The sequence below is a fragment of the Littorina saxatilis genome, linkage group LG8 (assembly GCF_037325665.1).
Source record: "Littorina saxatilis isolate snail1 linkage group LG8, US_GU_Lsax_2.0, whole genome shotgun sequence".
Lineage (NCBI taxonomy): Eukaryota > Metazoa > Mollusca > Gastropoda > Littorinimorpha > Littorinidae > Littorina > Littorina saxatilis.
In genome coordinates, this window is record NC_090252.1 from 6398704 (window position 1) to 6470792 (window position 72089).

The window sequence follows — 72089 nt, forward strand, 5'->3', positions numbered from 1 at the left end:
CATATAAAACATTTGTGACGGATAAGGATCTGCTCACGCTTTGAATAAGAAGGGAACAAAAGAGCCTGTGCTAAAACTAAAATAGCTACGAGGTACCTCGTACAATTCAGCATGGCAAGAACAGAAAAGAGTTTGTCCCACAGTGACAACAGTCCGCAGTGCATTAGGAATAAAAACAAAAAACCATCCTTGAGGGTGCTTTGTACATTCAGTCAAGTAATGACTGAATGTTGTAACAAGAGCAGAGAGCGATCGAGGTTTGTCTCCCTATGTATGTACGTGTGTGTGTTTGTCTGTGAAAAAGCATTTCTCAAAAACTACCGGACGGATTATTTTGAAAATTGGTACAGACATTTTTAAGAGCATTTGCTTGAAACTAATTTTGCAGATTTTTTATAGGGTCATTTGATGGCGTCATATTTGACCGTTTGCAAAAGTTGAGGTGTACACTCTCAAGGCTACAGTTCTTCACCAATTTGTTTGAAATTTTCGTTACATACTCTTTGACTTGGTCGGGACAATGGCATTGCATTTCAGCTTGGTACCTTAAAAATTCGCTTATGGAATGTTAAATCAAAATTAGCTTGTTCTTTAGATTTCTGAAAAATTGATATTTGAATCACAAAGGTGACATCATTGTATTTTGTATTGCCTCCTGTATCCGAAAATATATATAGTTTTGTTGTGTTTAATAAAAAATAAACAAGTCGCGTAAGGCGAAATTAATACATTTAGTCAAGCTGTGGAACTCACAGAATGAAACTGAACGCACTGCATTTTGTCACAATTACCGTAGTCCGCCGCTTGTGCAAAACGGGGTGAAACTGACGAGCCTGTTTAACGCGGTAGTGGTTTCGCTGTGCTGCATCTATAGCACGCTTTTCTGTGCCTCTCTTCGTTTTAACTTTCTGAGCGTGTTTTTAATCCAAACATATCATATCTATATGTTTTTGGAATCAGGAACCGACAAGAAATAAGATGAAATTGTTTTTAAATCGATCTCGGAAATTTAATTTTGATCATAATTTTTATATTTTTAATTTTCAGAGATTGTTTTTAATCCAAATATAGCATATTTATATGTTTTTGGAATAAGGAAATGATGTAGAATAAGATGAACGTAAATTTGGATCGTTTTATATCAAAACAATTGTTTACAATTTTCAGATTTTTAATGACCAAAGTCATTAATTAATTTTTATGCCACCAAGCTGAAATGCAATACCGAAGTCCGGCCTTCGTCGAAGATTGCTTTATTAAAATTTCAATCAATTTGATTGAAAAATGAGGGTGTGACAGTGCCACCTCAACTTTTACAAAAAGCCGGATATGACGTCATCAAAGACATTTATCGAAAAAATGAAAAACCAATCTGGGGATATTATACTCAGGAACTCGCATGTAAAATTTCATAAAGATCGGTCCAGTAGTTCACTCTGAATCGCTCTACACACACACACACACACACACACACACACACACACACACACACACACACACAGAGAGACACACATACACCACGACCCTCGTCTCGATTCCCCCTCTATGTTAAAACATTTAGAAAAACTTGACTAAATGTAAAAAGGGCTTAGAATTAAGAAAACCGTTAAATAGCGACTTTCTTTATTGTTGGACTAGATGATTACCCGCTTCGCCGGGAAGAAGTAGAGCCGAATACCCGGCCGTCGCCGGGGACCCGGCTTTGCCGGGTGTACGCCGGCATCGCCGGCGCACGAAGGAAGGGAGATCTAAAAATAGTAACGTGCAGTGACCTTCTAAATATAGTAACGTACAAACGGGAATATTGATTGACGCCGGCGCACGAAGGAAGGGAGATCTAAAAATAGTAACGTGCAGTGAAAAACGAAAATCGGTTCAGCGCTGCGCGCTGAGAGCACGTGTTGAAATATCTCATCGATCAGGTTGTGTCCGGGGTCTCTGTGAATAAGCCCACCAAATTTGAAGCAGATCCATCGAGAACTTTGGCCGTGCATCGCGAAGACACAGACAGACACACACACAGACACAAGTCGTATATATATATAGAAGAAGACACACAAAATTATCATTCTTCCATTCCTTATCATTTGTTGATTCCAAAAAGATATCGTTTTGTGGTGTTTGGCGCTGAAAATATGCTTAAAATGAAGAAATTTCTTTGGGGAAATAATGCTTCAGACCTGCATTGACTTTAACCTCCGTACAGCCGATCAAGATAAACGAACGTCATATCAAGTCTGGAACACGCAAATGACGTCATATGGAATGGCGAGAAATCATGATATCACCTTGCGAATTTCTTCCCCCCAAACACAGTAAAGATTTTACCTCAAGCTTATTTTTTCCCCCGTAACTCTCTCTCTCTCTCTCTCTCTCTCTCTCTCTCTCTCTCTCTCTCTCTCTCTCTCTCTCTCTCTCTCTCTCTCTCTCCCCCCCCTTGTTTGTTAATGAAAGTTAGAGAGAACCGGGCGTGCTTGAGTGCAATCGCTGGACTGAATAGAAGACATTGCCAGGGCAGGTTTTTTGCGTGTATGGTTGTGATTTACTCAGGCGTGTTTTAGTAACAGCTATTGTGTTTTCAGCGTAGCAATAGGGTCCGATATTTAGACGAGACAAGTATAATGCCGACGAGTCGAAGACGAGTCGCATTATACTTGTTCGAGTCTAAATATCGGACCCTATTGCTACGCTGAAAATACAATAGCGATGATATAGCTGTTCTGACCTTGATTTGTTGTTCCAAACTGACAAAATGACAGTTTTTGCGTCGATGCGTTGATCTCAGGTTTTGATAGCAGACGCCGTTTCTTATGCGCATTAGTTTTGCGCAGGCGCCACCCTGACTTTGGACAAAAACTCGATTTGACAACACAGCTGTTAAACAGCTTTTTATTAGTTCATTCGTATACAACAAAAAGAAGTTTGAGTTTTTTTAATTTTGAACAAGACTACTTATGAAGAAGATCAAAACACAACACCGTCGCGATATAACCTTGAATGGTTGAAAACGACGTTAAACACCAAATAAAGAAAGAAAGAAAGAAAGAAAACACAACATCAACGGAAAACTAGAAACAACTGAAGAACTAGGATGCAACAAGGGGAGGAGAAGAGAACAGTTAATCCGTACAACGCGAGCAGACGGCAGCGAAGTTTTCAGTTTGGGTGAATGGCATTTATACTTGTCTCGTCATGAAGCGAATTTTTCAACCTCAGTTATAAACGACTACATGAATGTTAGTGCCATGGGTTGTACATCAATACTTCAGAGGGGAAGTGGGGTATTTAGTGTGGAGTTTCGAGATAAGAAAAGCCGAATGCGAAAGTTTGTGTCAGTCGGCAACTGAGCTCACACAGGCACACAAAAACGGCTGTTCCGTTTTACTCCCCTGTTTGTGCTACATCTTTCGACTTTGGGCATTTTGTGGTGTTTAGGGACAGAAAATAATTGGTTTAGTCCTGTTTCATCTGGAAGTTAGCAGAAAAGGGTATGCTATCGACATTTGTAAAGCTGAAAAACATTCCCGAGAAGAATTTCAAGTTGTCAGTGTATGCTGTTGTCGATTGAAACATCGTGTGGTACAGATGGGTAAACCGGAACCATGCGTCTTTGTTATTGCCAATTTGCTTTTGGATATTGGCAAAAATGGCCGACTTCCGTAGCATTATGCTTTGATGATCGGAAAAGGGATGTGTGAGACCATCCAATCAAAGCCCCCGAATTCCCCAACGTGTCCATCAGAATAGCTATATATTGGCATTCTGATAAGCTGGTGTGTGAATAGAAAATATTACATGGCTTGCTGTGTCGTACCAGATTTACACGAGTTGTTTTTTTAAATATTGAACTGCGAGCGAAAGCGAGCTGTTCACTATTTGAAAAAGCAACGAGTGTAAATCTGGTACTTACGTTTATTTTACTGAAAATGTCCTGCAGTCGAGGCAGCTAAATTGAAGACGCTTGTTTTGGAACCTCGATCTCTTCCAAAGCCTCGTGCAATCTATTACGTCAAAGCAAAGAAACGTCACTCTGAAAGTGTGGCGTGACATGTTAGTTCTAAAAATTCATCGAGGGTAATTAGCGAGCGCAATTTTTGTTTCTATAATGACGATTGTCTTGGTGACTTTGGCATCATAAGCAGTGGATAAACAGGTCCTTGCCAGACTTGCTTGACATGACCTCATTTACATGATATACACACGTGTGATTTGAACGATTATTATCTCACGGGTGTCTCTCTCACGTATGTAGGATAAAAGAATGTTCAACAATGCCGAAAAGGCCACGACAGTCACCCGGAAATGTCACAAATACCAAAACACACAGTAAAATCACTATGTCCAAAATGAAATGCATGAATTAGATGATATCACTCACACAGCAATACGTCATAACAAGAACGACGCCAATCGTTTAGGTCATTTATCCAGACCGCTTGTTCGCCAGTTTTGGAAGCCACCCGGCCCAAAACGCCATCTCAGAAGAAGACACAGTTGTTGTTGTTGTTGTTTTTTATTGCTCTTGCTTTTTTTTTTTTTTTTTTTTTTTTTGCTTCTTTTTTTCTCTCTCTTTTCTCTTTCTAATCTCTCTTTTCGCTTTGTTCTTTCTTTTTTTTTCTCTTACATTTTTTTCTTTCTTTGCGTGTGTGTGTGTTCTTCCGTGATGTGCGGGTTCACGCATACCAGTATCAGCTAAAAAAAAACTGGCACCTGGGCGGCTTCACGCATACCAGTATCAGCTCAAAAAGCCTGGCACCTGGGCGGCTTCACGCATACCAGTATCAGCTCAAAAAGCCTGGCACCTGGGCGGCTTCACGCATACCAGTATCAGCTCAAAAAGCCTGGCCCCTGGGCGGCTTCACGCATACCAGTATCAGCTCAAAAAGCCTGGCCCCTGGGCGGCTTCACGCATACCAGTATCAGCTCAAAAAGCCTGGCACCTGGGCGGCTTCACGCATACCAGTATCAGCTCAAAAAGCCTGGCACCCGGGCGGCTTCACGCATACCAGTATCAGCTCAAAAAGCCGGGCACCTGGGCGGGTTCCATCAAAGAAGGCAGGCTGAGATTCCTAACACTGCTAGCCAGAGGAAGAGGCAAGTAGCCCGCCAGTGGGTACACCCCTTCACACTGTTTGTCAATCATCTTCACGTCATCCAGGTTGATCCCCCTTCTCCAAGAGAACGCGTTGTAGCTGGAGTTGGTATTCAGCAAACGGATGCAAGTGGCGCACTGATGATTCGGGCCGCTCGTGATCTGCCTCAGGTGCTCGCGCTGTTTCGCCGTCATTTCCAAGCCGGCGAAACGGAGCAGCATTTCGGCGAATCGGGTCGGGTGTGACGCGAAGTCTTCGTACCTGACCCTGAGGATTCTGTCCGGGAAGCGCGTCATAGCTTCGCGACCTATTTGAAGGTCGGTCCTCACGGCCTGACAGAACTGCACACAGTGTTTCTCCACGCTGCGTCTGTCCACCTTGCCGTACTTCTCCCTTGACAACATCGTCGCGCGGGGGTCTCGCACGAGGTGAATCACCTTGACCTTGGCGTCGTTGGCCATCAAGGTCAAGGCTCTGGTCATGGTGTAGCGTATGGTTTTGGAGGCCACGACCTTGGCTCGGCAGCATGACCTCTGAAGGCCGGGCAAGCAGCGGAAAGTGCCGATGACTCCCTTGTTTTGGCCACGACACCGCCCGAACTGTTCAGTTTTCTGTCCGAATTTCATGAACGGGTCTTCCAGAGTTGTGATGTCGATGTTTTGGAAGTTGCAGTTGAGGTAACCTCCGACTATGCCATCCTCAAGCTTTTCAATGGCGGTTTTGTTGGCTGTGTCCACTTTCCTGTTGGGAACAGAAAACGTGAAAGGCAAAGAGTTAGATGTCATAGAAGGTGCGAAGTGTCAGTGCCAGTCATGTCACAACATTAGGATAGAATAACGGAGAGAGTGACATGGACAGAGATGGAGAGACGGACACATCGGCGAAGAAGGAGAAGCAGACGGCCACACAGTCAAATAAAATGATTAACAAGTGACGTAAGGCGAAATTACTACATTTAGTCAAGCTGTGGAACTCACAGAATGAAACTGAACGCACTGCATTTTGTCACAATGACCGTAGTCCGCCGCTCATGCTGAAGGCAGTGAAATTGACGAGCTTGTTTAATGCGGGAGTGGTTGTGCTGAGCTGCACAGCACGCTTTTCTGTACCTCTCTTCGTTTTAACTTTCTGTCACGATTTAGTGACATGGATCGAGAAAGTGTCACTCTGTAGGGTGCCTTCTCTTGGTCAATTGCGATAGAAAGCGCCTGTGCTTTCTGTCAACGGCTGGGTTTTAGCTGACCGAGCAATAGCGAACACGGGAATTTCGTGTCGCACGGATTTCACGTGGGTGATTTCTGCTGTCGGGGCAAAACTGGCGATAGCTGAACTTGGAATGTGACAAGGTTAGTCACGTGTTATTGTCAAGGTTGTCTGTCTGAGACATATTAACTACACACTCGAAACTCAGCAGCGAGAGAGAAGCGTCGGTGTCAGAATTCTCCTACAAGTTTGATGGTCTTCAACACAACTGTATATCAACGTGCCATGCTACTTGCTAGTGGGGCTTGATAGGAACTACAAGGACAGACCACCTTCTCCTTGTATACATGCTGGATGACAGTCGGGGCGTCAAGGTTTCTCCGCTGTGCGTTTTCACCGCATAAGGATTCAGCGCGAGAGGAGGATGACGGTATTTCTGTGACGAACAGAAGTCATTCGAAAGGAAGCGGATTCGCTTAAAAGAGAGCTACCTACATAAGGCTGTTGAGGTAATAAATCATTATTTAACGCTTTTGACGAGTCTGTGTTTGTGGAATGAAATACTCTCTGTTGTTCTTTCCAGGTAGCGCATAATTGGCTCTTTGTGACGCTAAAATACTAATCTGTATATGTTTTTTGCAGATATGGAGAGAAGGAAGGAAAATAGCTGATTTGTTGTTGTAAAAGTCCGTTTGTGCAGGCCCACGTGCTCGATGAGATATGTCAGGGTGACATGTTTAAAGGTGGTGTGTGAGGGATAGCATGACATGTTTAGTGCACCGATGCTTTTTGTTGCAGCCTTCTTCTGTTGCTGCCTACGTATTCTACTACGTGCTACGCTGGGATGCTGTAACCAGGTCGTCCGCGGCATTGCTGTAACCTGCTAACCTGCTGTATTGGTGATTTGCTGTCGCTGTCGCCGTCCTGCCCAACTACGCGTCTTCGACATCTTTCTGGTAGACTACAGGGAGGATCTTCAGCGACTGAGTGAGGCGCCTGATGTCTCCACTGTTCCCTGCTTCGTTGCCACGCTAACCGGCACCACATTCAACGGAGCTGTTGTGGAGACTACAGACTAATTACGGGCCGCCCACTCAGTGGCAAAAAGCTAAGTTGCACCATGTCTTTTGCACCCTTACCACCAAGTCATCTGTGTTATTACTGATTATACTCGAGTGGTCACGACGTGGGGTGTGTGACACCTGCATGAATTAGCACTTTAAGGCAGACAGTTATATTTTCCTAACTATACACGGGATCAGCGTGTTATTATTATTTTCTGTACTTTAACTGGCATTTTTGTCAGTGACCACTTGTTTTTACGTTTTTTAACGTAAAATAACATCTTTTGGGGTGAAGTCTCGAGGGAGGTGGCGTGATATTACATAAACAGGCGTCTGAAACTTATACTTTTGTTGATTCTATTTATTTGTATGACTGCGAGAGTGGATCGTGGTGTGGTTAGTTAGTTAGAAGTAACTAACCGTTCATAATCACCTTATTGTGATATTGAAACGTGACACTTTCTGAACGTGTTTTTAATCCAAACATATCATATCTATATGTTTTTGGAATCAGGAACCGACAAGGAATAAGATGAAAGTGTTTTTAAATCGATTTCGGAAATTTAATTTTGATCATAATTTTTATAATTTTAATTTTCAGAGCTTGTTTTTAATCCAAATATAACATATTTATATGTTTTTGGAATCAGAAAATGATGAAGAATAAGATGAACGTAATTTTGGATCGTTTTATAAAAAATAATTTTTTTTACAATTTTCAGATTTTTAATGACCAAAGTCGTAAATTAATTTTTAAGCCACCAAGCTGAAATGCAATACCGAAGTCCGGGCTTTGTCAAAGATTACTTGACCAAAATTTGAATCAATTTGGTTGAAAAATGAGGGTGTGACAGTGCCGCCTCAACTTTCACGAAAAGCCGGATATGACGTCATCAAAGACATTTATCAAAAAAAGGAAAACAAAACGTTCGGGGATTTCATACCCAGGAACTCTCATGTCAAATTTCATAAAGATCGGTCCAGTAGTTTACTCTGAATCGCTCTACACACACACACAGACACACACACACACACACACACACACACACACACACACACAGACACACACCTACGCACGCACACACGCACACACACCACGACCCTCGTCTCGATTCCCCCTCTATGTTAACACATTTTGTCAAAACTTGACTAAATGTAAAAATGAATGAACTTGCAAACGTTATACACAACTGCACCCCTCCCCACACACACACACACTAGTGAATTAAAAGCTTTGATTGGCCCAGTACCATTATTGATTGAATTCCACTGTCGCTTTTTCCATCTACACACAAACGCACACACACAAACAAACACAAACACACACCCACACGCACGCACGGTATCAATCACACACACACTGACACACACACACACACACACACACACACACACACACACACACACACACACACACACAGATACACACACACACTGCCAGACTTAGGGCCTACACGCTTGGCTTATCCCAGAACCTCGCTGTTTGTCTGGTCATCACAATAGATTTTTCCACTGCATGAAGAGGTTCATATACGTAAAACACATCAGGATGCTGGTCAAAAAGGTCACCGGTAAAGGTTGAGCCACTGCGCATGTAGGTCACAATAAGCAGTTTCACTTCCGGAGCATCTGTTTTTGAGCCTTTGGAAGAAAACAACAGTCGCATTCAGGTTGAAATAATATAACGACAGAGAAATTTAGTTTTCGGTATAAAAGGAAAAGTGACATTTTTATCATAAAAGGTTCCATCGTCCATAGTCCGTATCTGTGAGTGTGTTTGTGCGTGAGTGTGTGTGTGTGTGTTAGTGTGTGTGTTTTAGTGTGTGTGTGTTAGTGTGTGTGTTTTAGTGTGTGTGTGTGTGTGTGTGTGTGTGTGTGTGTCTGTGTGGTTGCGTGGGTGTGTGTGTCTGTGTGGTTGCGTGGGTGTGTGTGCCTGTGTGTTAGACCGACATTTCATGCTCCACCTATTCTCCGGAGAATCTAACATTCACCGTCAATCTCTGCAATTCTCAAGCATTCTCCGCCTTTCTAATCATTCATGTTAAATCATTCCCCTTAAATCTTCTCCATCATCTACACTCACAAGTGGGCAAGTGGGGGAACCTTTCTCTCCATGAGGTGGACTCATTGTCATTGTGTAAACCGTCGCGTACGTCCCACATCGCTAGGGGCGGCTTGGAAAAAGCCGTGCCGGAATTCCCTGAAAAGGACGTAGTGTTAAACACATTGCAGTACATGTTGTATTTTCAGTTTCTAACGCATTACAGGACCGGGTGTATTTTTTTTATTTATTTCTATTTTTGTTTTTACAAATTACGGGACTGGGGGTATTTTCACTCTTTGGCACAGTACAGAACTGGCTGTGTTTTGAGTCTACAGTAGAACCCCCCTTTCAAAAACTCCAAAAATCTGACAAAAGCAGGTCTTGAAAAGTAGGGCTTCCTGTAAGAGGGTCAATTTACAGAGGTTTTGAAGTCTTAAATTGGGGGTCTCAAAACGGTTTTTTTTACTGTTTGACAAAAAAAACCTGTAGCGTTGTAAATTCATAGATCACAATCCAGTGGCATTGTTGACTTCTTTTTCTTTCTTTTTTCTTATACAAGTCACTTATATCAAAGAAAAGAATAATTCTTGTGAAATTAATTGACGGGTTGAGCCCCAAAATCAAGCATAATACATTAATGTGTTCATTTGATGGAAGAATATAGCTGTCATGGTTGTCGCCCTTTGCATACGTCGCAATGTCTAACACATTACAGGACTGGATATTTTCTGTTGGATGATTGTTCATATATTACAGGACTGGGCGTATTTTCTAATTAAATTACAGGACTGGGTGTACTTTCAATTTTTTAAATATTACAGGACTGGCAGTATTGTCAGTTTCTTCAAAGCGTGTTCATCGTACAGGCTTCTTTTTTTTATCAAGACATGAAAGACGCCAGCCAGTGTTAACCCTTTGTGCTTTCGTGGAAAGATATCGAAAAAAAAACCTCTGTTGCCAAACAATCGGACTATGAACAACAACATGGCACACCATGCTATTCGACTCACGGTACAAATGTTATCGTTGTCCCGTCGCGTTTCTTGGAAGTGTTGTGTCTCATTATTACATATCTTTTTGGTCGTGTTTATTGCTTTTTTTTGTGTGCTTTTTTCTTTTTAAGAATTCATGTAACCCTATGGGTTTTTGTTAAATAAATATTGACTTGACTTGACTTGACTTGACTTGTAAATCAACATAAATTCTTCCAAGATTTCACGTGGGATACTACATTCTTCCACTTGCAAGCGTGCAACACCACACCGGTGACACTGTGACGGTTCCCCTACGCTTTGTGTTCGGTGCCCTGACCCTTTGTGTTCGGTTCCCACTCGGTTCCCACACGCCAAAATTCGCGGACAAAACATCCATTTATGGTAGTATTACGCAATGTTGCTCTCTGAGAATGGTCTTGTTAGATCTGTGAGTGTTTACACTACATGCCTAGGTGCTGTTGGATTGAAGGTTTTTGATATTTTAGCCGTTATTAGGTAGAATGCCTTCCACTTTACTGCAAAACTGCATAATTCGTAGCATCGGCAAGAAATATCCTACCAAAAAATGCCTGCTTGGAACTGTCGTTGGTCCAGCAAAAAGTTCAACATGTCTGTAGCAGACAGCCCAAGTTTCAAGATTGTAGGGCCATCCAAACAGCCGTAATAATAAAAACAACAAAAGTAGTCAGTGAAATTGGCTGTGTTCGGTCCCCCCACACTTTTGTGACGTAGGCGTGACGGTTCCCATAATTCATTGTGTCGGTCCCCACTTTCTGTGTCGGACCCCACTTTCGACCTAATTTCTCTGTGACGGACCCCACAACCAGCCTATTTTGTGTCGGTCCCCACACCTTCTTGGATTTATGACTTGCCGGTTACTTGTATCATTGTATTCATTGAATCTAATTGTCTCGGAGTTATTTTTCAGCAAAAACCGGCAAGGCAGCACATTTTGTGATACCAAGTAAGTCAGATGACATCAGTATGTGTGTGTATGTGTGTGTGTGTGTGTGAGAGAGAGAGAGAGAGAGAGAGAGAGAGAGAGAGAGAGAGAGAGAGAGAGAGAGAGAGAGAGAGAGACTAACTTTATTAGTTTATGCCACAAATAATATATAACATTATTTATCTCTGGGACGGTTCCCAGTATACCAGCAAATTATGTGTTGATCCACCCACACCTTCTTGAACTGGCCTTCCCAATATCTACTCTTAGTCTTACGGCCTTGGAGATATGCAATTTGGCACATTTTTAAAATAAAAGATCCACCTGTCGTATGTGAGATTCAGTTTTCAGAGCAAAATGCTGCCCAGGGACTTCTAGTGGTGATTGAAAAAAAAAAAGAGTACTTGCCTGTGTCAAGTATGTGTCTTTATCCACGCTTGTTGTAAGAGGCAACTTTTCCCAGCTCCTTGTGTTCATGACTGCTTTCTCTTAAAATTAATTACTTTATGACAGTCAGAATACAATGGAACAAGGCTACATAAACCCTGACAGCCTACGACAACGGCCCGACTAAGGCTCAACACCGCGCCAATAAATTCAGCATTGGGCCAATGTTGGGCCATGATTGCTCCGTTTTCGTAGGCTATCAGGGTCAAAGATACATATTGGTAAACTAGTAAAATACATGTTCAGCATCATCAGCAATACCACAAAAGGATTAAAACAAGAAATTCCTCCGATAGGAACTACACCCCCGTCAAAGGGAAATAACCTTCTCAGTTGGTGGCAGTGAGAATGGTTATTTCCCTTTGACCAACGGGGGTGTCCGTCTATACCAGGCCTTGTATAATTTTAATCCACCAATACCTCCCTAACCGTGTGTTTGACTGGTCCCAATTTTTGTAAGGACCGTCTCAGGAATGTATAGAACCTGTTCACCAAGTTTGGTGACGATCGGTCCGTTCATTCTTGAGATCTACTTGCGAACACAAACACATAGAGTGAAACCTATATCACGACTTTCCGACCTTGACATTGTAGTGGGGGTCAAGTGGGCGTCGGCATCATTGTCCAATCAGAAATTTTGATGCGCTTCCGCTTCCTGTCCCGCCCAGTCTGCGCAAAAGAAATGGCGCAAAACTGTTTGCGCGAAAAAGGTGATGAAAAAAAGAACACAACCTGGTTTGATAACCAAATGATTGCGACCTTGCATTCTAGCATCATTTAATGTGGAACAACGACACATCTGATAAACAAATAGCCAGTTTGTTACCAACATGAGAAACTAGGGTTTAGAATCGAAGCGGTAAAACCGGACGCTGTTTGTACACGTAAATCCGGAGAAGCTATCGAAGTAGGTGACATGTCGTTTCACTCCGAGTGTGCCAGCACCGGCCCTCTACCCGCCAAACCCCCACTAGGCAGGGAAAGTGATTCGACCTTGCATGACTGCAGGGCAAGTTCGATTTTGCTAGCTAAAATTGCTGCCTTGTCTAGATCTGGAACTTTTTCAATTGGATTTTTTTCTCTATTATACTGGAATAAGTGGGTGCTTTTCTAGATCTAAGCATCGACCGAATTAGATAAAGATGTTCCTTGCATTGCATTCTCCTAAATCTGTTATTCTAACCAGTTTGTTTAAGAATATAATTGTTCGGTTTTTTTGTTGATAAGCTTACACGATTTTTTCTTTTTTAAGTAAGTGGTTTCACACGTACAACATGAGACCCACATGCACTAGACAATGGAAGTTGAGGTCCTCGTTCAATACCACAAATGCCAGTATTATATTTCAGACTCCTTTTGGAGGAATGTGTGGGGTTTGGGTGTTGAACTTGAAGTGGCAGATTGTTTGCACAGGTATGAATGTTCGTACGTTCGAACGTGCACACATGTATGCAGGCATTTGTTTGTCAAGCAGGAACATGCAACATTTTGTTGACCGTATGTGAGTGCGTGTGTAATAAAACCAACGACAAACAATACAAAAAGCTCCAGCTCTGCTTCTTCACCAGTCACAGACGCATTGCGTTGTTCAGCTTTCCAGAAATATATTAACTCAGTCAGAACCCGCTTCATGAATATTTTATTTCAGGAAAAAGTCAATCGAATCTACACAAAAAAAGGTTATTGCGTTGTTCTGTCTTTGAGACTGTATCACGTAATATTGAGCTACTAGAAGAAACATGCCTGTGGCATAGTTTGACCCAACAGATAGAGAAGTCAACAGAGGTATTCTGCCGTCAGCAGCTTTATTGCTGTTTTGAATTTGATCTTGCATAATTTTATTACATAATTTTGCAACACACAAAGAAATCGTAATTGAATATTTTACGCAAAATTGAATAATTCGCAAACATGTTTGTATGAAGAAATATTATTTTAAGAAAATATGAGTGTGAGCCACTGAGGATGGACGTATTTTGAGTGAAGTAGCAGAAATTCTTTTTAAGTTCTTTAGCTACATGCACACGTTCTGTTAATTACGTTCTAATTAGCAGGGAGATCCAGATTAATAATACTGCTGTGACAGGTTGTGGTTTCCATACACACTTTGAATACAGGAAAACAAAACCAAAAACACAGTTAAAAAAAATGTGCACATAGAATTAAATCATTAAAGTGTACAGAATAAAAGCAACATATGTACAAAAACAAATCTCGTGGTTCTCTTGTCAAACCCACTGTAGTAAGCACAGAATAGGAGAGAAGATTTTGGAGAAGGTGGCTTTACCTACTGAAGTAAATGATCAAGAGGATTCTAAGCATCCAGTGCTAAAGCTCTCAAATCACAAGACATACACACTTGTTGTGGCTATCCGAACTGTTGATTTAAAAAAAAAAACATACCTACAAATTGAAAACATCTATTACAAAATTATATATATTGTATGGATCTGTCTTTGTAAAATATACTGTACAGAAAATTTTAAATAATCTGCACAAATCTCGTGGTTCTCTTGTCAAGTAAAAAACCCCAAAAAACCCTGTGTTTTGTCTTGTAAATTATACTTTACTAAATGTGTACAGTATTCTAAGAAAAAAAAATTCTTCCTTTTTATCATATCAATTGCCTCCCTTGAATTATTTTTGTAAAATAATTCTGAGAAAAAAAGCTTTCTATTTAAAAGCAGTGCAATCAAGAAAATGGGTACAACCTGTATGTATACCTTTATTCCTTATTCTTTTTATTTAATTGAGGATGTCACTACGCAGTTTTACTGATTTAAAAAAAAAATTCGCTTCAAATTATCTCCCTTGAACAAACACTTCTTTTTACAATTAAATTTTGTTTACACGAAGAGGTAGTTTTAAGGGTATATACAAGAAAACAATATTGCAACCTTAGATGTATTAACATTTGGACTAATTCCATAAAAAAAAAATTCAAACTATAAATGATAAATCAAAATAAAACAGATTTTGGGGCTGTACACAAGCTAATAGGATAAAACACGAAAGTCGTACCCAAGAATCGTCAAATACTTTTGCTAACAGCTATACTTTAAACATAAGAAAATATGATCTGCATCTCTTGTTATGAAGATGATGGCACTGGTCCACCGAAGTGCATGCCATATATGCTTTACTGTGCGCTCTCCCTCTCAATGGTCTTTCTCTGGCTGACTCGATTCTGAGGAGATAAAAGAAAACACATTCAGTACAAGCTGTAAAAAATAACAACAAAACTAGCATTACTTAAAGTAGCTGCTGGTTTCTGAGTATTTGATTGAAAGCCCAATCCGACTTGTAAGAAGTTTGCCCGACTGTCGCAGATTTGGTCAGGTAATTGCATGGAGTAAAATCATGCCTCAATTTTGTAACATACAAACTGCAATATTCTAAGGCTCTGAGTGTGAGAATACATCGGCGCCACTTTTTAAAAACTTTCTTTTTGTGTGTGCGCATGTTTTAGTGCCAAAAATGAATAGGCCGAGTGCTCTCTCTGCAAAACTTGTGTGAAGCTTCAGAGCTCTATCAATGGTTTGAAAGAAAAAACATACTTTTCCATTTTTGACGTTCTTGTTCCCTTCCCTGTGAAATTTACTGTCCGTAGGTTACCGGATTTTGTTAATGTCAGTGAAAACCTCAACTATTCATTGCCGAGTGCCTAGTGATAGCTATCCCCCCCAACGACCTAGCACTGCTGAATCCTGATTCTTCCCATTGTTTGATTCTGTAATGAAATTGTGTAGTTGGTAGTTATGTGAGCTTCTTCTTGGGGTGGGGGGGTGGGGGGTGGGGGGGTGGGGGTGGGGGTAGGGGGTGGGGGGTGGGGGGTTGTTATTAAACCATCAGATTACAAAGTAAGACTTTATTGTAATGTGCAGATATTTGTTCAGGTGCCCACGATTTTCTATGTGAAAACATGTTGCTAACTAACATGAACCCAACCATAGCAACATGGTTTCAAATTCTCATCAGGCAATCACGGCTGACACAACACAGAACAGGTGGGAGAGACATAATTCAATTTACTCACCTTCTTTGCATTGTGAGACTGGCCATATGAATCTGCTGAAGTAGTTCCTGCACATATTTAATCAATTATGTATCTTAATAACGTGTTAATATCGCTTGTTCTAGCAAATCAGACTTGACAGTTTTCTGAAGGCTTGCACAATTTAAGAGCTTGCCTGTCCCCAATCATTACAATAAGAAACAACATCTAGTATGCAAGTATTTTCAGGGTATGAAGGTTTTAATATAATGTCGGTTCTTCTGGGGGCATGGAGAAACACCTTACACAAAGTAGAACATACACAACAAATTTCAAACAATTGAGGTCACACCATAGTTTTACTCACAAACAAACAACAGCAATACAATAAACAGTCTGCAAACGCCTACAGGTTGTCTACACTAGGTATAAAGAAACAAAGAAGCACATGAAGACGGGCTTTGTCAAGTAGACCATTATAGCGAATGAGCAACAGCTGATGATCCAAACCACCAAATTGACATGATTTCCCCTTATTCAGTTTGTGATTGTAGTCATATTGACGATGCATGACTTCAATTTTTCAAAGTAAGTCTCTTGGTGCGTTTACGGATACATTCATTGTCACAATTACGACATGCTAATGTCTAACCTGGGTAAACTTCAATTCATGACTTTTTTCAAACTGGCATAGAAATTATGAGCATACCAGAATTATTTTCCTGTTAGACTGTCTTCTTCTTTTTCTTCTTCTGCGTTCGATATTCAATTCATGGCTGTCATATCGTCAGGTCAGTGGCTGCCATGAAGTCTGCAGTCTTCAGTGTCGGACTGTCAAATGATATTGTATTTGTAAATAACATAATTTTTGGGTAAAAAATCAAAAGGTATGAGAAATAATCCTTACTTTTTTTGTAATAACCCTCACCACCAATTGTTTTATTTCATTTCCATTTTAACAGATTTAGCACCTCTCCGAAAGCCAGAAATACACTTTAAATCCCCCCCCCCCCCCCTCGGCCCCCCCTTCATAAACTAATTAAATAACTAATTAAGGAAAAAAATCCTTACATCATAAAAAATCAGAACCACCAAAACCACCCCCCACCCATCCAATAAAACCTGAATACAAAAACACTTCAAAATAAAAAATGAAAACATTTAATTCCACTTACAAAATATAAAAGTTGTTATGCTTTATTTTCATTATCTGTTTACAAACACATAAATTGCTGTGCAAATCTTTTTAAAAACATCAATGCCTGAGACACCAGTAACCTGTTTATATTGTTGACCTTGTAGCTTTTCAGTTTAAGAGGCTGTTCTGGAATCTGCACTAAAGTCAAAAATAACCATGAATACCGTGGGAAAAATATTACATCACCAAGACCGAAAACATAACACCAACCGACACTCCTCACCCTTATTTCACCCACTATGCCAACCCAAAGACTGGAAAATAATAATCAAATACAGAATGAACAAAAATGCTTGATTTCATTTCTTCAATGATAAGTTGAAAATCTTCATTCTTCATAATAATGTTATTGGCATAATGTGTAATTGCCACAATTTACAGAGTTTAATGAAAAAATGATGCGATAAAAATCAAAGTGAAAACATTTGTTTATAAACTGATACCTTATTTACCTTGTGGCTTGCATTGTGTGCCCCATGTTTAGGAGCGGCTCAAACGTCCTCTGCTCCTCAGTCTGCAAGAAATTAAGCGATGGCCTGAAGGAGAATGGAAAAAAATCCTTTGTCAGCACCATGTGTATGTGTGTGGGTGGGTGTGTTAGATAAATAGGCGGGGGGGGGGGGGAGGTGCAATAGCTACCATGCCTAATGCAGTCTGCATAACAAGTGCAACACTTCTACAGAGCTTTTATGATACAAAGCTTCAAATAAGAAACACATTACAATCAAATGAAAGCTGAGCCTGTCATTGCAAAATAAGGAATATACAACAATCCAGTGGCATGTAAAATATTGTTCCTTCAGAAAGATGGCTCTGACAGCAGAAACAATTTAACTTGAAGTTTGAGTCCAAAATTATTTCTCTACATTAGTGAACGTACTTGCAGTAATACCCCTCACACATGAACTATTCACAGACTGAATAACAGTGTGTTCCCAATGTTGCTTCCGTGTATCGGTTAGATCCATCTCGGTTAGATCCATCTGCAGAGTATGGATTGTCATCCGTTTAATATTAAAAAGGAAAAACAATCAGAACTTGTCATCAGTGATCAACCTACCTTGCAAGAGTGGGGTGAAACACTCACTTCCTGCCAACATGTCTGCAAAAAAAAAAAGGAAACAATACCAATGGAAGCTTAAAATGGTTATTTTGTTCAATGGAGGTCTCCCTATTGACGTCATCACTTCGTGCGCACCGGGGCTTGGAGGGCAAGAAGCCACCGCGCCGCTTAGCGAAAACATGGAAGCGTGGTGCCGATCGCGAAGTTTCGCTGCGGCGATTCCGTATTTGCGTCGACGATTTGGCTAAATTTCATTCAAGATGGTGAATACTTGTTGCATAATCGGTTGCACAAGCCGATGCAACAAGGAAAATGCTCTTGCATTTTTCAGAATTCCGAAAGTCGACGCTGGAGGAAGACACCGAGATTTACTGGAGAAAAGAAGGAGAGCGTGGCTGAAAAAAAATTAACAGGAAAAACATAAACATAACTTCTGTGGATGCCAAACCAGAAAAACAGTATTAATTTTACTTATGTATCTATATGATTTGTGCTGGCAGGAATGTGTGTAGTTACTTTTTTGTTTTTGCTTTCTGACTGAAGTGTGTATTATTGAAAACATTTTCAAGGGCTCAACACTGTTCCTTATTTGATCTTGAGATATGATGCTTAGTATGTGGGTGCATGTACAGTTCTTTTCTTTTTACACTTTGACAGTATTGATGTGTGAACAGTTATTGTTCATTGATTCCAAACCTCAACAGCAGTATTAATTTTGCTAATGATTGAAACACCGATTCACTCGCATTTTGACTGAAATGTGCAGTTTGAAACAAGATTCAACACTGCTTATGTTAATGCCATAGCTTTTTGACTCAAGTGTGTGCCTTAATCAATGCTGGTTAGCATGTCTGTATAGTTTATTGACAAGTGTGTGATTTAAAACAGAAACAAAACTGTTTATGTGGATGCCAAACCTGAAACACAGTATTGATTTGACTTGTGTACAGTATCTGTATGACTTGTGCTGGCTGGCATGAGTGTAGTTCCTTTTTTTGCTTCCTGGCTCAAGTGTGTATAATTCAAAGCATTTTCAAGACTCAACACTATTCCTTATTTGATTTTGAGATCTGATGCCAAGTGTGTGTGTGTACAGTTCTTTTCTTTTTTTCTCACTTTTTTGTCAGTTTTTATATGTAAACAGTTACCGTTCATTGATTGGAAACACTAATTCACTCATTGTCAGACATGTGATTTTTGACTGAAGTGTGCAATTTGAAACAGATTCAACACTGCATATGTTGATGCCATAGCTTTTTGACTGAAGTGTGCAATTTGAAACAGATTCAACACTGCTTATGTTGATGCCATAGCTTTTTGACTCCAAGTGTGTGCCTTAATCAGTGCTGGTTAGCATGTCTGTACAGTTTATGCTTTTTTTTTTATTGAAGCATGTGATTTTAGTAAGAACTAATAAATACATTGTTGTTGCAGTAACGTTTTTGTTCTTAAGACTTTTTTTTTTAAAGCTTGCGTGTGTCTTATCTGAGACATTTCTTAATTGTGAAGAATCTGGTGAGTGATTGTCAGAATAAGTGTGTATCTGTGTAATGGCTCTTTTGTTTAGTCAACAAAGTTAATATGTTGAGCCCAGCTGTCCTAAACGGAAAAATATGTGTCTGGTTTGTCTCAAAACAGTAACGTTTCACAAAATTGAACAAAACTGTTGAAAACACACCTACTGGAGCTAACAAAGGCAGAGATTAGGTACAAATCAAAAGTATATGTGTTAAATATCACACTCACACCAGCTTCACATTCACAGAGTGACAGATTGGTAAAAATTAAAATACATATAATGTGTTCAACGCTTTATTTAACTGAACTGTCATTGTCAACATATATATAAAAATTAAAAACAAAAAACACGTAACACTGAATTCAGGGACATTTTTAGTTACTGTCTTCAGCAGCACTAAAGTAAAAAGAAATAGAAAAAATAAAAAAGAAGAACAAAAAACACACACACACATTACACATTTACAGGTTCACAATAAATGTTCTAAGGTAATATCAAAGTAAGCACTAAAGCAGACACCAGACTTGATCCCAAAAAGGAAAAAAGAATCGCTTCTCCAAACATAAACATACAAAGTTAGAAATACCATTTCTCGAATAACAATGAAATGAAAACTCACACACACTGAAGCAGAAATAATAGGTAATCTAAAACTAAAGAGCTTCACACATAAACATACAAAGTTAGAAATAGAACTACAAGTTCTTGAATAATAACAAAATGAAAACTCATGCACACACACTGAAGCAGAGATTATATGTAATCTGAAACTAAAGAGCTTCGGTCAATTTCTCCAAGTATCGCACTTTAGCAACGTCACTCAATGATGTAATGTACTTCTCTTTTGGCTGGTCGACCGTTTTTGTTCCTGATTTTGACATTATTCAATTAAAACACTCCCGAATCATCGAGCGGCGCACTGACGCTACTAGCCGTTCCGCTTCTTGCCCTCCAACCCATTTCTGCGTATCACGTGACACCGCTCCGAAGTACGCAAAAGGGAGACCTCCATATGTGTACACGTGCTTCATTTCTGGGGTGAAAGTGTAAAATATATCGATGGATTGATAGAACAATATTGCCTCAAGTTCACCGCACCAAAAAATACTTATCAATCAACATTGTCATCACTCGATCAGCTATTCCATCTCTTTCATAAGTGTGTGTGTGATGGTGTGAGCGTGTTTGTGTACGTGTGTGTGTGTGTGTTTGTGAACAAGCGTTGAAAAACGTATGTTTACCTTGCTCTAGATCTACCGACTTTCGTAGGCGGAGACTTCTCTGCCGTGACAGCGGCTTCGTTTCCCTGGCAGAATTCAACATCTTGTACAGATCTGCCGGTGATTTTCTTTTCCTCCGCTTCGTGAGTCACTTGATCCACAGATTTAACGAACATTGAATGTTCTTTTAGTTCTTGTGACGGAAGATCAAGGAATTAAGTGGGCATTCCTGAGTCCTCTGCTGGCTTCATGTCCACAAAGTAAATTGCACAAACCTGCAGGGTTTGGGGGGTAGTTTATTACTTTGAAGAAGAACAGCTAGTCGTCGCTGCCCGTTCAGCATTCTTCGCGCGACCTTTGTTTTGCAGAGGAAGGCATATATATGCAGTTTTTCCCCTGCTGAATGTTGCCAGGGTGCACAAACTGAGAAAGCATTCCCGATTTTCCACAATTTTCTACTTCTTTACAGTCTTTTGCACAACATGATTTATAACTGCCGGTGTACGTCTAATTCATGATGCCAACCTGACAGCTGGGTCAAAAGTTACGTTCGAGAAAATACTCGTTGAACTAAGTTCCAAACGAATGTCAAGGCCAGTTCTTGACTGGGTTTGAACTGAAGTTGGGCTCCGAATGGAAATAAACACTTCCTCCAGCTGCGCGACCCATTGATAACAACAGTTGGAACTGGTAGGAAGATGAACAGGTCTTGCGAACTGGCTACACACTGTTACGGTTCAAGTTTAAGTTCAAAGTAAACACTCAACTGAGGTTGCAGGTAATGGCGGACTTGACTTCCTTCATAACCAAATATCACTCTTCTGACAAAAACACGCAAATGCTATGTTAAACCGGAAAATACGTAAACCGGAAAAGGAAGCGCATCAAAATCAAAATGGCAGCCCCCACTAATCCGAAAGGTCACGGAAAAAAGTCGTGAATACCGGGGGTGTAAAAATCCTATTAGCTGTATGTCAGCGGCACAATGCAACCAGAACCAGCGTTTATGTGAAGTGATCGGGTGCTTGGGCCAGTTTCATAAGATAGCAGTGAACCGACTGACAGTCGATCGACTGCCCAGTCGATCGACTGTGGTGAATCGCCGGGTCACCGAAAAGCGCGTTTCATGAGCGAATCACCGTCACCCGCGGACAACCGCAGTCGACCGACTGTACAGTAATCCGAATGGCCAAGTCGAGGGCTAAATTTAGCAACATTACCACTTCCGTTTGCTCATTCGCACGTGGAAATGGCCGATTTCGAAGAAAAAACTAGTCTCGGCCCGCTCAAAATAACAATGACCGAGACTTTCAGTAATTCCTTCGCGTGACGTCGAACCCTCTTACGCCATAATGTGACGTCTTCAAGACATAACCCTGACTTGTCTCCTGGATTACTGCGTCATGATAGATACATTTCGAAGAACAATCACAAGGTTTGGCTCACAATCCAAAAAAGTGTGTGCATTGTGCCATTGACTGTGCGGATAATTACATTTATTTTCGGTTTACCGCAGTAAGCCGAACACAGTGTTGGGGGGAGAGCATCACCGTGTTTGGCCGACTTCCGGTGAGACGACCCGCAGTCGGCCGACTGAAATTTTGTTCGTGAAACCCGATAACGTCGGATTACTGTGGTTCTCTCGGACAACTGCAGTTGGTCGACTGTGTTTCTGGCTTATGAAACTGGCCCCTGGTCACTACCGCGAGCGTCACTACCGCGAGTACCACTACCGCGTCTCACACTAAAGTTGTGTTTCCGTACCCGCGACAGCGTTTTTCCAGCGGTGCGAGGAAAATCAAGCACATAGAAAATGACCAGGAGTGTTTCCACACGCGCGACGCGTTAGCGGCGCGACAAGCGGCAAGCGACGCGATTTTTTTGAAAGGGTCCTGGAGCGATTTTTTCGCGTTGTCGCGCGGCAACGCGGGAGTTTACAGATTTTACCGCATGTTTAAAACGCAAGTACGGAAACACGTCACGCGTTTGCGCGCGTTTTCTTTTGTCGCTGCCGCTGTCGCGGGTACGGAAACAGAACTTACCGCGAGTACGACACTACCGCGAGTACGACACTACCGCGAGTATAACACTACCGCGTGTCACACTACCGCGAGTATAACATTACCGCGTGTCATTTTATGACTTCCATGGCTGAAGGCAAAGGTTGAAATGTTTCCTTGAAATATAAAACAAAAAGGCCTGGTCTGTTCTCTGAACACTAATTCAATGTTTGTCATGCTAACCAAGAACTCAAAACGATCAGAACACACTATCAGAATACATATAGAATGGGTTGCTTCCAATCAAAGCCGTTAGAACACAAACTCACAAGAAGTAAGTTTGCATGCGTTCTCTCTACGGTTATGGTACTCGCGGTTGTGGTACGCGCGGTAGTGTGACACGCGGCAGTGTTATACTCGCGGTAGTGTCGTACTCGCGGTAGTGTGACACGCGGTAGTGTTACACGCGGTAGTGTCGTACTCGCCGTAGTGTGACACGCGGTAGTGACGCTCGCGGTAGTGTCGCATAACCGGAGTGATCTGGAAAGGTGTCAATCTCTCTCTCTCTCTCTCTCTCTCTCTCTCTCTCTCTCTCTCTCTCTCTCTCTCTCTCTCTCTCTCTCTCACTCTCTCTCTCTCTCTCTCTCTCTCTCTCACACATACACACACACACACACACACACACACGCACACACACATACTGATGTCATCTGACTTACTTGGTATCACAAAAGGTGCTGCCTTGCCGGTTTTTGCTGAAAAATAACTCCGAGACAATTAGATTCAATGAATACAATGATACAAGTAACCGGCAAGTCATAAATCCAAGAAGGTGTGGGGACCGACACAAAATAGGCTGGTTGTGGGGTCCGTCACAGAGAAATTAGGTCGAAAGTGGGGTCCGACACAGAAAGTGGGGACCGACACAATGAATTATGGGAACCGTCACGCCTACGTCACAAAAGTGTGGGGGGACCGAACACAGCCAATTTCACTGACTACTTTTGTTGTTTTTATTATTACGGCTGTTTGGATGGCCCTACAATCTTGAAACTTGGGCTGTCTGCTACAGACATGTTGAACTTTTTGCTGGACCAACGACAGTTCCAAGCAGGCATTTTTTGGTAGGATATTTCTTGCCGATGCTACGAATTATGCAGTTTTGCAGTAAAGTGGAAGGCATTCTACCTAATAACGGCTAAAATATCAAAAACCTTCAATCCAACAGCACCTAGGCATGTAGTGTAAACACTCACAGATCTAACAAGACCATTCTCAGAGAGCAACATTGCGTAATACTACCATAAATGGATGTTTTGTCCGCGAATTTTGGCGTGTGGGAACCGAGTGGGAACCGAACACAAAGGGTCAGGGGACCGAACACAAAGCGTAGGGGAACCGTCACAGTGTCACCAGTGTGAACACTCTACTGCCTGTCTGCGTACTATGCGGAGGTTGAAATGTCACAACTAACACCTTTTTCAATATGGGGAAAAAGATGCAGTCCCAAGACCATCCTGAACTCAGGTCAAAATGAGTTCGGCTCATTCTCTCCCTGACAGGATGCCTTGAGTTTCCTTGTCTGGCAAGGAAACCGATTTTTTTTTTAACATATTTAGAGCTTTTTGTAATGTATTATTGATATAAGCAGATTCGCGATCGTCGATAATGATTTTTCATGGTGTTTTGTAATTTTTAAATTACAAAGGAATTGATATGTAAGACAGTTTCAAGCGAGCTATTTTTCGCGGCTGTATTTACTGTGCAAACAACTCTAAATATGGCAAAAGTGTCACGTGATAATCAACCGTTTGGTTTCGGCGCTCACTGGAGCAGACGATTTTTTCTGTAACCAGTTGACAGTGATGAAACCATATATTACGGTCTCCTTCCGGCAGCAGTCCCAAAATTTCGACTTGTTTTGACCTTAGAACGATGTCTTTATCATAACTGTGAAGAACAGAACGGAGATCACTGTCTAAGTCGGCCAATCTGCAATCATTTTCGTCTCGCGAACACTGATCTCAAATTTAGATCATGCTCGCGAAAAACATATGGCAGATAACTTTGTATTCTTGTTTTGATAGATTCGCGGAGGACTGTAGCGTCCGGTCGGAGAGACAACTGGCAATAGCCGTGGAGCGATGCTTATCAGAATGTCCCAAGACACCAATCAGCACAGCTGCTCCACATCTCTCACTGGTTTGCTGTCTTCCAACGTACCAAAAACGTCGCGCTACTATAAATAACTCACGCGTTGGCAGGGAGACAACTCCATCAATGCAGAGCAAGAGTGATTATGCACATTTAGAAGGTAAATACCCCTTTAATGTATCCACATTCTTACCTGTTATATACAATCCAAAGAAAACACTTATCAAAAACGCACATACGATAACTGCGATGCCATTTTGCCTCGTTGTCATTTTGGGGGTGTGATCCGCCAACAGAAACACGTGTCTTGTTCGCAATCCTAAACAGGTTTTCCAACACGATTCAAACAATAGACAATCCAGTTGTTATCTGTCAACAGAAACAGACGTATTGTTTTCAGTCAGAAACAGGTATTGAAAGATATTTGAAGTATTAAACAATTTAAATGTTAGATGTCAACAGAAACACACGTCTTGTTTTCCATCATGAAAAAGGTATTGAAAGACACTTGAAGCAATAGACGAATCCAATCGTAATCTGTCAAGATAAACACACATCCTGTCTTCAGTCACAAAAGCACGTGTTCAAGTCATAAAGCTGATTATTTATGTGTATGTGTTTTCGTTTATTTGGCCAGGTTGATTCGTTTTATACGTGTGCAGGTTTTAGTGTGCATTATTCTGAGTGGCTGTCTACTAAACCACATGATGAGATGATTTCCCAACCTTGGATACAGTGGAACCCCCCTTTTAAGACCCCCCAATTTAATACTTCCTCCCATTAAGACCCTGTTTTGTTGGACTTTCTATTCATAACCTCTGTAAATTAACCCTCCGTTTTAGACTCCCTCCTTGTTAAGACTCCCTCCTTGTTAAGACTCCCTCCTTGTTAAGACTCCCTCCTTGTTAAGACTCCCTCCTTGTTGTTCAGACTCCCTCTTGTTCAGACTCCCTCTTGTTCAGACTCCCTCTTGTTCAGACTCCCTCTTGTTAAGACTCCCTCTTGTTCAGACTCCCTCTTGTTCAGACTCCCTCTTGTTCAGACTCCCTCTTGTTCAGACTCCCTCTTGTTCAGACTCCCTCTTGTTAAGACTCCCTCTTGTTAAGACTCCCTCCTCGTTAAGACTCCCTCCTTGTTAAGACTTCCTCCTTGTTAAGACTCCCTCCTTGTTGTTAAGACTCCCTCCTTGTTGTTAAGACTCCCTCCTTGTTAAGACTCCCTCCTTGTTAAGACTCCCTCCTTGTTAAGACTCCCTCCTTGTTAAGACTCCCTCCTTGTTAAGACTCCCTCCTTGTTGTTAAGACTCCCTCCTTGTTAAGACTCCCTCCTTGTTAAGACTCCCTCCTTGTTAAGACTCCCTCGTTAAGACTCCCTCCTTGTTAAGACTCCCTGCTTGTTAAGACTCCCTCCTTGTTAAGACTGAGCCCTCCTTGTTAAGACTCCCTCCTTGTTAAGACTCCCTCCTTGTTAAGACTCCCTCCTTGTTAAGACTCCCTCCTTGTTAAGACTCCCTCCTTGTTAAGACTCCCTCCTTGTTAAGACTCCCTCCTTGTTAAGACTCCCTCCTTGTTAAGACTCCTTCCTTGTTATTAAGACTCCCTCCTTGTTATTAAGACTCCCTCCTTGTTAAGACTCCTTCCTTGTTAAGACTCCCTCCTTGTTAAGACTCCCTCCTTGTTAAGACTCCCCCCTTGTTAAGACTCCCTCCTTGTTAAGACCCCCTCCTTGTTAAGACTCCCACCTTGTTAAGACTCCCTCCTTGTTAAGACTCCCTCCTTGTTAAGACTCCCTCCTTGTTAAGACTCCCTCCTTGTTATTAAGACTCCCTCCTTGTTATTAAGACTCCCTCCTTGTTAAGACTCCCTCCTTGTTAAGACTCCCTCCTTGTTAAGACTCCCTCCTTGTTAAGACTCCCTCCTTGTTAAGACTCCCTCCTTGTTAAGACTCCCTCCTTGTTAAGACTCCCTCCTTGTTAAGACTCCCTCCTTGTTAAGACTCCCTCCTTGTTAAGACTCCCTCCTTGTTGTTAAGACCCCCTCCTTGTTGTTAAGACTCCCTCCTTGTTAAGACTCCTTCCTTGTTAAGACTCCCTCCTTGTTAAGACTCCCTCCTTGTTAAGACTCCCTCCTTGTTAAGACTCCCTCCTTGTTAAGACTCCCTCCTTGTTAAGACTCCCTCCTTGTTAAGACTCCCTCCTTGTTAAGACTCCCTCCTTGTTAAGACTCCCTCCTTGTTAAGACTCCCTCCTTGTTATTAAGACTCCCTCCTTGTTATTAAGACTCCCTCCTTGTTAAGACTCCCTCCTTGTTAAGACTCCTTCCTTGTTAAGACTCCCTCCTTGTTAAGACTCCCTCCTTGTTAAGACTCCCTCCTTGTTAAGACTCCCTCCTTGTTAAGACTCCCTCCTTGTTAAGACTCCCTCCTTGTTATTAAGACTCCCTCCTTGTTAAGACTCCCTCCTTGTTAAGACTTCCTCCTTGTTAAGACTCCCTCCTTGTTAAGACTCCCTCCTTGTTATTAAGACTCCCTCCTTGTTATTAAGACCCCCTCCTTGTTAAGACTCCCTCCTTGTTCGGACTCCCTCCTTGTTAAGACTCCCTCCTTGTTAAGACTCCCTCCTTGTTAAGACTCCCTCCTTGTTAAGACTCCCTCCTTGTTAAGACTCCCTCCTTGTTAAGACCCTTGTTAAGACTCCTTCCTTGTTAAGACTCCCTCCTTGTTAAGACTCCCTCCTTGTTAAGACTCCCTCCTTGTTAAGACTCCTTCCTTGTTAAGACTCCCTCCTTGTTGAGGCTCCCTCCTTGTTAAGACTCCCTCCTTGTTAAGACTCCCTCCTTGTTAAGACTCCCTCCTTGTTAAGACTCCCTCCTTGTTAAGACTCCCTCCTTGTTAAGACTCCCTCCTTGTTAAGACTCCCTCCTTGTTAAGACTCCCTCCTTGTTAAGACTCCCTCCTTGTTAAGACTCCCTCCTTGTTAAGACTCCCTCCTTGTTAAGACTCCCTCCTTGTTAAGACTCCCTCCTTGTTAAGACTCCCTCCTTGTTAAGACCTGATTTTGTCAGAGTTGTGGAGGTCTTTAAAGGGGGGTTCCACTGTAGTAACATATTCTGTAGTCTGTATAACAAAACACCGAGCAGTGACAGGCAAAATCTGGTGATGTATTCACACACAGCCTGTTGCCACGGGTCACTTAAAGTTTAGCTTTGACAACAAAGAGCTTTGTCGTTGTTTTCTTTGCTTACACACCTGACATCGATTGGCAGAAGCTCCACGCGCTGGGCCTAAACGTGGAATATTACTTGAAGCGTGACTGAACATTAACAATGAAGAAGTCGAGTTGTGATATGAAGGAACTCAAGACAACATAGGACCGTGTAAGCGACACACAAAGTAAATGTATGGCCCGGATGCTTGACATGATAAGGGTCAGGTACTGCATGGAGAGAAACAAAACACGACAACAACAACAAACCATTAAAACGCCGGTATGTTCTCTCTTTGTCCATAACAATGCCCGTCAACGGACATTCCTATTAGGTATCTGGCCAGCAATAGTGGTTGGTTGGGGGGGGGGGGGGGGGGGTCTTGGCATCATGTTTTTGAGAAAGTTTCGGGGTTACATTTGCAGCCAATGACTAGCAAACAGGAAATGGCAACGTTCTACTGCTTCTGAAAGATAAACGTTTTTGTAATATAACCCTTATTTTACACACACACACACACACACACACACACACACACACACACACACACACCACACCACACACACACACACACACACACACACACACACACACACACACACACACACACATTTGTAGTCATGGTGCAGGGGGTAGGTTACAAAGAAACGCCCTGTCCTGCCTGTTAATGCAGCAAATATCAGCAAATTATACATTAATTGGAAGCTAAAGATTTTTTCCATCGGACAACTTGTAAAATACATTCGTTTTGTTGATACTTTTAATGTTAACCTCTGTTGGGCAGCATGTGTTCGTGGAAACTCGAATCGTCATTTCCCCAAGCAATGTGTGAAGATAGACCATCCTAAAGTTAACATCGGAACGATAAATGCACACGAGTACCCTTTTTTCTCACATAATTATGGATTACTTTCAGGTCACTATTGGTTCGTTTGATGGACCAGTGATATAAAAATCGAGGTATTCTGTGTCGGAGGCCAAAAAAGAGAAGGATCGAAGAGGGGAAAATAGCATACACAAAAACAATCCTGGAAAAGAATAGTTTAGTCCTGTCTCATATCTGTTGAAAAATGAAATCGTATTAGTCCAATGTTTAGCAGTTTTAACCGATTTCACCATGACATTATCATTCAACTTCAGGGTTTTTCATTTGATGTCAAGATTTTCTTTCTAAAACTAAGTATCTCGTATTTTTGATAAACCCTATCAAATGTAAAATGTTATTTAAAACAAAAAAGTCACACACTCAAAAAAAAAGAAAAAGAAGTAGACACCCACGCCAATATACACACAACAGCAATGTCGACGACGACGACGACGACGACGACAAAAATTATACATGTATACAGAATACAGATTCTTTAATTGCCCAAGGTTGGGAATTTGTGATGAATTTGCGGTTAAGAAACATTTCAATCCAGCCATATACACCAACAAGCCATATACACCAACAAGCCACATACACCAGCAATGTGTAAATCAATAGCTGCTTCACCTGCCTTACCGTTTCGATGCAGACGATGACATGTAGTTTTCTGCTGGAGAGGAAACGAACGCAGGTCGAAAGGCCCTCTCTCTGCCTAAAGGGAACAAATTGATCAAAAATCATCTGAAAATTATATGTTTGCTATTTCTGAAACACAACGCGATCATCCTGCTTTCCCCCTGTTCTGTATTACGTGAACCACCACGGATGTGTTTATGCCAGACAACAGATACGAGGATCCATCCCTTTGTAATTTTGTAATTACCATCATTCTGTTCAGACTTCTACACGGACGGAATAAAAGCGTCGTTCCACTTGGGCAAATACCATCTTACAAATCATCGCAAATTTGTTCGAGTTTTTTTTCTCGGGATAAAAGCGTCGTTCCACTTGGGCAAATACCATCTTACAAATCATCGCAAATTTGTTCGAGTTTTTTTTCTCGGGATAAAAGCGTCGTTCCACTTGGGCAAATACCATCTTACAAATCATCGCAAATTTGCTCGAGGTTTTTTTTTTCTCGGAATAAAAGCGTCCTTCCACTTGGGCAAATACCATCTTACAAATCATCGCAAATTTGTTCGAGTTTTTTTTTCTCGGGATAAAAGCGTCCTTCCACTTGGGCAAATACCATCTTACAAATCATCGCAAATTTGTTCGAGTTTTTTTTCTCGGGATAAAAGCGTCGTTCCACTTGGGCAAATACCATCTTACAAATCATCGCAAATTTGCTCGAGGTTTTTTTTTTCTCGGAATAAAAGCGTCCTTCCACTTGGGCAAATACCATCTTACAAATCATCGCAAATTTGCTCGAGTTTTTTTTCTCGGAATAAAAGCGTCGTTCCACTTGGGCAAATACCATCTTACAAATCATCGCAAATTTGCTCGAGGTTTTTTTTTTCTCGGAATAAAAGCGTCCTTCCACTTGGGCAAATACCATCTTACAAATCATCGCAAATTTGTTCGAGTTTTTTTTTCTCGGGATAAAAGCGTCCTTCCACTTGGGCACATACAACCTTGTAAATCATCAGAGCCTGATTCGTTCAGACTTTTACAGGCATAAGAGCGACCTTAAAGTTTGACTGACACATATTCCTTTAACACAGGCGCTCACCCCTTCAGAAGGGTAATGTTTTGCTGCAATAATTTTTCAGATTGACATTCGTGTTAGTTACGACATTATTTCATCATAATATCCACTGAAAACAGTCAGGGTTTAGATTTATTGTGCGTATCAAAGTGGTACAATGCTCTAATCCAACATAACAGCCTCAGGGCCGGACCCAGGGGGGGGGGGGGGGGGGGGGGGGGGTTCCAGGGTTTCCGGAACCACACCTCTGGAAAAAGCATGTACCTTGCTTTGAGTGTTTTTTTATTTTTTTAAAGTTATGACAAATGTTTTAACATCGAGGGGGGAATCGAGACGAGGGTCGTGGTGTATGTGTGTGTGTATGTGTGTGTGTGTGTGTGTGTGTGTGTGTGTGTGTGTGTGTGTGTGTGTGTGTGTGTGTGTGTGTAGAGCGATTCAGACCAAACTACAGGACCGATCTTTATGAAATTTGACATGAGAGTTCCTGGGTATGATATCCCCATACGTTTTTTTCATTTTTTTGATTAATGTCTTTGATGACGTCATACCCGGCTTTTCGTGAAAGTTGAGGCGGCACTGTCACGCACTCATTTTTCAACCAAATTGGTTGAAATTTTGGTCAAGTAATCTTCGACGAAGCCCGGGGTTCGGTATTGCATTTCAGCTTGGTGGCTTAAAAATTACTTAATGACTTTGGTTTCGAACACCTATGAAACAAAGCGTCACGCCTCTACTCAAACAGCTACATTGGCTTCCAGTGGAACAAAGAATTAAATACAAGATCTGCTGCATTTTCTATCAAATTGCCGCGGGCACGGCTCCACAGTACCTGTCCGATCTCGTGCAGAAAAACAATCCTGAAAGGGTTGTCCGTTCTGCCTCCCAAAATAAATTTGTCAAAGCTCCTAAGTATCAGAGGGACGATCATGGTGGCCGCTGTCTTTCAGTCGCAGCTGATCATATCTGGAACAAACTCCCCTTGTCTCTACGTCTCAGTCCATCTCTGCCTTCTTTCAAAGCAAATCTCAAGACTCACCTCTTCAGAGAAGCATTCTATGATGATGTAGTTGTCGCGACCCTGTAAATGTGCACTTTCGGATGAACAATGTTTACTCTGTGTGTGTGTGTGTGTGTGTGTGTGTGTGTGTGTGTGTGTGTGTGTGTGTGTGTGTGTGTGTGTGTGTGTGTGTGGACATGTGTGGGTGTGTGTGTATGTGTGCATCATAATTGTTGTGTATACTGAGAGTTCGTTCCTGTAAGAGCCTCTGGATTTTTGTAACATTTATGTTTTGTTTTTGGTTTTCGTTGTAAAGTGTTTATGATTGTGTTCTATTCCGTCAATGGCGTCATTCTGGTAATGATGTTGTTATTGCTTTTGTAAAGCGCTTTGTGTGTTCGAAAGCGCTATAGAAATCACCATTATTATTATTATTATTATTATTAAAAATCTGAAAATTGTAATAATTTTTATTTTATTTTATATAAAACGATCCAAATTTACGTTCATCTTATTCTTCATCATTTTCTGATTCCAAAAACATATAAATATGTTATATTTGGATTAAAAACAAGCTCTGAAAATTAAATATATAAAAATTACTATGAAAATTAAAATTTCGAAATCAATTTAAAAACACTTTCATCTTATTCCTTGTCGGTTCCTGATTCCAAAAACATATAGATATGATATGTTTGGATCAAAACCACGCTCAGAAAGTTAAAACAAAGAGAGGTACAGAAAAGCGTGCTATCCTTCTCAGCGCAAGTACTACTCTGCTCTTCTTGGACTGACGATGCTACGAGTATACGGTCTTGCTGCGTTGCATTGCGTTCAGTTTCATTCTGTGAGTTCGACAGCTTGACTAAATGTTGTTATTTCGCCTTACGCGACTTGTTGTATTATCCACATGCAGCTAACAATTTGCATGAAAAGTAAATTTTAAGGGGCTTATTGTCCGTCAGGTCTTAATTGCCTATATTGGACATGAATTGGTTTATACGATTCGAGTTTTACGCCCTCACGGCTTTTTGATGTTTGCGTGTTTAGGTGGTATCAGCCATCTGCACTTATGGTAGAATGACCAAGATCTTTAACGTGCCATTGTGGTGACACGGGGGTGGGAGATGGATACCGTCTCTGGGTCTGCACATAAAGTTGACCCGTGTCCGTCCCGGCCCGGATTCGAACCAGCGACCTCTCGATCACAAGTCCAGTGCTGTACCACCTGAGCTACCCGGGCATGATTTGCATGAACATGCGAGGACAGTTTATATGTGATTAGGTGTAAAGTACCCACAACGGAGATTGCAAACGTAATGACTCCCCCCGCAGGGTCGGACGAGGGGGGGGGGGGGGGTTCTGGGGTTTCCGGACCCCCCCCCCCCCCAGCCAAAAAATAAAAATATTTTTATGGTGCATTTCTTTATTTTACATTGAGTTTCAATTTTTGGGGTATTAATCAGCGACAAAATCTGCTGCCTGAAAATGGTAATGATCATCCTCAGAATGCACAAGATTACACCATTTTGCATCCTTTTTTTCAACATTTCCCGGGGGGGCATGCCCCCGGACCCCCCTAGCAAGCTAGGCGCTTCGCGCCTTCACACCCATATCTTCACAATATACTTTTGGAACCCCCTCCCCCCCATAAAATGAACTGATCCGCCCCTGTCCCCCCCCCCCCCCACACACACACACTCACTCACCGCACCCCTCCACGCAGTACTGAAGAGCAAATTGCATGGAACTGCTAAACTTACCATGCACATAAGCAACCTCCCCCCCCCCACACACACACTACTGACACCCCCCCCCACACACACACACACACACACACCCCCCCCCCCCCCCCCCCCCCCCCCCCCCGGCTACCCCTTGAAACGGGGATTTGGACATCTAAAGAGCAGGACATGGATAATTCGTCGACAACTGGTTTGTAGTGAATCAATCGACGCTGAGTTAAAATTGAGTCCAATGTGCTTCTCTGAAAGGATTGAGACTGAAGTACAACATTACTGTACCAATTCCTCAAGTCTTGCTTGCGCTGCCTGTACTGTGTTGGCGTGGGTTTATGAATGGGCCAATCCCGTGCTTCGTTTCTGTTGCACGCGGTGAAAAGAGGAATCCGGAAGTAAGCTTAGCGGAAGCGCATGATCGCATGTAGCACAGTCACATGGAGAGAGTTGTGTGCAAAATGATGAAAAACTTTGTGAAAAGAAAAGAACGCCTTCTCCGAGCCAAGTAAGTCTACTTGTTAGGCCGACAGCCTTTGTTCTTTTGTTGATCTATCGTTCAAAGCAAAAAAATCGACGTGCTGCGTAGCAATGTTTATTTGTCTGTGCACTTTGGTGTCGTGACCTATTTTCCAGGACTGACAGGTCTGGGAAAAATTGACTTTTTATTCACTCTGTCGAAGTCAGGATATTCGTCTTCCCATCGAATTGTTGGTGGATTAACTCGCATTTACACCTTTTCACGAGAATTAGATAGTTTTCAGGTGGAAACAATATACGTTAATTGGATCTGTGATCCAAACATGGCTTTTGGTCAATCGAGATGGAAGTTTATTCCACAAGCCCGTAGGGGGGGGAGATGGGATAGAGCCACTTGTTAAGTGTTTCTTGTTCACAAAAGCACTAATCAAACATTTGCTCCAGGGGCTTGCAACGTAGTACAATATATTACCTTACTGGGAGAATGCAAGTTTCCAGTACAAAGGACTTTGTAAGATCATCAAACCCTAAATTTTTCAGAGGTCTAGCTTGAAAAACAACCAAGCTAACCTCAAATGTTAAGTTTTTTGGCCGGATATATGGATTGACACATGTAACATTGTATATGAATTCTTAGACTCGCCAATTACTCAGGTGAGTCAATAAGAGACGATTTGGAAAGAACAACAACATGATTTTTTAAAACAAATACACACGTTCTGGACACCCCCTGAATATGTGCAGAGAAAAGTCTGTGAGTGAACATCATACAGCACTAATGAACAAATTGAGAAGGAAAAAACCCCATGCAGGTGGAAGGTAGAAGACATAAATCAACACTTCCTCATCAGTCCTTGCACACAACACACACAAAATGTACATCTTCTGCCGAGACCTCAGCTCTCGTCATCTCCACCCCAGCACAGTCAAAGTGGCACCAGGAGTGACATTTCTCACTCTGCACCCAGTCTGCCAAATCCGGTTTTGAGCAAAATGGCATGCCGCACATGTTTTTTTCTCGAGGACGTCCATGTTGCAGAAGCCTCTGATGACTGTATTTTCTGAACATCTGGCAGTGACATTGTCGCATCACAGCCACTGGAATGTTTTCCAGCAGCGACTCAGCATTCTGCACACAAGTAAGCAACAATCATAGCAAAACAACTCATTGAGGTCTGGATATATTAAAAAAACAACAACAACAACAACAAGTGGACACTTACATAATTAACTGAGAAATACTGAGAATTCAGAGCGCAAAATGATATTTCTTTATCATATTATATATATGCTGTTGTAACTATAGTGCTTTCTACTGGAATTAAGAGAGGGTACAAGTTCTACAACTGACAGATGACACTTGTTAAGTGTTACGATTAATCTGCATGAACAGTACAAAATGAATTAATTAAGTCTAAGCAAGACCAATGTTGTAGGAATCAAAGGAACAAGGAAGTTTGGGGGCAAATATTGAAACTAGTTATATAAATATATATTAATGAACCTAATTAGCTTTTGTCTGAAGTAACTGAATAAATTTTAAGCCATGAGTTGTCATTGTTCAGATTAATTTTAAGCAAGATTAGTGTAAAGTTATGAACACCTTCATCTTTTATTACAATGATAGCTGAGCACTTAAAGTTAAAGAATATTCAATTAAATTGTAACTATGTCACGGTGTAACTGTAAAGTTATGAACAACAAAAGGTAATAACTTATTTTTCGGCCTGTGTTTAAGGTTTTAACTTGATTTCTGACTGGTTGTTGACATGGAAACCAAAATGTTTGACATGGATATGTTTTTGTTGCATGTCTGTGTTATTATAACTAGAGTATTACAGAAAAAAGTACAGAGAATGATACGAATCATTTAAACTTTAAAGGACTGAAAATGCATGACTCTAATGGCAGGCACACAGCTCGTATTACATGGACGATTGTTTAGGCCTAAAAAAAAAATAGGTGTGGTTACGGTAACCCGACCTACCCTATTTTTAGGGGCCGATCCTATAACTTTTTATTACATTTGTCAACAAAAAAAACAAAAAAACGAGTGCAAAAAACGCAATGAAAGCGAAAGCGCCCGAGTCGCACACTTATTTCCCTGTCAAGTAGGTTTAATTTGTACACATTAGAAAAAAAAGTTTAAAAAAAAAAAGTGATTGCCTACCTACCTACCCTATTTTTTGGGGCTATGTTACCGTAACCACACCTATTTTTTTTTTTTTGGCCTTAGGAAACCTGTTACACATTGAATTATCATTGATCACACATGGTTGCATAGAACTTTGAAACTGAGTTTTATTCACTGGATGGACCATAGAACATGTCATCTGATACTTTCAGTCTCAATGTCAACAGAAATTTGGCTGACAGTGACACTGACAGCCATGGAATCAAGAACAGTTAAGATAACCATAACTCATTAACTGTACAAAAATAAACATGCGAAAAAATAAATAAAACAACATAGCGAAATACTTTCAGTCATGTGTAACACTCTTGACCTTTCAAGTTATATTTAGAAAAACCAATTATGTTAAGAAAGGGGGTAGGGGATATTATGTGTTAAATGAATAACACAAATACAGAAATATGTTTCAAACTTCTTTTATTCTCTTGAGTTTTCTTTTTCAACAAAACCCAACTTCCAAAAATCAAACACAATGACTAAAGAACAGTGTTAGACCTAAAGACCAAAATCTTAAAGTCAAAACCTTAAAACCTAGTTAAAAAATCCAGTTAAAAACCTTAAACCCAGTGTTCGTAAGGTGCTTCACCAAATTCTAAGAACACAAACTACTCAGTCAGACATGTAATGTAAAACCCAGACTGGTTGGCTCTGAAATTAAACACAACGTTTCCTTATTAGCACACAACAAAACACAAATCATATTTACCAGATGTTACCAGAGGCTAGTAATTATGACTAATAATTACCACATAGTTGCTGTGTTCAAACACACCACTATCTATCATTCCACATTATCAACTAGAAACAGCTGATATTTAGACATCATTTACTATTTACCAACTATAAACAGCAAAATCTTCTTCCTAACACAGGAGTAACATTATGCCTACTGTGATCAATTCCATCTTCATTGACAGAAACAGAAAGACTATATTATGTTATCCTACAAGACAGTGACTAACCATCTTTGTTCTTCTTTGTAACAATACCACACATCTCATGTGTTCCACTCCACCATTGTTACAAACTCAAAACTAGCTACAAGAAGTGTCCATACATAATCACATTTATCTGCAGTGATAAACTGACCATTTTGACAAAACTTCCTCAATTCACAATGTCTAAATCACTTGGAATAAAATCTCACCTCAAACATCTCAAATAAAACACTAGTCACAAACACTTTTGTTCCATAAAACAACAACAGCCAACTTTCCAACTATGCGATGCGCTTTCGGTTATTCCCGCGCATGCGCAAAACTTTCTTTTACTTCAAATTATAATTCAAAACCAAATTTCTTTACAAAACCTAAACCCTATTCAAGTTTAAACTTCAAAACATCAGTAACACACTTATCTTTCCGTCTATGCACTTCATACACTAACTACAACCAAAAATACAAATATTCTGCACCATTTCTGTGACCGGTGCTTCTGTCAAAAACCCCACCACATTGTCAAATTACAATTATTTCAATTTCGGAACAGGTTTACAAAAATAACCACTCCAACTTATAATATACATCTTGCTAAACTAATAACTAATCATACACCAAGCAGATGACAGTGTAAAAATCAGTATTCACCTGATTTAGAACCAAAATGTTGTCCAGAGGTTTCACACCATCTTGACGACTTCTCAAGCAGAGGGCGGAAGTGACGCTAAAACTCTAAATTCCGAACTGGAAGATTTTCTAACAATAAAATCTTTACGACTTATTAAAGTTTATAATTAACACCTAATCAAAAACACTTTTAAAACAGCTTGAACAATGTTATCTAAATCAAAAAATATAAACTGAGTTAGTCAAGTTGAAAAGACTAATTAAAGGGAGGTAACAATCAATGTTCACATTACCCAAAAACAACAGTTTCTTCCCTTTAACTACAAACTACAAACCTAGCTTTATGTACATGTTCAAAACAAGTTAGGTTTTGAATGTGTTACATTCACCCCTCCTGAGGAAAAATGTTTCTCCATTTGAAAAATAAGAACATTTAACAAAAACAACAAAACTAACTCCTAATACGAAAATCAATTTCTCTTTTTACATCATATTCTACAGTCTACATATTCTCCACCTCTTCCCTGTGGTCACCCATCATGGTCAAGGGCGAGAGGCAGACTGGCGATCAGACTGGCATTGCCAGTCAAAAGGAGGGCCATTTCTAGAATGAGTCGGTGCGTTTCCGGAAATGACGCGCTTTGTTGGAAATCTACTGAGGCGTGACGAAGTCCCGCGAGATTCCAACTCTGCCCCGGATTCTTACTTTGCGCCCAACAAACTGCCATCGAGATTGACCAAAAGGCATGTTTGGATCACAGATCCAATTAACATTATATATCTTGACATTCACTGGTCTTAGGGTTTTTGTTTTCAAAAAAGAAAGAAACTTGCTTGAACACGGACCACTTCTCCGAGCAAAATCAACAAACCTAATCACTCGCATTCCACTTCAAGGTCTCGGCCAACCAAGACTATGGCATACTCGTAGCAAAGCCGCCGAATGGTACCGTAAACCAAGAATAGTGACGTAAGACTAAGAGAATAGAATGTCGTCTTTTGATTTGGAACGTGACGTGTTTCAGAACTTCTTCTGGACAACTCGGATGGTCTTCTGCGTAGTGGGTTGGCACGAGATTCTTTTTCTTCTTCGACAGTTCATCCTCCGATACTGTAGCAAAACGTTTCATCTTTTTTTCGCTTTCGAGTATGCGGACGACTGAACTTGACCGCTAAAAAGTAGCCCTTTCGGAATCATTGCTCCGAGTCTGAACATGAGATCTGAACATTGTTTTTAGGCAGGATCTAGGTGAAAGCGAGGCTGTTCTTATCTCTGTGTACAGTCGAGAGAGAGAGAAATACATGTCGAGACATATGATTTTGTCGTGTTGTTGCATGGCCACCCCCTCTCAGTGTCACACCCAGCATGCAAAAATCTGAGAAATCGTGTCTGTCGCGAATTGAACGCTCACAGAACTCAGTCATTAGAAAGTCGCTTGTTCATTTCAATGCTTGTTATTCTCTCAGGTGCCAGGAGAAAAGGTTCCGTACAACTCTCGCTTACTCTATTACACATGTCGTATGCATTAAGAGCGATTACTTCCCTTTGGTTATTTGAGATCACAGAACTGTTAACGACGCTCTTGTACTAGCCTGAAAGTGGCGAGTATTTTATCCTGGCGAGTAGAAACATGTACATGCCGAGTAAATTTTTTAATCTACTCGCCCAATGCGAGAAAAGTTGTTGAAACAAATGATAAAAAATTATGATTGGTTTGGCGAGTACATTGTGCTCTCTGGCTAGTTAATTATGCTAAGTACTAGTCAAAGGCCAATGCCTCACTTTGTGGACATCTGTGGCTACAAGATTGTGTTCTTGGCCATGAATCTGATCTGGTAGGCCAGAACCTCAGCCGACTTCATTGGGTCAGAGGGCAACGCTTGGCGAGCGCGGGAAGCAGCCTTTCGCTTTGCCCCATTCGTCTTGTAGGGCAAACCGGAAAGGGCACTTGCAGGGGTTTTTGAAGCCGGGGTCACCGGTGGAGGAGCAGAAGAAGCCGTCTGTGGTGTCGAGAGGGCGGGCTGAGGAGCCTGTGGTATCGAAGAATCAGAGTGGGGCGTCTTTGGTGTTGACGAGACGGAGTGGGGTGCCTGTGGTGTCGACGGGACGGAGTGGGGTGCCTATGGTGTCGACGGGACGGAGTGGGGTGCCTGTGGTGTCGACGGGACGGATTGGGGTGCCTGTTGTGTCGACGGGACGGAGTGGGGTGCCTGTTGTGTCGACGGGACGGAGTGGGGTGCCTGTGGTGTCGACAGGACGGAGTGGGGTGCCTGTGGTGTCGACGGGACGGAGTGGGGTGAAGATGGGCCTTCCTTTTTTTTGTGGTATCGGTCCCTTTGCCTAAAAATAAACCACACACAAAAAAACAAGTGTAAACACCATGGCAAAGATTTGCAGAAAAATCACAATCTGTGAAGCCAAGATACCGAACATTTTTTTTTTACCTATCACATTCTTGTATGACATTCGAATATTCAAGTTACAACCAATTCCCTGCACTTTTGACACATAACTATGTGCAATGAGTTTGTAAGATGCCACGAGGTCAAACTACCATTTGACAACTGAAAGTGAAGGGTCAATATTGTATGGCATAGTCAGTGAGCCCATTACAAGCATGCGAACGAATGGCGTACAACACAGCAATATCAATCCCGAGTGAACGGTGCAAGGGAGCCAGCAATCTGATGCATTGTAATTTGTATCTGAAAATACACTTTTTCTTAAACGCATAAATCATGATCTTAATGTGCAGCTTACCTGAAGCTGAAACATTGTTATCAATATCTTGTATACCAATCACCATCAGACAGATGAGAACAGGAAGAAAGAGAGACGGACAAAGAGAGAGAGAACAATACCTTTTCTTTGTCTCCTCCTTCTTGTCCTTGGACATCTCCTGGCGATATTTTTTCATGTCCTGAGCATGGCTTGCCCGCTTTGTGTCGTTTTCTTTCTTTAGCTTGTCCTGCCCCGATTTGGTACAGCATTCCTCTTTATTCTTCTTGAGGTTTTCCCTGTACTTTCTTTGTCTGGCAGCCTGCAAAGCATTGGTGTGCTTCTTCTTCTGACTGTGGATCTTCTTTGAGCGACTCTCTCCACTTCCGACACCTTTCCTTCTCCTATCCTTAAACTGATCAACAGTGCCAGCAGCTTGGTGGAATCTGAGCCTCTGCTGGTAGACAGTCTTCTTTTCTTCCAACTGTTTGTCAATTGATGTCGGTCAACTTTTTCAGAGTCCTTTTCCTCTGCTCTTCGCCCATCCTCGCATCCTGGTCCACCAAGAAACTAATTATAGTCCCTCCTCCTGAGCCTGAAGAAGTAGTTATGCAGCCCTGCTCCAGAAGCACCCTCATCTTGCTCCTCATTCTGCCGTCCCGTCGTTTTGCTCTCTTTCTGCTCTTCTTCATTGTCAGGATCAGAAGCTGGCTTTGATCCTGGAAAGAGGATGCAAACTGTCATGTAATTCATGTTTCTGCTTAGCTTTCCGAAACTAAAACACCCCAGGTTGTTACACGTGGCCTTACACGATGATGACCTACATGAAAGGCTATACCTAACTGACTGATCATTGGTACTGATGCAGTGAGGTAGAACCCAGTGACCGGCACGGTTGGCCTAGTGGTAAGGCGTCCGCCCCGTGATCGGGAGGTCGTGGGTTCGAACCCCGGCCGGGTCATACCTAAGACTTTAAAATTGGCAATCTAGTGGCTGCTCCGCCTGGCGTCTGGCATTATGGGGTTAGTGCTAGGACTGGTTGGTCCGGTGTCAGAATAATGTGACTGGGTGGGACATGAAGCCTGTGCTGCGACTTCTGTCTTGTGTGTGGCGCACGTTATATGTCAAAGCAGCACCGCCCTGATATGGCCCTTCGTGGTCGGCTGGGCGTTAAGCAAACAAACAAACAAAAAGAACCCAGTGAACAAGCTTGTAACTTCCCACCAAGAATTTGCGTAAAGTTATGAACTCCTGTTAATCCAAAAAGTAAATGTTTTATCCTTTTTACCAAGTGATGATGCCTTAAACAAGCCTAAAATACAATGAATATTAGCAAACAACTTAATGTGAGTGCTTCTTGAAAAAAAAAAGAATAGAGTATACAAGTACTTAACACCACAACCAGTAGAATTTATGTGAAGTTATGAACTCTTCTTAATCTTAGTCCCCATAAAAAGGTATTCTTTTCTTTCAGTGAGTGATGATTTTTAAAACTGGTATAACATGCAACAAATCTCATTATACAACTAGATCTGGGTGCTGCTCAAATAAAGAATGAGTATGTGAAGGGAAGCACATAACTTCACAACCAGAATTCATGTGAAGTTATGAACTCTACTCAATCCTCCTAAAAAGATTGTTGTTGTTCAGGGATGCAAACAAAAAATAAATAAAAAATTGGCGGGGGTCTGGGGGCCGCCGAATGCCCCCAGTGGGGTCCAGGGGCAGCGCCCCCTGAAGCTGAAGCATTATGAACAAATTAATGACCAAAAACATGCATAAACGGCAATATTACCCTAAAAAAAAACTTCCATTAACAGGGTTCGTACGCTCCTTGAATCTCCTTGAATCTCCTGGAATTTTCAACCCCCCTTTTCAAGGACCTTGAATCTCCTTGAATTTGGAGAAAATGGTCATTCTTGTGTTTAACCTCCTTGAACCTCCTTGAATTCTGAAGTGCAGGCAAAAAAAAAAAAGGTTAATATTAAAGTTTTTCAGCAATTTATATCGATTGTGTGCGTGTTGTGTGCAAGTCGTGTGTCGTCTGCCATCGTGCGAAGGGAAGTTGAAACCGATTACTTCCCCTTCATCCGGGTAGCTTTTAGCGCCATTTCTGAAGAAGCAGGGTGTCGATTCATTGTGACAACGTTTCAAGCCATCGCCGGTCGAAAATCGTAGTCATGCCGGGTGGAAAGTGCTTTTTTAACCCACGATGGCTGGAGGAAAAGGAATACAAGGATTGGATCCAGCGGGATTGCGACAAATACAAGGCTTTTTGCAAATGCTGCAAAGCACGTGTGGATATTTCAGTGATGGGCGAGTCAGCCCTGGTTAGCCACGCAAAAGGAAAGAAACACACAAATAATTTAAAAGCGTCTGCACCTGTAGTCCCGATTGCAAACTTCTTTTCTGTAACGTCATCGCAAAGCTCTCAGTCTGCTTCTGTAACTGCAACCCCGGGTCCCGCGATGCCAACGTCCTCTCGGACTCTTTCATCATTTTGTACCAAGACCGCTGTTTTAAAATCGGAAGTCATGTGGACAATGAACGCTGTGAACTCGCACTACAGTTTCAAGTCGTGTGAGAACAACTCCAAACTGTTCCAGGCAATGTTCCCCGACAGCCAAGTAGCGAAGGGATATCAATGTGGCGAGGGGAAGACCAGGTATCTAAGTACTTTCGGCCTTGCGCCATATTTTCATTCGCTGCTGAAAAAACGAGTGAAGGAGGAATCCGGATACGTTCTTCTGTTCGACGAAACGTTGAACAAGCACATCAAAATGAAGCAACTTGACATTTTTGTTCGTTGCTGGAACGGGCAGCAAGTCCAAACGGAATACTACGCTTCCAAATTTCTTGGACATGCTTATGCAACCACCCTGATTGATTCTCTGGAGCCTGCCATGGTGGAGCTGGGATACCGGAAATACTCCTTGAAAACTCCTTGAATACTCCTTGAATTTCACTGTCAGGTGTCTGTATGAACCCTGATTAACGGTGTCTAAAATAATGTACAATACTTACTGTTTTACTAAATTTACTTTAGAAAAATTACTGCTTATAGACTATAGAGTTTAGTACCACTAATATTTTTACCAAATGAACAGTCATTAGACTAGAGTGTTCTGTCTTCTGATCATTGAAAATATGGACAATCATATACTTGTACAAAGCAGCCACATGACATTACTTGGAGAGAGAGGGACAGGGAGACAGAGATATGTTGACTCACTCGTTTCTGCAAGCTGTATCAATCCATGGCACTGATTGGCAAGTCACAAAGTGTAATGGCAACTGTAAAAGTTCCCTTTGCTTTGGATGTATTTGAAACTTTAAAACTTTGTCTCTGACAGACAATTAAAAAAATGGTTGTGTCTTAGCAGTCATAGTCTCAAATCCCTGGCACACAATGCAGATCTTATATCCTTACTGTCACTGAAGCCACTAAACACCTTCTCTAAACTCTTGGCACAAATGAACTTGAAGGCATCTGGACTTATTGTCTGAAAAATCTAAACATTGTCACTCAACACCTTGCACATAAAGAAGGCTTGTCACTCAACACCTGGCACAAAATGAAGACAAGATCCTTAATCTTATTGTCTTTGAAGAAGCCAAAAATTCTCACTCAATCTCTGGCATTGCAAGTGATAATGTGTGTGTCCACAATTAGTTATTGTCTGACATCTTTGTTTTTTTGCTAAAGAAATTTCTGTTATCAGTATTCCTTCTCTTCTCTGGCTTCTTTGTATTTGCTGAGAATGCCTCTGGGGCAGCCCTTTGGGAAGAAGAGATGTCAGAGCCTTTTTCGGAGCCTTTTGTGGAAGTATTTTTTGTTTCTTCAACCAGATCTTTGGGAAGACAAGAAACAAAGTGGTTTGGGGTCCAAATATCCCCGGAGAGATCACTGCCCAATCTGGTCCACATGACCGCAGGCCTGGTTTCTGCTCCCATGTCCACAGTTCTTGGCTGAAGACACCTGTGCAAATCTTCCCTGACACTGTGCCCAACATTTTGTGGGTAGATTGAGAACAGCGGTCTTCTTAAAATGCTGGCCACTGCATGCAGTTGCCATATGCCCATATATGACCCCGGAACCGTGGCTGCACATACTTCTTTGCGAAAGATATCTCTGATCGATTCTTCATTCAAGACGGGCACAGTGATTTCCACTCGTTCTTTGCGTTTTCCTTGATTTTCTTTTCAAACCCGCGTTCAACGAACTTCATGCACGAAGCCATTTTTCGGGAAGGCACAAGTTAACGCGCCCGCGCTCACGTGTTTGGAAATGACAAACGGTTTACAGCTTCGCCCGTTTAAGAATACGGCTTTCGGATTCGCCCGCTTGAGAATAAACACCGAGAGGCATGCTCGGTTTACATTTTTCCTCTTTGTTTTCGGCGATTGTGCATGAAAAACGGCGATTTCAAAAAGTAAAAACGGCGATTTTTTCGCCGTTTGGCGGCTATTTTGCATCCCTGGTAGCATCACACGGACTCTTTCCATGCCTTGACCCAAAGTAAGCTCGAGTGACTTGCACAGGCCCTGATGCATTGGCAAAATGAAGCATGGGCAGCCTGCTCTTATACTGGGCTGCGCAACCGTCACTGAAGACAATAACCTCTGCAAGGTCCTCCACTCTTGTTTTCATGTGCTGGATGGCCATGTCCATGACGGTCTTTGCCAAAGAGGCATCATGATTGAGATCATCGCTCAAGACAACCTGGTACTCGGTCATGAGCTCGGGGATGTTGCTACAAATTCATACCTATAGGACAAATGTCCTGAGTTCTTCAGCATCAATAGGACATTTGACCGCTTTCAGAAAGTGTACCTAAGAGGACATTATGAATTTGCGCCAAACAGCTTATAACACATTCCATGGAATTGTTCCAAAGTCATGCGCCCACGCACACACACACCCACGCGCACGCGCTGTAGAACAGACACATAATATAGTAAATACATCAACACAGTGTACATATAATGTTGTATTTGTTTACATTCAAAGAAACCACAAAAAAGAAACCAACATGAACAACTTCAGAGCTCTTATACTTTGATTACAAACTGTATGATTTGGATAAAAGTTGAAAAACAAAATGATCGGTTTGATCTAATGCTGATCTTTTGCAGGCTTTAGTTTTTTTTTCAGCGGCATAATTCAGTGCTTCGTCTCGTATCGAAAACAAAAGCAGACGACAAATTTAGTCAGTTGGAGTTGTCTCCCGTACTCCTGTAGCATCCACTGATCTAAAAATCATCCACTATTTTTAGATCAGTGCGCTGCACCGAGACGGTTATACCCAAACGGCGCATACCGCAAACGGTTCAGGAATTCCCGACAAAAGAAAAGATCCGCACGCGGCACTGGCAACTTCAGTGTCAGCTGAACACGAGAGCGTTCGGTCTTTTAGAAGATTTGTATCTTGAAATGAAAATTAACGAATATCGCGCTGTCCGAAGGAATGGAGTACATATCGGACAATGACCACGCTCAGGCTAAAACGATAGGACATCTGACCGACATGCGGCAATGTGAATCAGACATTTGGGGATTTTCATCGTTATATGTCCGATGTCCGACGCCTAACGACATCCCTGTGAGCTCATCACAATTTGGGGTGGTGCAGCGGTAGAATGTCACAGTCGGATGAACAGTCACTTGCGAGTAAACGTAGTATGCCAACTGTACTTCGTCCTGGTGCTTGCAGAAAATTCTCTGCAAAATCCACAGCGGCAAGTCCCAGTTTCGGTCGATTTTTAATGCTCGCCTTTACAGTCTTGTACTGGGCATATTGCCAGCGAAAGACAAAGAGATGCTTTGAGAAGGTCTGCAATTCTTGCTGCAGCAACTGGATCAGCTCGACCAAAGTTCCCTGTTTCTCAACCTGATCTCTCCGCTTGACCTTGCCTCGCTGCACCATTTCCCATGCCATCCACCTCACCACTATGTCTGAGGTGCACCCTTACCCAAATGCAGGAGGTACAATTTTGGTACATTTGCAGCACATTTAAGGTACGTACTGAAAATGTACCAAATTGGAACCGTGCTGAAACTATGCTGAAAAGATACCAAAAATATACCTCCAAGTACTGAAAACGTACCTCCCTATTAAAAAGTATCAACATGTACTGAAAATATACTAAATATGTGCTGTTAACATGCACATCATGAAAGTTTTAGAGCATATGCTATCATTTATAAATTGGAAAAACTGAGAAAAGCAGACCTGTTTACCCTTACATTGACCCATGAGGTTTGTTTGTTTGTTTATTTGTTGCTTAACGTCCAGCCGACTACGCAGAGCCATATCAGGACGAGGAAGGGGGGGATGAAGGCGGGGGCCACTTGTCAAGCGATTCCTGTTTACAAATGCACTAACCCATTACTTGTGTCCCAGCAGGCTTTAGTAAAACTAAATTAATACCTACTGGAAGATTACCAGTTTCCAGTATGTTAAAATAGGCTTAACCTATCTACTGCTGGACTTACATCAGAAGACCCATGAGGAAGATTTGAAGGAAAATGAGGAAGATTTTCCACTTCATGAGGAAGATTTTTTTTAAAGCCACAAACTCGCTCTAAAGCAAAAAAACACTCTTTTTTTCATAATTTGGTGTGTTCTAAGAAATTATAAACTTAATTCTACATTACATGATAGCGTCATTGTATATTTGACTGTCACACAGCGTGCAATAAGAATGGCTTGGTCCAAATTTCCTGGAAACCGTCAAGTCCGGATACTTCTTTGAGTAATCTTCTTTCCACTTCTGATAATAGATTCTCTTCTTCTTTGCCCCACACGCACTATCGCGCTCTTCATCGTCAGTTTCGTGTCGGTGTTGTTCCTTTCTTTTTGGAGGCATTTTGCAAAAGGACACCAACAGGCAACAGGTGAACCAAAGTCCCGGAAGAAGACACCGTTCTAACCGGAAATGGACGAAAGACGTCTTAATACTGAGAAAACTATCGCGACTTTTTACCGAAAACATCACAAATATTTTTTTCTCAAAATCGCGCCAAATTGCGGAAGACTTCAAGCAGTGCGCGGACAAGCGGAAAAACGATCTTAAATCCGTAAAACTTCCGCCCATTCCGTAAGAGTAAACAGGTCTGGAAAAGTCAAAACAGTGGCAATCTCCGGCTTTTAATATCAGAAAAAGCAAATATAACAATAATGCATTCACATGAATCCATGTGTATTCTATATATGCACACACACAATGCAAATAACAAATAGTGTTCAACTTAACAGAAAAATATGTATTAATATACTTTTACACCTGCATGCAAGCATACCACATCCGTACTGCAAATGTACCACAAATATACTGCAACTGTACTGATTAATAGCTGCTTTGGAGGCACACCTCACAGATACTGAAAGCATACTGATAATATACTGCCCTAGAAGTTAAAGAATGTACCATAAGTATACTGATTATGAACTGCTGCAAGGTATACCCAAAATGTACTAAAAGTATACTAATAATATACTTCTCTAGAGGTTTACGAAAAATTGCCACAGAAAAAAGAATGTACCATAAGTATACTGATTATGTACTGCCGCAGAGGTATACCAAAAATATACTAAAAGTATACCAATAAGGCCACAAAAATAAAATGCTTTGGTTACGGTTTCATGGCCAAAAAAAATAGGGTAGGTAGGTCGATTAAACTTTTTTTTGTTTTTTTTTTGTTTTTTGGTTGGTCCCTCTTGAAATGATAAAAATATTTGTGTATGCAGGATATTCGAGGTATTTTCATATTGGTGTATTTGGAACCACAGATATTAACTGGACATACCCTTTAAACTTGAAGTGAAGTGATTTGATGTGGAAACTTTCCAAGTTTTCAAGAGTCATGCCAAAGTCCAGTTCGAAAGAGTCTTTGGGCTCGGCACTTATTTTCGTCGACCCAACACATTTTATCCCGAACAGTTTGCCGTCCAAAATTGGATGAAAATCATGAAAAATGTCCACCAAGGTTGCACTCTTCGAGTACCGACTTATCAGTCGTGTTTGTTCGATATGAACGCACTTTCCGAATACGATTGCAAATGCAGACGACATCTTTTTACGTTCGCGCAACGAACGAACGCACGAGACTGACTTCCCTTGGATATGGGAGTTGTAAAAAGCGGAGTGGTGTCCCTTGTCGGGCTTGTTGTTGTCTGCTCGCCGGCGATCGATGTTTTCTCTGTGCCGTGGTGTTGTCGTTTTCGGTGGGGTTTTGTGTGTGTGTGTGTTTTTTTTGTGTGTATGTATGTGTTTGGTTCATTTTATTTTTAGCTTTAGGACCCAAAAAAAAGTTGAGGGTCGGCCCAAAAAGTTAGGGTCGGTCGGGAAACCGTAACCAAAGCATTTTTTTTGTTGTTGCCTAATATACTTCCCCAGATGTTTATAAAAATTGCCACAGACAAAAAAAATGTACCATAAGTATACTGATTATGTACTGCTGCCGGGGTATACCAAAAATGTACTAAAAGTATACTAATAATATACTTCTCTGGAGGTTTAAGAATAATTGCCGAAGAAAATAGAATGTACCATAAATATACTGATTATGTACTGCTGCCGAGGTATACCAAAAATGTACTGCAAAGATTGGGGGGGAGGGGGGATAGAAAGGAAAAAAAATTTATACACACAGAAATATATGCCCAGTACACAAGAAAATAACTCATCAAAATGTCCATACCATAGAACATGACTGGAGATCACATAAAGACACTGACAAACTATGACTAGAACTCTCATACCAATAATAGGAGAGAAACAATTTGATGTACATACAACAGAACGTGACTAGATAAAAAATATACCACACAGAGATAACGATCATATGGCAAAATAATTGGCACATTAAAATCGAACGGATCTTAAAGAAAATAAAGTCAGTACATACATCCGAACAACCATAGGTCCTGGCACATGGCACAATAATATATTACATCAGAACGTGAAAGTTACTTCGAATTCTTAGCTTTACAAATGGCTGCTGACAGCTTGCTCCGCAGCACCGTCCTAATCCTCACCGATGAGCTGCCTTCATTGCTTGCCACGGTGTAAGCTGAAATGATATATTCAGCAGGTTCAGACAAAATTATAATTCAAATTAAAGCCTGCAAGAAAAATATTAATATCCATCCAAACCTCTGTACTTGAAGTCTTTTCTTTAACTTTACCAGCAGAATACCACTTGTGCAATCAATTAATATGAATGCATCTCTGTCTGCTTCAGATCCGGGATGTTCCCCGGGACAAGATTTTTAACTTTTTAAAAGAGATCAAGATTTTTTTAAAAGATTTGAAGTACCAGAAGTGATATAGTGATTAATTTTTAGAACCTTCTTTTACAGTAGGTAGCGGCAGTCAAATTTTTTTTTGGGAAGAGGAAGTTTAAAATGTGTTGTGTCATAAAGTTGGCAGAAAGACTAGAAAAAAAAAAAAAGTAAGTGAATATCTTCATTAGTTTCTGAGATATGCCACTTCAAAGGTCGTGAAAGGCGAAACGCTCATAATACATAAATGTCAAATCAGCATAAAGTAGCAACTTTGAAGGTCATTAGAATCAAAACTAAAGCACAGCTGTCCTTATTAATGAAACATTTCATAGATTCTATGTTATTGTCTGGCTCTAATTTTTTTTTCAGGGACCATGGCAGGCTGGTTTTTTTTTTAAAAGAGCCTTCAAAATGGGGAAAAACATCAATTTGCCTCGCGGAACAAGGCCATTTTCTGGAATATTTCACTTTAGGAAGCTATAACTCAAGAACCGTTTAAGATATTTCACTGATTTTTTGCAGACAGACAGAATATGATATAAAGGGCCCAGGAAAACAATCAAATTGCTTTAAAAATTAATACATCAGTTGATGACCACCAAAAATAACACAAAATTTAGACGAAAACTTAAGTTTTCGAAGAACTCGTATACTGAACAAGCTACAGCTCAAAAACTATTGGAGATAAATGCTTGAAATTTTGCACACAAGCAGAATGTAATGTATGGAACTGATAGAAACAAACAGGAATGTACAGGTCACTTTTTCTTGACAACAAGTATCAAAGCACTCTATTTCAGACAAAATCAAGAAAAACATTGTCGTTCAGTCCATTTAACGTCAAAATTCAGAAACAACTGAAGTTTGGCACAAACCCTAACAAACTGCTTTGTTGAGTAAACTTCATGGCAGATCAGGTACACAAGATGCTGCTCACAAAGCATAATTCTGCTTCAAATACTCCTTGAAAGCATCATATCTGGCAGGCAAATCTGACGGCGACTCAACGATAAATGCTCTGCCGGGGTTGGAGAATGGGGCAAGTGTGATGTTCCCAGCAAATACCACCGAAGCGGCTATGGAACAACAGTCTGGTCTGCTTGGCCACCTATACACTCCCTCCTTCCCTCTGGCAGACTAGAAAGTTTACTGTTGCAGTTTCCTCGTTCTCCACAGACATCACCTCTCCCACGAACAGACCCTCCACATAATACACTCCCACTACTTCCCCTTCTCGACGAAACACAAGTTTCAATGATAATAATAATAACTAAAAGAAGAAGAAAGAAGCCAAAATGAAACTAATTTCAACTTTCAAATACAAAAGAATAGTTTCAGATCACACTCAAAGTAGTGAAGCAAAGTTTCTGTTTGTGACCATATGACTAGGACAAATACCTGATTAATAAATCCTTTCTGAAATAATTTGTGGTTAAATCCTATTTTATTCTCTGAAGATGCCACTCAGAAGAAAAACGACCGAAGCCAATATCTTGAAACATGTGAACGACTAGGCCTTCTGAACTAGCAGACGACAGAAGCTGACTCGATCTACCACTTCCGGTTTTAGTAAGCTAACGTTTTTGTCTATTTTACCCCCACCAAAGTTAAATCATCACAAAACAATACACCAATCATTTCTACAACTACTCTTCCTTTGTTTCAAATCTTGACTTGGAACAATAAATCGCCTGAAAAAAGACACAGAACATGTTTTTGTCTCTACCCATAACACAAGAGCCCGATCGGCATGGATCGTATCCACTCGCAACTTTTAGCTTAAAATCTAGCCATTCTTACGTGAAATTAGCACCTTAAAACTTTACAAGTACCGAAAATAGATGTTTATGAATACGATTATCGACAAAATTACCAACAATGGTTTCGATTTTCTCGAACAGTGTCGCTAAGTTTAGGCACGGCGACGTTGAAAGATCGTGTTCTGTCGCCATGTTTAGAGCTATCGTGTCAAGGGCGCAGGGTTGCCTCTTTTGATTGGCTGTTGCTCGGCGTGTACGTCATGCATTCTTTAGTTTCGAACACGACCGAAATCTCTAGAAAACGCTGTTTCCATCGAATATATGATTGTGGGGTCGCAAATATGCCCCAATCCCGTAATTCAGCCGAGAAAGTGACCAAGCTATTTTTAGGTGTTTTCATCTCGGATTTTTTCATAAACCCTACTACCTAGGAAAAATAAAAACACACGTAAACTTGTTTGACTTGACACACTTTTGTTCAAGTTAAAAATAGACATGCACAGACAACAGCGGGATTTCCCAGATAGGTGTTGGTTTGCTTGAGCTCAAAATGGCTGCAGGCCTAATGGCGTCGCGGTTCGTGATCCTAAATATTAGGCATTTCTGCCTACTCCTCTCACTCACATGTTCTCATTCACACCAAAAGAAGGCAAAGACAAGGCAGAATGAACTTTAAAGTATTTATTGGGCACATTTTCAAGACAAATCAAGCAAAATGATGTTGATAAAACATAGTGTGAAAATTAGTGCAAAAAGCAGGTTTCCCTGCATGACTGTAAAGAGGCTGCCGCCACCTATTTACAGTGATAGATCTGAATTTTGTGTTTGTTTAACGCCCAGTCGACCACGAAGGGCCATATCAGGGCGGTGCTGCTTGACATGTAACGTGCGCCACACACAAAAGTCGCAGCACAGGCTTCATGTCTCACCCAGTCACATTATTCTGACACCGGACCAACCAGTCCTAGCACTAACCCCATAATGCCAGACGCCAGGCGGAGCGGCCACTAGATTGCCAATTTTAAAGTCTTAGGTATGACCCGGCCGGCCGGGGTTTGAACCCACGACCTCCTGATCACGGGGCTGACGCCTTACCACTAGGCCAACCGTGCCGGTATAGATCTGAATGTAAATAGTCTGAAACTTAGAACTTGCCACGTTAAGTGAAAAAAAAAATAACTGCATCGGTCTCGAATAGCAGCTAGCATCAGCTGAAGGGACATTAAAAAAAACCAAAAAAACCCTGTCTGCTTCAGATGCAAGAGGTGATGGATCCAGTCAGGTAGAAATAAGACAACAAGAAAAGAATTGGAAAACTGCAGGGAATAGTAGGGAGAGTTTTCTTGGAAGGAATTATAGGTGAAAGGACTGGTAAGGCAGAAATAAGACAAAAGAAGAGAAGAAACAGAACCGTTTGTCGCCTCTTACGACATGCTGGGTAGCATCGGGTAAATTCTTTATAGTCCCAACCAATAAGGGACTCCCCCTAACCTGCGGGGGGGTGTAAGAGGCGACTAACGGATTCTGTTTCTCCTTTTACCCTTGTTAAGTGTTTCTTGTATAGAATATAGTCAATTTTTGTACAGATTTTAGTCAAGCAGTATGTAAGAAATGTTAAGTCCTTTGTACTGGAAACTTGCATTTTCCCAGTAAGGTCATATATTGTACTACGTTGCAAGCCCCTGGAGCAAATTTTTGATTAGTGCTTTTGTGAACAAGAAACAATTGACAAGTGGCTCTATCCCATCTCCCCCCTTTTCCTGTCGCGATATAACCTTGAATGGTTGAAAACGACGTTAAACACCAAATAAAGAAAGAAAGAAAGACCCCGTGGCATTTTCTGTAATTTTAACTCTTCAACATAGAGATTTTATAACCGAAAACCTCTTGCAAAATCACCTGTACTAGCAACACAAACCGACCGTTTGCTTTTAATCCCACACAGATGTGTTCATTTTTCTAATGTTATTTTCGTGTCGTTTTTCTGTCAGAAGAAAAGGTATGAATTGAAAGACCTGGCGGGCTGGATAAAATGTACTAAAATGTATAAAGGTCTTTGCTTTGAAGTTTGTAACACTCGTGTATTTGTGTTAGTCCCAGCTGAAACATTGTTTGGTTCCTGTCTTGGCTGGTTTTGACAACATTAACACATCAACACAGCCAATGGTGCTGTACCGGCACAGCATATGGTGCTGAATCAACATAGCCTGTGGTGCCGTCATCAACATAGCCTCTGGTGCTGTACTATTATAGGCTGTTGCAATGTTCTCAACATAGCCTGTGGTGCTTACAGTTAGCTCGTCGCGATATAACCTTCGTGGTTGAAAACGACGTTAAACACCAAATAAAGAAAGAAAGAAAGTGCTTACTAGCATAGCCTGGTGCTGCTAGGGTGAACCTGAAGTGGTAGTTTGACTTGCTTCCCTTAAGGGGTTGAAACCACTCGTCGAAGAAGGCGTGCCAGTCGTACACAGGCACCTTCACCTCACTGGTTTTGGTTCCAACAAGCTGGGAGTGGTTGATCCCCTTCCGTGTGCTGGTGTCGACTACATGGCACATGTAACTCGCTCAGCTTGAAGCAGAGCTTCAAGAGGCCGGAACACCAGTCCGGAGCAAACTTAGTGTGGCCAGCAGGCATAAAGTTGACTGTTATTTGACTGTGCAAGTACCGGCACGTTTGGCCTAGTGGTAAGGTGTCCGCCCTGTGAACGGGAGGTCGTGGGTTCGAACCCCGGCCGGTTCATACCTAAGACTTTAAAATTGGCAATCTAAGTGGCTGCTCCGCCTGGCGTCTGGCATTATGGGGTTAGTGCTAGCTGGACTGGTTGGTCCGATGTCAGAATATTGTGACTGGGTGAGACATGAAGCCTGTGCTGCGACTGCTGTCTTGTGTGTGGCGCACGTTATATGGCCCTTCGTGGTCGGCTGGGCGTTAAGCAAACAAACAAACAAACAGACTGTGCAAGTTCCTCATGACACGCTTGCAAGTTCCTCATGACACGCTAGGCGAGATACCACATCAGGAACTTGTTCTTGTTCTGCCCACTGCAGTTATGACAATGCATCTCCATCCGCTGCTCGCCCACTCCATAGTTATCTAGAAAGTGATGCAGCAGAGAAATCACCATTTTGGAACCCAGGTAGTTGATTTGCTGTTGAAGGCCCTCTGCACAAACTCCAAAAATGCTTTCTCCACTGAGGTCATTGCTTTTGAAGCTGCAGCTGACAGCCCCAGGAGAAAGTGTGCGAGGCAGTACAGTCTAGTTATGCCTTCATCTGTCTGCAGGATTTCTTTTTTCTTTGCCTCTGTAGCATCTTGAAACGACGTAATGACGTTAGCTCTGTCCGACATGATTCCCACCATATTTCTGTGCATGGCCTTGAGTCTTCTCCCTGTTGATCTATGTTGAGATAGCACAGCTCATCTAACACGTGTAAGATCCAGGAGAGACTGTGTGTCCTCTCTAGCAACAAGCTGAAATCCAAGTGATAGGACAGTGCGATCAGCAAGGGTGATCTGCTGTCCCGCAAACTGCCTGTGGGGTTGTCATCAACATAGTCGGTGGTGCTGTCATCTACATAGCCTGTGGTGCTGTATTGACATAGCCTGTGATGCTGTTTTGACATAGCCTGTGATGCTGTTTTGACATAGCCTGTGATGCTGTTTTGACATAGCCTGTGGTGCTGTTCTGACATAGCCTGTGATGCTGTTTTGACATAGCCTGTGGTGCTGTTTTGACATAGCCTGTGATGCTGTTTTGACATAGCCTGTTGTGCTGTTTTGACATAGCCTGTGATGCTGTTTTGACATAGCCTGTGATGCTGTTTTGACATAGCCTGTGGTGCTGTTTTGACATAGCCTGTGATGCTGTTTTGACATAGCCTGTGGTGCTGTTTTGACATAGCCTGTGGTGCTGTTTTGACATAGCCTGTGATGCTGTTTTGACATAGCCTGTGATGCTGTTTTGACATAGCCTGTGATGCTGTATGGACATAGCCTGTGGTGCTGTATGGACATGGCCTGTGATGCTGTATGGACATAGCCTGTGATGCTGTATTGACATAGCCTGTGGTGCTGTTTTGACATAGCCTGTGGTGCTGTTTTGACATAGCCTGTGATGCTGTTTTGACATAGCCTGTGATGCTGTATTGACATAGCCTGTGGTGCTGTTTTGATATAGCCTGTGGTGCTGTTTTGACATAGCCTTTGATGCTGTTTTGACATAGCCTTTGATGCTGTATTAACATTAGCTATGCCATATGAATTTTAAGAATCTTAATTATGCTTGCAAAAACAATAATTCTATAGAGATCTGCAGCTGTGGATCACAGATCAATTTGATTTTTTAAAATCGGACAAGTAGTTTCGGAGTTATGGCTGTCAGAACGTCACAAAATTAGCTACTTTGTAGAAAAGTCATTTACAGATGGGTGCGTCTCAGAATCTCGTCCTCTGTTTGTGACATTATCACCAAAAGTAAAATCTTCCCAGAAAACTTTGATAATACTATTTACACACTTCTCAGGGTGTACCTTTTCAGTTTAAACAAGAAAAAATATAACATTGCCTTTAGTTTGCCATATATTGAGCATTATTTGGACCATGTGTGCAAAATCGCCCGTGTAACATGGAAACAATAAAAGACAGCAAAACTGCATTTATAAGGCTGAAAACGACTTTTATTCAGTTATTATTGTTGAATCACAAGCCATTATAGAGTTCAATATGAAATGACCACATGCAAACAACAAAATAATGTTTTTTTCAAAGTTCCATGCATTCGTCAAAATTTCTATACAACAATGAAAATTAATTAATAATATCCTGATCAGAACATGTTGATATGGCATTCATTCAGTCTTATTGACATTTAACCTTCACAATAGCATATATACAAAGATTTGTTGCTCTAAGACAAAATGTTAGAAAGTTATCCCAAAAGAATGCAAAATGGTCACATGGAAACATCACTTTTTTTAACAAAGAAACGGTTATGCTTTTTCCAACAAACTTTACTAAATGAAGCTAATTTTGCAACCAGATTCTTCTTAGGTAAAATGCCAAACACTAAAACAGGAACCGAAAGAAAAAAAGCTGGACAAAATCAAGCAAACTTTGCCCCCAAAAAGAGAAACATTAATGAAAAGTTCATCACCGACGTAACTCGGAAACGAACAACCAGACATGTATTATAAGGTTTGACATGAAGAATGCAAATGTTCAAAAGTGGTTCATTCAATTGTTAAGACAATAAACCAAAGGCATTGGTTACATAGAACAGTTGCCACTTGCAGTTAATTAATTTATTTCAAAAGAAATAATGCCCCCTGGCATTGAAGGTGGGGTCACGAATCATGGTTGCATCAGATGTAGGGACTAAGGAAATATCATCGATCCCTGGAAAGCAATAGTAGTTCCCCTCCGGTTTCCTTCGAAGGAACTTTACCACCAGTTCATCAGGTCGAATCTCTTGCACCTGAAACATGCAAGTACCTGCGATTTCAACCAAAGATTGATGCAATATGTGTAATAGTTTCACTAACATGAATTTGTTTGATGTCTATCAAGATTTTGATGCATCCACATTCACTGGCTAAAAACAAAATAAAGTAATTATTTTGTTCAGACTTACCATTCCATTGAACATACAACTTTTACAATTAAAAAAAACATTGACACTTACCGTTCCTTTAAATCGATTTCGGAAATTTAATTTTTAATAATAATTTTTATATTTGTAATTTTTAGAGCTTGTTTTTAATCCAAATATAACATATTTATATGTTTTTGGAATCAGGAAATGATGTCAAATAAGATGAACGTAAATTTGGATCGTTTTATATATATAAAAAAAAATTATTACAATTTTTAGATTTTTAATGGCCAAAGTCATTAATTAATTTTTAAGCCACCAAGCTGAAATACAATACCGAAGTCCGGCCTTCGTCGAAGATTGCTTTACAAAAATTTCAATCAATTTAATTGGGGGTGTGACAGTGCCGCCTCAACTTTTACAAAAAGCCGGATATGACGTCATCAAAAGTATTTGTCGAAAAAAAGAAAAAAACATCTGGGGATATCATACCCAGGAACTCTCATGTCAAATTTCATAAAGATCGGTCAAGTAGTTTAGTCTGAATCGCTCTACACACACACACGCACAGACAGACAGACACACACACATACACCACGACCCTCGTTTCGATTCCCCCTCTATGTTAAAACATTTAGTCAAGTTTTGACTAGGTGAAATCGAAAGAAAAACTATTATTAACAAATGTTTAGCCTAATTTTTCACTTCATAGAATATCATAGCAGCAAAAACTCACCTTTTCTCAAGAACCTTGGGTGTTGATCACTGTCGTAACAAAAGTGGCTCTATCCCATCTCCCCCCTTTCCCCGTCGCGATATAACCTTGAACGGTTGAAAACGACGTTAAACACCAAATAAAGAAAGAATGATTTGTTGATTAATAAAAAAGTCCTCATGAATGCATATCTGTGACTGTGTGTGCGTGAGAGAGAGATGATCACTCATTAATGTTGATGTTAGTAAGTACCTTTCAGTTACTTGGGTCCATGTCCTGGGCAGCACACCCATCACAGTCATGCGAGCAATATTCTGAAACAAAGCAGAGACATGGGATGAAATGATCTGAACTGGGTTGTGTTTTTGGAATTTACAAATTACCGTACCATGACCGATTGTGACTCAACCCCTTGATGGATTGTGATAGCATTTGATGTCATGATATTTTAAGGCATACGTAATACGCTGGGTTATGTTAGAAGTTATTGGAGTTGCTAAAATTTAGGCCCCGAACTTCCCGTTTAATTGTATTTGTACCTTTTCTTGAACAACTCGAACTGCTGCTGTAGTTGACGGAAGTTGTCCAAGGAGTACAGACGCCCTCCAGATCTTGGTATTGGAGGGTTTAATGGGGCAGGCGAAGACAAATACAGGCTTGGTGGGGGTAACGTCTGGAGGTGTCGGGTATCGGAACTGTCCTGGAACTGTGGCAGGATGCAGGTAGTCCACCATTACCTGGCCATCAGGCAAGTTGCCATCGATGACCCGGCCTGGGTACCAACCATTGTTAAATGCAACAGCAACCCAGTCGTTGTTCTTTGGTGTTGGAACTGGAGTTGGAGCTGGTTCTGTGTGTTGTTTTGCCGTCTTCCGCCGTTTTGCTGCTGCAACCAGTCTTCTGGCGGTGAGGGATGCTGGTTTTGGTGTCCTGCTCTTTTCCAACTTCTCTGCTTCCTAGCAGCTAAGTTCTAGCCCCTCTTCCTCAATCCTGAGCTGAGCCAGTTCTTCCTGATTGTGTTTTTTCCTCAAGTTCCTGCCTCCTGGGCCTGCAGCCTTCCACAGCTGATGTCTTTCTGTCGGAGTCTTTAATGCCAACCAGTCCTTCAGCTCTTTCTTGGTTTTCTTCAGCATGATCACAGTATTCCAAAATGTGAATCAGGCCCTGAATGTCAATTTCTAACCCTGATAGTGATAATCATGTCATTTTCTTTTATACCTGTGAAACAACTTTGCCTAGGTAAATGATGCCTGGGCCGTCGTCTTCTTCGCCTTGCTGTTTGAACTTGTGTGACACCCTCTTCCCAACAAGGACGGGGACATCCCCTGGAGGCGGGACAATGGGGATCGTGAAGGACTGACGGATAAGCGCTTTCACTTTCAGGGACAGTTCTTCGACACCACACTCAACTGTTTTGTTGTCTACCTTCTTTGAAAACGTAAAAACGTTGGCAAACTCCGTTGAATTTTTGTCTTGCTTCAAAAGATGTTGTCGGAAGTTAAGCTGAGCTTTCAGGGATTCCTTTTTCTCCTTTATTGTTGGCAAGGTGTTCAGAGTTTCATCAACTTGGGATTCTGACTGCCACAAGCCGTAGTAGATGATAGAAGACGTGTACTTTTCCAGAGTAAGGATCTTCCTCCGTTTCTGTTCTTCATGTTTCCGGGCTGCCTCCTCAAGAGCAAGGAGATGGCGTCTCTTGATTTCTGCTTGCCTTTCTTTGAACGTTTTCTTCATGGACGGAGCGTCTTTCCGAGCATCTTTAATGAGCTTAACTCGATCTGTTTCGCTTTTGCTCTTGAGCCAAAGTAATGTCCTGTTTGACAGGAACATGAGGTAGGCCTCAGACGAGAGAGCAGACATGTTTGGGCGTTTTCGAAGCAGCTGGTCCAAGTAGCCGAAGACAGATTCTGCGAACTTATTGTGCTTTTGAGTTCCTCTCGATTTAGATCTCATGTCATCAGTCACAGTTTCCCATCTTCCTCCGGGCAGGTGATCCTTGAAGAGCTTCTTTGTGACCATAGCCAACGCTGGGAGGATAACGCTCAAACATACTTCGACCTTGTCATCATGCTCCCACTGTTCCAGAAGGGTGTCGAGCATGACATCCGCTTTGACACGTGTTGCTTCTCCAAAAATCAAGACATCACCTCGCATGAACTCTTCCAGATTTTCAACAGCATAGTCCAACTTTTCTACTAGAAGCCAGTAGTATTCGTTCATTTGGAAAATGTGAACTTCTTTGGATTCCAACAGAGACCACCGCCCTGATATGGCCCTTCGTGGTCGGCTGGGCGTTAAGCAACAAAAAACAAACAAAAACAGAGACCAGAGCGGGCAAGTAATATAACGCGATACAAGCCCAAGAGCTTTTGTTCCTGCGATATATTGTGCTACGTTCACATCGTGGAATACGGCTTTCAATAGGTTGTTGCTCTGGTTCCTAAGGTAGTCTCGTACTTTTTTGTGAAGGAAGAAAAACGCTACAGAGTTCTCAAAGAGAATATTGAACCGATTGCCATGGTACGACTCGAGTGGCATGGAGTGCAGACCTTTTTCACGTATATGTCCTGCAATGTAGGCTTTGAAGTCTCCATAACGGCCACTTTTCTCATCTCCACCTCTTGCAAGGGCATTGGAAGCTGTGCGGACAAGACGTGCCGTACCAGATTCCTTGACTTTGTAGAAACTTTTGTCGAAAACTGGCGGATTATCTTCAAACACACCTCTGTCAAGCTCGGACAATGACGAGGAAGCAGCCTCTGCAAAATGCACCCGACTGTGCAAGCCGCAGAAGAAATTCAGCAGTTGACTGGCAGCCAGCTAATCTGCATCTGACAGCTCCTCCCAATTTTCCTTGACCTGAGGCAACATGTCTTTTCGAAGATCTTCAAGTAACGAATTGAACTTGACCTCAGTGGCTGCCCTATCAGACATGGTAGCTGTGATGTTCATTAAGATTTTCTTGGATTGCATGTCATCTTGTGCTTCACTTCTTCTGTTTAGGTCATCCAGGATCTCTTTCAGACCTGAGAGAGTGTCACTCGCTGATTTTGTTGCAATGTTTCGCATCCCTAAAACGTAGAGATGTCCCTCTTCATCACTCGCATGGTACCCTGAATACTTCACACCAAACTTGCTGGTTTCATCAGTGTACAGTGTTGTGTTTTCTTTTGAAGGAAGTTGCTCAGCCAGCTGTTTCTGGGCCAGCACAAGTCTCTCGACGTTAATATCTAAGATTGCGGTTTTCGAGGGCAACCTGTGGACTTTTTTCCCAGCTAACGCCAAGACACATTCAATGACCGGGCAAATACTTCGCGAAGGCACATTGAGCTGAAGAAATTCAAAAATACATTCCCGGGTCTCAGAGGTATACGTTCTTTCATCCTCGTTGAAACATGTAACAACAGTGGATGTCCTTGTTGGTGGCGTTAGATGCCATAATAGTAGTTATTAGAACTATGCACACTAAAATTCAATGATAGCAGGTCCTTGATGACATTAGATGCCATAATGTTATTAAGTATACTGTTCAAAAAAAGAAACGCATAGTTGCTACTTGCCAAATTTGTTTTATTTTTCGAAAAAATGAACAGAAAATCCAATATTTAGATTATTTGTTTGAAATTTGGTATGGACACAGTTGAATGCACACACAGTTCATTTGCATCTTCAAATCAATCAGTCAATCAATACGATTGGGTGCCGAGGCTGTCAAGTCAGTAGGGGGTGTGACTGCCTTGAGCAGCAACAACTGCCCGGCACCTTCTGGGCATGGACTGGATCAGATGCCGGATATCTTGCTGTGGGATGGTGTCCCACTCCTCCTGAAGTGCCTGCAATAGATCGCGGTGATTTGCCGGCGCTTCTTCTCGCCTGCGCACACGTCTGTCCAATTCATCCCAGAGGTGTTCTATCGGGTTCATGTCTGGCGACATGGATGGCCAGGGAAGCACCTGGAGATGGTGGTCGGTGAGGAACTGGGTGGTGAGTCGTGCTGTGTGCGGGCGAGCGTTGTCCTGCTGGAATATGGCATCCTGGTCAGCCAGAAGAGGAAGGGCGTGTGGGCGCAGAATTTCCTCCACGTATCGCTGGGCAGTTATGCGCCCTTGGACGTGCACCAGGGTGCTCCTTCCAGCGGTATTGATCGCCCCCCACACCATGACGCCTCCACCACCATGAACGGGTGCCTCATCCACACAGTTGGGCGCGTAACATTCGTTTACTCTCCGGTAGACCCTCCTCCGACCATCATGTCGCTGGAGCAGGACGTAGGACTCGTCGCTGAACCACACGTGTCTCCAGTGATTCCGGACGGTCCAGCGAAGGTGCTGGTTGCCCTACTGCACTCGGTTCTGGCGATGGCGGCGGGTGAGGACAGCTCCTCTGTGAGGTCTGCGAGCTCTCAAACCAGCTTCATGCAGGCGGTTCCGCACGGTCTGGTCCGATAATCGGTGTGGCCCGGGGAGAGCCTGGACAGAAGATGAGGCCGACAGGAAACGATTCCGGAGGTGGCGGAGCCGTATGAAGCGGTCGTGAGCAGCAGTTGTCGCCCTTGGTCTTCCCGCTCGTGGCAAGTCAGCAACGGAGCCAGTGGCTTGAAACCTGACCCACAGTCTACTGATGGTGCTCTGGGACACGTGGAAGTGCCTGGCGATTGCACTTTGACTGTGGCCTGCTTGTAAACGACCCAATGCAATTTGGCGGTCTTCTCTGCTCAATCGGGCCATCTTTCGTCGCTGAATTGTCGTCTGATTTCTTTGTGGCGAACAATCCGCTTTTATGGGTTTTGGAAGACATGGTGAGAGCTCAATATTCCCCGAGTTTCACGAGATTACACTGAAGCATGACGAGTGGTTATGCCAAATGAGAAATTTTGACATTGTAGCCACTGATAACGCATGCGTCACGTGAAGAGCTCACTTGTGGCAATGGACGAAAGGTCGACGACCAGATAAACATTTTCTGCAGTTTGGTGGATATCCTTGTTGCCATATAACTAAATTATCCAAATATTACAAGCTATGCGTTTCTTTTTTTGAACAGTATATAATAACACAACACAGAACACAACTAATCATTCATTCATCATTCAGAATTGCAAAGAATAACTCACATGAACACAGTAACAGTTTTTATTTTTATTTTTCAAGTTGGTGACTGAGCAAAATACTGCTTTTCCAATGGTTCTTACAGTCAATATGGCATAGCTAATTAACATAGCCTGTGGTGCTGTATTGACATAGCCTGTGGTGCTGTTTTGACATAGCCTGTGATGCTGTATTAACATAGCCTGTGATGCTGTATTAACATAGCCTGTGATGCTGTATTAACATAGCCTGTGGTGCTGTCATCTACGTAGCCTGTGGTGTTGTCATCAACATAGCCTGTGATGCTGTATTGACATAGCCTGTACGTTAAACACCAAATAAATAAAGAAAGAAAGACATAGCCTGTGGTGCTGTATTGACATAGCCTGTGGTGCTGTATTGACATAGCCTGTGGTGCTGTATTGACATAGCCTGTGATGCTGTATTGACATGGCCTGTACGTTAAACACCAAATAAAGAAAGAAAGAAAGACATAGCCTGTGGTGCTGTATTGACATAGCCTGTGGTGCTGTTTTGATATAGCCTGTGATGCTGTATTAACATAGCATGTGGTGCTGTATTGACATAGCTTGTGGTGCTGTCATCATCTCCTGAATCAGGAAGTCTTTTGAGACCTTGGGATATTTTAGGCCAGTTTTCCGTTGGAGGGTCTTCCGCAGGTAGTCCATGGGTAGCTTTTGAAGCTGTGCCATGTCCCTGGGTCCCTCCTCTAGAATTGTCGTGATGTTCAATTTTTTTATGACTTTTCTCAGATCAAACAAACAAACAATTAGCAACCAGTTACAAATAACTCACAATGGATTGTACAAATAATTAGCAACCAGTTAGAAATAGTTCACAATGGATTGCACAAACAATTAGCAACCAGTTACCCAGTAAGGTAATATATTGTACTATGTTGCAAGCCCCTGGAGCAATTTTTTGATTAGTGCTTTTGTGAACAAGAAGCAATTAACAAGTGGCTCTATCCCATCTCCCCTTTCCCCGTCGCAATATAACCTTCTTGGTTGAAAACGATGTTAAACACCAAATAAAGAAAGCAACCATTTACAAATAGTTCACAATGGATTGCACAAACAATTAGCAACCAGTTACAAATAGTTCACAATGGATTGCACAAACAATTAGCAACCAGTTACAAATAGTTCACAATGGATTGCACAAACAATTAGCAACCATTTACAAATAGTTCACAATGATTGCACAAACAATTAGCAACCAGTTACAAATAGTTCACAATGGATTGCACAAACAATTAGCAACCAGTTACAAATAGTTCACAATGGATTGCACAAACAATTAGCAACCAGTTACAAATAGTTCACAATGGATTGCACAAACAATTAGCAACCAGTTACAAATAGTTCACAATGTATTGCACAAACAATTAGCAACCAGTTACAAATAGTTCACAATGGATTGCACAAACAATTAGCAACCATTTACAAATAGTTCACAATGGATTGCACAAACAATTAGCAACCAGTTACAAATAGTTCACAATGGATTGCACAAACAATTAGCAACCAGTTACAAATAGTTCACAATGGATTGCACAAACAATTAGCAACCATTTACAAATAGTTCACAATGGATTGCATGTGTGCTCGTGTAAACATACACTACCTCTCAATGCCATGAATAGGAAAAAGAAACAACCAATATTTGTGAACGGCTGTACACGCCACTGAAGAGTTTGATCAGAAGGGTGTTTGTTGTTTGCCTCCCAGCTGAGTCCACTTCTTCATCTTTCTTTTCCTGTCTTCACAATGCTCCTTTAAGAAGCGGAAGTCGATTTTCACCCGTTTCATTTCTTCTAGCAGGGACTGTGTGCTGTCTTTGGTGATGGACCACAAGACTATCCGTTAGGCCAACAACAACAACAAAATCTGTTTACGGTAACATAGGCCCAAAAAATAGGGTTTTTTATTTTTTATTTTTTCTCCAAAAATCCATATTTTTAAGTTATTTTGCCAAAAACTAAGATTTTTAAAAATTTTTCCCAAATGCCAAAAAAAAGTCTAGAGTTGCGCGAAAAAATAGGGTCGGTCGGGATACCATAAAGACTATTTTTTTGTTGTTGCCTTAGTTATAGCAGATATTGAAGTTTTAACAACAGAATAGAAATGTATATTATATATATCTCCCACCAGGCAGCTTGTTTACACAATCATTGGCATATTAAATGATCATAGAAAAAGAATGTGCATGTACCTGATTCACAAGTTTGTTTGATATCCACACTCGTGGCGGACCATGTGGAAGTCCGGTAACAATCTACCAAAATACAGCAGAATGCAGTGTCCCCCTTTACCATGCTTATCTCCCGCTACTAACAGCTATGTATTAGGTGTTCCGCCAATCCGTATACTAGACACGTCTAAATTGAGACAATGTTTGTGAGTTGCTGCTCCAAGTTTTCTTTGAACAGTTCGTTTCCCCTATGGTTGAGGTGGACACCATCAGGGAGGAGGCAGTCCATGCCAATGTTCTGGTGATATACTACTTGGCCGTTCTCTTTCAGGATTCGGCCCCTGGTCCTCCGATTGAGCCTTTGACGCGATTTTTCCGCACCTTGCAGGGTGTGGGCATGCCGCCATGCCAAGCGGGGTAGCATGTCCGACCACACCAAGATCGCCCCCGGATAGTACGCCCTGATGAAGCAGACAAGTTCATCAAGTTCCTGTAGCCACTGCTTCTGGTCTACCCGGGCGATGTCGTTCGCGCCCACATGCAGGACCAGGTAGTGCGGTGGGGTTCCTCAGATGCTGCTGAGCAGCTTGTTGCGGGCCTGGGGAAACCCAAGGCCTGGCTGTCCCGCGAGCAGTACCGGCAATGGTAGCCGCGACCTGTCCAGGTGTGGTTGCAGCCTGGTTATTAGGCTGGAGCCCACCAACATGATTCCTGAAGCTTATAATGAAAACATTTTTAAGGACCTCTGTTTTACTGTGAGTCATTTTCTCACCGAGTGTGCTGATCTGTATGATCAACGAAAAAAGTATTTTGGCACCTCGAGCTTGAAAAGTATTTTTACAGAGGTCAGCTCTTCAGCTCTTTTTGGGTTTTTAAAGGAGTCTGGTCTTTATTTTAAGATTTGAATTTTAAAAACAACCTAGTTTATTTGACATAAAGGGTTTTGCTTTGACTTTTTTGTTGCCTTCGGGTGACGTTACGGATTTTATGTATTAGAAGTGTTTTAATCTAAAAATGTGCAATGGTTAACTTGTGGGGTCCTGATTTGGCCTATTATGGTCCGCTGGACCCGAAAAGCAACAGCTAACTAACTATCTTCCTCCTCGCCCCTGGCGAGCTCATTTTTGTCTTCTTTGCTGACCCTGTCAGCGACAATGCCAGAGAAGTTTCCGACCCTGTCGGAACTGGCTTTAATTCCAGAGTGTCCATATAATATCAGGTTTACTAGTGGTACTGTTAGCGTTTTCCACCACCACTTGAAAAACGCTTTTCTCATCTTCCTCCTCGCCCCTGGCGAGCTCATTTGTGTTATCTTCGCTGACCCTGTCAGCGACAATGCCAGAGAAATGTCCGACCCTGTCGGAACTGGCTTCATTCTCGTGTTCAACACTCGGCTGTCACTCTCTGCTAAATGATGCATCCTTTTCTCCATACTATCAAATAGTCGTCGCATCAACTCCGAAAAACATCTCTTGCACTCCATAGTTAGCCCCACTACGCGACAAATCTGCGCATTCCTTTCGTTCGCTATCTGACTCATCATGAAGGGCCGCCATTGTCTTTCCGCTGTATGCGTGGACGCAAATACCGATGAAAGAAAAACTGTTCACTCACCTAAACCATTGAGAAATACAATCCAAAAAACTGTCACAATACACAAAACAGTCCAAGCAACACATTGAAGTGCAGCTTTCCACAAATAATTACACACACAAGAAGGATGTAAGCGATAATCCAAGAGATAATATGTATGTCTGGTAGTGAAGCATTGCGTGCGTATTCAGTGAGCTTGCGCATGCGCGTTCTTCTATTCCTTGACGTAAACGTCCTGTCATGTTGAGGTTAAATATTGACAGTCTATAGTTGTCAGGTGTAAAAACAAATGAAAGAGCTTCTTACCTCCGGTGGATAACAGCAAGTGTCGTGCAGCGCCCATTGGTGGTTCGCCAACTCACCACAAAGACACCTGGAGTCGAAAGTGAAACTCGATCCACTGTCCGGAGGCGGATCAGAAGACTGCGTCTGAACACAAAAGCATATCTTTGCTTATTTCATTTGTCTTTACATGTATTATTTTGGGTTTCAGAAAAAGCGCTTTTTCTGCTATCTATTTACTACATAACATGTCAGCGAATATAGGAACTAATATTTTTTGAAATTGCAATTTAAATTAAAAACAAAAATTAACCACCAACTAACCACAACGTCAACGGGGACTGAAGAGACGTCCATGTCAGAATCAGACTCCAAGAGAGAAGGCGGCAACACATCACCCCATGAATCCGATGGCGGTGCATCCGACTCCGAGTCAGGTATGTCGGGATCGGACCCAAAGAGTGATGGAGGCAACCTGTCAGCCCATGAATCGGAGTCGGACGCATAGAGAGAAGGTGGCAGCCTGTTCCCCCAGGAGTCCGTGTCTGAGATGGAGTCTGAGAACTCTGAATCTGTTTAATATTCAAAACAGTGTGTCTCTCACTCACTGTCAGAGCATAGTGCCATAAAATTGCAGACCGGCACGGTTGGCCTAGTGGTAAGGCGTCCGCCCCGTGATCGGGAGGTCGTGGGTTCGAACCCCGGCCGGGTCATACCTAAGACTTTAAAATTGGCAATCTAGTGGCTGCTCCGCCTGGCGTCTGGCATTATGGGGTTAGTGCTAGGACTGGTTGGTTCGGTGTCAGAATAATGTGACTGGGTGAGACATGAAGCCTGTGCTGCGACTTCTGTCTTGTGTGTGGCGCACGTTATATGTCAAAGCAGCACCGCCCTGATATGGCCCTTCGTGGTCGGCTGGGTGTTAAGCAAACAAACAAACAAAAAAAATAGCAGTCACACTCCCAATAAACATGCCAGAACTGGGCCACTGCTGGCGTTTTGATGGCAATGCCAGTTGCCAGAACTACTGCCATCAAAGGCCCACTTATGGCCCAATGCTGGCATATTACCCGTATGCACATTGGCAAATTGATGGGCCATCACTGGCAAGCCAGCACTTTGCCAGCAAAAACCCATCATTTATTTGCTGGCTTTTTGATGGCTTGCCATCATTTTGCCAGCAATTTGCCAGCAATTTTCCAGCAAAAACCCATCATTTATTTGATGGCTTTTTGATGGCTTGCCATCATTTTGCCAGAATTTTGCCAGCAAAAACCCATCATTTATTTGATGGCTTTTTGATGGCTTGCCATCATTTTGCCAGAATTTTGCCAGCAAAAACCCATCATTTATTTGATGGCTTATTGATGGCTTGCCATCAAAAACCCAGCATTTTGCCAGCATTTCGCCAGCATTTTGCCAGCATTTTGCAGGTTTTTAGTTCCATATAAAAAAAACTTTTTTCCATATATTTTCCGTTAATGGCCCTTTACCTGCTGAAATTACCGGGCCAGTTGTGGCCCGGCAAAATGCCATATTTCTGTCTTTACCATTGCCAGCAAAATGCCAATAAGTTGCAGGAAATATACCAATACCACTGATTCGGATAGAATGACGGCTCTATTCATGTACTCGATCTGCACAGTCTTGTTAGCCCATAGATGGTTGTTAGAAGTCTATAAATATGCTTTGTTTTGTCATTTTTTACTGTGAATGTAATAACAATAACAAAACACAGCACATCAATGGACTTTTCAACCCATGCTGGCGGCAAGACGTGCGCAAATAAAGCAAAGGGCAATGCTGTCAAGCTGTACATTAGCAATATGCATATGCGTAATTATCAAATTGATCAGTAAAATGCAATTGAAATGCTAATCACATTTGTCGTGTAACTTATCTGGCAAGTAAAGGCAGTGGTTTTGACAGAATATCGTCATCAACGCAGTTATAGCGGGCACAACAACAATACAGTAATATATATTAAAAACAAAACAAATGTAAAGCTTCCAAACAGCAACGACTCATTACCGAAACATTACAGAAACGTACGCTTTGTTTTCAGTTGCTCACTGTTTTATTTTATTTGTACAGCGTTCTAAATTTCACACTCGAGACATGATGACCAAAGGCAGGAATGTTTCTTGTTCACTTCCCAGTAAACCTCCGTAGGATTGTCTTGATTCTGTCATTTCTCTGTTCGCATCCGCAACGTTGAGATAACGCTTCTTTTCGTTGTCCTGACGTCGTAGCCTACGGTAAGCCATTGAAACTCTCAAGTCCTCCTGCCGTTCACCTCTTGAAACATGAAAGCAAACGAGTTTTGTTGGTTTTAATTCATTATTCCATATCACATACACACACACACACACACACACACACACACACACACACACACACACACACACACACACACACACATACACACACATACATGCAAAAGCCACAAACTGGGTTTATTTTCAAATTTTGGTCAACTCGGTTCCAGCAGTTCCACTGCAACAAGAATTTTTCAGATGAAGCAGTAGATCAATTAGCACCTTGTGATTCAAGAAATCACCAGATTTTACGATTATAACGGTGTGTGTGTGAACAACGTGACCTCAACCAAGTGGGTTCCTTTTGACATCTGGGTTCATTGGTACACAAACCTGCTGGTTAAACTAACAAACCGGGTTTCAAACCCAGTTGTCTGTGTGAGAACCCAGTTTGTCTGTGCGAGTCACAGTAGTGGATATTATTGCCTCTATGTCCCATTCTTGTGCATAATTACATCAACATGGCCTTGTACAGTGGAACCCGCTAATTGTCAACTCTCTTATAGTAATTTTTGCTTATAGTGAACAGGTTTCAGTTTCCAATGGATTGACTGTATGATACGAATCAACCCTTTTATAGGGAAATTCTTCTTACAGTGAACAACTTCCCCTTTCCATTGGAATTCATAAAAAGAGGGTACCACTCTTGTATATCGACTCACGTGGAAACACGTGGAAGTGAATATTTTTCATGTTTACTTTTTTTTTGTAAACGAAAAGAAAATATCTAACAAAGTTGAGGTAGGCAGAAATCCTGAAAAAGTTGTTTTTTTAGTTAGCATATTTTCCTTGTTTTTGTCAACATTATCCTGTTTGTTTTACTGTGCAGTTTGGCATGACAGTGGCAGATTTATGTTTGATTCGCCCATATTCACGCACATTTTACCAAGTATATAACTCAAGATGTAAATTGACCAACTTGTATATTAACACTTTCAACCAATAATGCAAAACATTAACTCAAACACTTATGAAGCTACTCAACTCAACTAAACATTATTCAACCTTTACGCAAATTTACATGGTTGTCAAAATGTTTATGTATTGTAATTTTTATTATTATTTCATTACTTTGAACATCTACGCCAAATCTAAAAAAAAAAAAATCCCTAGTACAAAATACAAGTACACAGAAAAATATGAAGAACATAGAATATAAGGAAAACAACCATAATCAACCGACTCCTCAACTACAGCATCAGCATCATAAGACAAAACAAGCAAAGTACACCACAACAAGAAAATGTACTAAACAAGAACATACATACGCACACAGCCTGAACACAGTTGCAGTCAGACAATGCAAACAGACATAACATGGCTATGCATGAATAGTAAGTATAATACAAGATGAGACAACTATATAACAATATATATAACAAACATATATAATATCTGTACAAACAGTAAGCATAATACAAGATGGGACAATTGCAACTATGGTCAAAGCACCCACAGAGTCACTGACAATATACTCAAAATGGAGGACACATGCACGCGTAGATTAGATGGAGAAAAACAAATAAAAAAACAAAACAAATTCATGGCACAGTTCTCAGAGTTAAGCGAAGAAACACTCCATAGGTGCAGCATATAATGTAAACAAACAAAAAGCAAAGAATCCAATAACAAAAAAATAAAAATATTAAGAACCATCAAAATGCAGAAGCAATAATACTTGCATGCATTTATAATAATAATAGTACTGATAAAAACAATAATAGCGATAACAATAACAGGGAATTTATGTGGCATGATACCTTACAACAAAATTAAAAACCCAACTACAACACAATACTTTTTTTGATTTATTTATCTGTTGTTTAACATAACATGGGTACAAACAGTAAGCATAATATCGTCGGTGGAAGTCGGATACCTCGTAACTCACTTTTGGTGCGAAAACGGACTTTCGCGCCTTCTAATTCATTATTTTTTTACCCATCTTTCTGTCAAAACCTTGTAACTGCACCTTTGTATGAAGTGCGTTTATCCTTGTGTGACGAAACCTCGTATCGCTCTTACCGCCTTGTAACTGCACGTCTCTTTCAGTGTGTAGTATCAGAAACCTCGTATCTGTGCATGAGTGTTCGTTATTTTAATGTGGCAAGTAATTATCCGTATAACACAACTCCTGAAGAGGTAACCTATGCACTAACGCAAACCAATCACAGATTTGCAATGAACTGATTTTTTAAAACAGTTTTTCTTGATTTTCTCAAAACTGCAAAAAATGAGATACGAGGTATCCGACTTCCACCGACGATATAAGATGAGATAACTATAATCAAAGCACCCAGTCACTGACAATATACTCAAAATGGAGAAGGACACATGCATGCGTAGACTAGATGGAAATAAAAAAGGGGAAAAACAGACACGGGCACATCATACAAGGTAAACAAACAGAAAGCAAAGAATTCAATAAAAAAAAATTAAGAACAATCAAAATGCAGAACAGAAGTAATAATATAATAACAACAATAATAATAGCGATAACAATAACACAACAGCGAATTCACGCTAGATCTGATGAGAAGAGGACAGAGAGGGAGATCAGAGTAACATCCGTATAACATATGTCCATCTTCAGTCGACATACTCTTCCCACTTACACATCCAAATGGAAATCCATATGCTCGCGCACTCAAGCACACATTCAAGCCCACTAATGCCTGTCTTCTAAGCTTAAAAAAATGATGTACGGTAAACGCCGCAAAGCAGTACAGTAATACAAAAAGCACCAAACAATACATGTAGTAATACTTAATAATACAATACCACAACAGAAGACAATAATAATAATCACATAAAACTGATAACAGTTCA

General features: G+C 41.5%; 2 protein-coding genes and 3 long non-coding RNA genes across 6 annotated transcripts in view; 1 reads left to right on the top strand and 4 right to left on the bottom strand.

Annotated features, from left to right (window-relative positions):
• Positions 1–2861: 2861 nt before the first annotated feature.
• Positions 2862–25810, bottom strand: LOC138972651 (carbohydrate sulfotransferase 3-like). 2 transcript variants are annotated; one of them, XM_070345307.1, is made up of 4 exons: positions 25131–25810; positions 9444–9560; positions 8815–9001; positions 2862–5834 (listed from the first exon to the last, which is right to left on the bottom strand). In XM_070345307.1, exons 1-4 carry the CDS (start codon positions 25207–25209, stop codon positions 5012–5014), a joined length of 1206 nt encoding a protein of 401 aa, XP_070201408.1. In that variant the 5' UTR covers positions 25210–25810; the 3' UTR covers positions 2862–5011. The 2 variants fall into 2 exon arrangements, with proteins under 2 accessions (XP_070201408.1, XP_070201409.1); XM_070345308.1 differs by having other exon boundaries at positions 25173–25809.
• Positions 13412–18088, bottom strand: LOC138972627 (uncharacterized). The gene is made up of 5 exons (XR_011457688.1): positions 18042–18088; positions 17434–17517; positions 16493–16614; positions 15826–15872; positions 13412–14976 (listed from the first exon to the last, which is right to left on the bottom strand). It is a non-coding gene; the product is annotated as an uncharacterized lncRNA (long non-coding RNA).
• A 10713-nt stretch (positions 25811–36523) lies between the features above and the next one.
• On the bottom strand, positions 36524–38198 carry LOC138972628 (uncharacterized). Its single transcript, XR_011457689.1, has 2 exons — positions 37710–38198; positions 36524–36771 (listed from the first exon to the last, which is right to left on the bottom strand). It is a non-coding gene; the product is annotated as an uncharacterized lncRNA (long non-coding RNA).
• Positions 38199–52573: 14375 nt separating this feature from the next.
• Positions 52574–72089, top strand: part of LOC138972661 (uncharacterized) — a 392401-nt gene continuing 372885 nt past the window's right edge. The window contains exon 1 of the long non-coding RNA XR_011457701.1: positions 52574–53128. This is a non-coding gene — a long non-coding RNA (uncharacterized lncRNA). The remainder of the gene's footprint in view (positions 53129–72089) is intronic.
• The window catches only part of LOC138972657 (uncharacterized), a 39782-nt gene continuing 23823 nt past the window's right edge, over positions 56131–72089 (bottom strand). Inside the window, exons 2-4 of the mRNA XM_070345313.1 lie at positions 66967–67089; positions 58019–58080; positions 56131–56934 (exon numbers count right to left, since the gene is read on the bottom strand). Coding sequence (XP_070201414.1) covers positions 56901–56934; positions 58019–58080; positions 66967–67089 — 219 coding nt within the window. The 3' untranslated portion in view covers positions 56131–56900. The remainder of the gene's footprint in view (positions 56935–58018; positions 58081–66966; positions 67090–72089) is intronic.

Excerpts from the sequence above, each read along its gene's own strand:
- LOC138972651 (XM_070345307.1), bottom strand. The coding sequence starts at position 25,209 with ATGACAACGAGGCAAAATGGCATCGCAGTTATCGTATGTGCGTTTTTG. Across the intron at positions 9,002-9,443 it reads GTTCCCCCACTTGCCCACTT|GCTCAAAAACAGATGCTCCG; the intron begins GTGAGTGTAGAT and ends TTTCTTCCAAAG. Across the intron at positions 5,835-8,814 it reads TTCTGGGATAAGCCAAGCGT|GAAAGTGGACACAGCCAACA; the intron begins GTAGGCCCTAAG and ends TGTTCCCAACAG.